The sequence below is a fragment of the Brachyhypopomus gauderio genome, chromosome 6 (genome assembly GCF_052324685.1).
Source record: "Brachyhypopomus gauderio isolate BG-103 chromosome 6, BGAUD_0.2, whole genome shotgun sequence".
Taxonomy (NCBI): Eukaryota; Metazoa; Chordata; class Actinopteri; order Gymnotiformes; family Hypopomidae; genus Brachyhypopomus; species Brachyhypopomus gauderio.
This window is the reverse complement of record NC_135216.1, coordinates 10,013,392-10,084,317: the sequence shown is the minus strand read 5'-3', so window position 1 is coordinate 10,084,317 and position 70,926 is coordinate 10,013,392. Positions and strand designations below refer to the sequence as shown.

Below are 70,926 nucleotides of genomic sequence, written 5' to 3'. Positions count from 1 at the left end.
TGCGCTGCGTGAGATGAGATAAACCCGCAAGCCCGCGTGTGCCACTGCACAGCAGCGATAGGAAGGCTCACAGAGGGAGAAGAGCAATCCTCCAACGTGACGATAGCTAATGCAGGATATAAATTCAGCTTCTAGGGATGGGATGCAGGATTAAACTCCATAAAGAGTTTGCTCTCTAAATGGTTTACGCACCCCACCCCCTGCTCTTAAATCAACCTATGTCGCGGAATTCCACTGCGCTTTCATGAACCCGATATGTGGCCAGGAACATTACTGTAGGCCTTCAGCGGAGGAGAAAAATAGGTGGTGGGGACAAGGGCGTCCTCCCTCTGGGAGTTAAGTGAGAGCGCCTCTTTGATGTGCAGCGGAGCTACGTTTGAGGAATTAAATCTGATGGAAGCTAAGCCTGTTTATATTCCCCTGTCCGTGGAGGAGATGCGGAGTGATTCGTAACACCTCGTTCGGAAATCTTGAGGAATTCGCTATCGTGTAATGTGCCCCCCCCACCACCACCACCACCACACTGCCCCCAGCCCCACTGCCCCCAGCCACGACGGAATAAGGAGGAAGGCGGAGGGGGTGTGGGGGGGAGGGAATGGGGGGGGGGGGGGTGTTCGCCTGTACTGCTCCGATGAGGTGGTGGGGAAAAGCAGAGCTATGGAGAAAACATTCCCTATTAAATTACGGAACACAAGGTTATCTTTCTCCAGCACATGCTGTGCGGCCCTGGGCCTTGGTAATCTGTTAATACCGTTCAGCTAAAATGACATTATTAAGGAAGTGAGGCAGTACATCTCTGCACAGGACCTGAATGATGCATGTGGCTGGCTCTCCATCATCCCAGACAGAGCTGCTCAGAATGGATGTAGGCCACACAGGAGATCAAGACAGACGGGGGGGGGGGGGGGGGGGGGCGGGGGGACGGGAGGGGGTTGGACAAAAAGGAAGGAGATAGTGTGTCTGCTTGGCAAGGACAAAAGCTTTGCTTAAATGTCAGCTAATGGCCTCATGCAGCCCTGCAGATGAACAGGGCACAGAGGAAGAAAGGAATAGAGAGTAGTCCTTTATCTCTAGTGGCCAGCAGAACTCAAGCCTAGATTTATATGGAGAAAAAGAATGACTCCTTTCTCATACTCCTGTCCTCTGGGCATTGCTCTACTGTAGAAACGTGTAATCCACTAAGGTTGTTGGCAGCAGCTGATGCCCTGGTTTCACACACATGTAAATAAGTGAAACTAAGCCCCATGTAAAACTGCAATTAAAAATATAGGATACATTACATGCAGTCCTGAAGCACACACTAGAAAACATTACTCCAAAAATGCCAATTTATATATCACTGCCCTTTTCTCTTTAATCAACACCTTTTTCTCCTTTACTAATATTAAAAATAACGCCCGATTTAAATGCATTTGCTCAAGAGCAAGCAGTTTGGAAGCAAAGGTCCATCCTCCGATAAGGAGGCGTGTTTTCGCGGCCTTGACTGCAGCAGCAGCAGTGGGTTGGGGGAGGGGGGGGGGGGGGGGGGGGGGGGGGATCACATCTCTCTCCTCCAATCTGCTTTGGGCCCACCCGGGCCCTCCCAAAAGCTCACACGAGGGCGAAAAGTGCCGACGCGTGCACGGCTCGGGGGCCCGGATGCCCGGCATGATTGATGTGTGGTGAGAGCTGAGTGAGAAGCAGGCTGCATGGTGCCCACTGTGTGTTTAGGGCGTGATTGATGCTTCGTGAGGACCCCCCCCCCCCCCCCCCCCCCCCCTCACCCCCCCTACCCCCCCCCTACCCAAGTGCACAGCATGCGACTCAAATGCAAAGATTGTGTTTTTGCGAGAGTGCGCGCGCTGCAGTGGTGAAAGTTCAGCGCGACGGAACGCGTTCCGTAAGCCCGGAGAGGGAACGACTTCTCTCTTACTGAACAGAGCCCTGCTTTAAATCTCCCTCTCTTGTGAGACATGACAGCCCTGTGGTTTATGCAGTGCCTCGTGCCTATAAACAGGCAGTAAACAATTACATTAGCGATTATTTCTGGCTTGTTTTAGACCCAGTGTGTTTAGGGGAAATCTAAAACCACACAGGTCTCGGAACCGAAAGCAATCTAGCATTAGTCTCAGAGGGTAATACATACTCTCCATCATTCTGATGCTTCACTGTGGTGTTATATTGAGACACCCCTCCAGAAATGACATAGTATGCAATGATATCAAAACAGACTCGGTCTACTCAACAAGGACCTGAACAATAACTTTTATTCTGATGTTAACATAAAAAAAAAATTGGCCATATTCATCCTACTCAGATGAATAAACTCAGTAAAGAGCTTCTCTCTTAGGTCTGCCGTATTCCTGGACACGGAGCCCGTGATTCCACTCCGAGGGTGCAAGACGAGAGAAATTTCACGTGGAGAGACTGGTGATGTAGCTCTCATCCCACCAAATAAATGACCTGAGAGGGGTCATAAATCAGCAGGACTCAGTCTGGTCTCGCCTGCCCTGTGCACCTCTCCACAGCAGAAGGTGGAGGAAGGGAGGGAGAGAGGGAGGGAGGGAGGAGGTGAATAAGTGCTGCTGACGGCCAGAGGAGTGGCAGGACACACCTGAGCACCCGTGTATGATTAATAACAACGCGGAGGCACGGCGGTGTTAAGTACCCAGAGTTCCAGTGCAATTTATAGCTCCTGCAGAGCACCTCCCCCTCGTGCCCTCTCCACTGTACCCCCACCACGGTCTTCCCCAGCTGTTCCACACCTGGACGTGGGCCCGGGAGACAGACGTGTGATACATCTCTCCCAGGGCACCAGGGAGGAGCGGAGGAGGAGCAGCAACCTGCAGATGTTCTCTGGAGGTAAGAGGGAGAGAAGGAGAACGGAGAAAAAAGAACCTCGCTTCACGCTGCTGCTTAGTTTACCCCACCTCCTCCATTTTCAAAACGGCCCATTTAACAAACGACAAACTCGTACTTCATTCTGTCAAAATTTTGTCACGTGAAGGTTCATTGTTTCCACAGAGCAAATAAACCACTTATCTAAGGGACGTGTGTGCGGCCTGATAAAAGCGATCCCTACCAGAATGACAATCCGTAGAGAACACGCATGAAACGTGAAAATGGTTTGTCACCAACCTTTCTGAAGTGTTTAATGTTGAAATTTACAGTGCACCTTTAGCATCACACCAGAATCACACCCATATTTGCCAGATGCTTTGGAATCACACTGAAACACGTATCTATGCTCTGCTTCCTCCCAAAGCATATTAACGAAAACCCATCGTATCACTGAAGGGCAAGACTTGTCAAGGTTAACACATCACATGCCCATTCACACCCAAACACCCGGTATATTTAATATCTGCTGCTATGCATCTAATGTCACTGTCACAGTGTCAAAGAAATTACATCCTCCATGAGCTTAAAAGCTGCACCTGGGGGGAATCTAGTATGTCACATTGATCAGAAGATGGAGTTTAGAAAGGAGACGGTGTCAGGAGCCAACGGCTGAGCTGAACACACTTGTGAACGGTCTTCTGGACCCAGAAGAGGAGCAGAAGGCTTCCATCAGAAGAAGGGAGAAGTCACACAAAGGGGGAAGGGGATGGGGGCTTTACAAACGCTGTTCTGGTTGCGCAAATGCACTACATTAAATGATTAATTATAGATGTTATTGAAGATAATGTATTCCAGATTTATTTTTCACATACAGCTTAGCTGTACTGCCATGTCAGAGGAAATTGGTTCAAATCCCTCATGACAACAACCTTCTTGCATCCAAGATTTCTCAGTGAATGTTTGCAGAACATTCTCTCTTAATTCTCAATGGTCATATTGTCTCTCCAGAGACATTCTGTGTTAGAGTGTTCTCAACTCATTTCTTCTTATGCAGCATGCAACACAATTTACAAGTCATGCTACACAATTTTGCAATTTTCTTCACATTTTCTCCCTGATCTCTGTCTACTCTTTACACATAACATAAGATGTTTTGTGCAAAAGGACGGGTTAGGAAAAAGCAGGTCACCATCCTGCAAGCATTGCAGAGGGTCAGCATCTCAGAGGTCAGCCAACCGGGGGGGAGGAGTCTACAGGGACCGGACCCCACGTTAGAGTGCTCCACAGTACTTTAGAACTCAGCCCTGGTCTGTAGTGAAGACAGCAGAACTCTTCCATACATCCATACCATGAATTCTTCATTCTCAGAGAGACAGAGCGAGACCATCTGTAAATATGTATTCAGAATTTGTATAATTAAACGGGCAAATGAATCACGTCGAATGTGCTGGATCTCACGGAGCTGAATAACGGAGTGGAGCAGTTCAGTCAAACATTTGTTTTAAATATGGGCAGCGTCGGTTGACTGAGGATGGATGTGTGACCAAAAGAGGCCCTGAGGAAATTGGATGGATGCGTTTTAAGCTCTCAGTACTCATGTGACTCACCCTGGACGTGAAAAAGCTCATGGAAGCATTTAAAATAAAGGGTATAATCAGCATTGGAGTACAGACATAACTGGAAAAGACTTCAGGGTGAAAAGAGGCAGGCTCAGGTCTGAATCTTCACCGCACCAAGGATTTGTCAGTGCTGAAAGATTACCATCTGGGTTGTTTTGTTGTTGTTGTTGTTGTGTGGGGTTTTTTTTTTTTTTTTTTGTAAGTTTTTGTTTTGTCAGAGATTTCAAGAGAATCTCACGTGTTCATAGCCTTGGCTTGTCAACCCAGAAACAAAAACATAGAAACGATGTTCTATGTTTACCAATAAGATAAAATTAAATAAAAAAAACACACCACTCATGGTCTACAGTAGAACATTTCAGACTTTCCTGACAGGAACTGTGTAGGGATAAAGGCTGCTGAAGGAATATTGAGCTACTGTGCCAAGCTAATGAAGTCCTAATACATTAATTTGTCTACCTCTCCACTGAAATTGCTGTTCTCGCCTCACTCTTAAACCAACAAACCAAAACAGAGCAAAGCAAAATCTGATTCTTCCAATAGCAGCGCCTCTCCTGGCTGTGTTTTAGATCTTCATTCAGTGTGCAGAAGTGGTGGATGGGTTAAGTGGGCTGACTTAGCCAGGTGCTCCAATTAGGCTGGCTGAGTTCCAACACACAGGAGCACTGTGGTTCCCAGCAACAGTCACTAGAGGGCGCTCCCTAGTCACACACCTGCTGGAATGTTCTGTAGCCTCCCCACTGAGGTATCTAAGGACACTCAGTCAAAATTAACCAAATTATAGTTTTAAAAATTTATACCGAAAAATTACACATGTCCATGTTTTGAGTGAGTCAACGTTTGGTTGCTAATTAAGTACAATTTTTGATTATGTATTTTTGTATAATTAAGTTGGACAGCTGACAGTGAATGATATGGCCCCATTACTGAACCTAAAATGGTTTCTTATAACAATTTCTTCAGTGTTTTCATCATCATAAAGTCTATTCCAAAATGTTTATAATGGATAAAACTACTAAAGAGCCACTCAGAAATTAAAAACAAGGTCTTCATTCTGGTATAGAGAAATTAACAGTTAGAATATTCCCCCTCACACTCTGGATGAGACAGCTGCTGGGTCAGTGGAAGATGCCACATGCAACGCACATTCCTGAAATACCTTGCGTACAGATGCCACTACCTGGGCTGTGCTGCTTTCAGCTGCCTGTCACTGAGCACCCCCCCCCCCCCCCCCCCCCATAGGCCAGGATGGGTCACATGATATATGCTTCCGGTCCAACCACGATTGAGCATACAGAGGCAACGGTCGTGATCACTGGTTAAGGATTCCACAGCAGTAGTCGTGCAATGTCATCGTTGGCAATGAAATGAGAAAAGGCGTCTCACGTATTTTTCTTTCTTCGCAGAAAAACACAGAAGTATATATCAGCACAAATCTCAAATTTGTTTTCTTGTTTGTGTGGTTGTTTGTTTGTTTGCTCTCTGCAACATTCCTGTCAGAAACACATATCTTATGTTTTCAGCTAAGGAAAAAATGTGTTGCAAGACAAAAACAGAGAAATCAAAGTCTGTACTTATAAATAAACAATACCAAAAACGACGTATTTACATACCATCAAGAACTATTTATTTCGTCATTTACAAGTAATTTGGCATTATTTAGTAGTAATGTAATATCAAAGCATTCACTTGTTGGTCGATACATCATCTAGTTTGTTTCAGCCACAAGCATCCCTTTAAATCCAGTTTTGTACGATTACTGAAAACAGCCTTTCAAAGGGAGAAAAACCTTGTTTATCATTCTCTGTAGATGGTTCTCAGTAATCACCAAGGCTTGAAACCTTCGAAGAGCACAACACAAGATTAAAGCTTATTTGTTCTTTGAAGTTTTTGCTTCTTCACTGTTTTCTTGCTCTTAACAACATAGGGTGTTTTTGTAGTTGGAAAAAGAGGAATGACCCAAAAGTGCCAGAATGCACTCAGGGTCCAGATGTGGGGCTCTGTTCTCTCTGTACTCCAGTAATGAGCAGAAGGCCGGCAATGGCACCCACCTCTAAAGCCCTGAGCTTTACCACCCCTGCATTTATTTTCCTTGGTTCTGAGCCAAGACACAAAGAAACAAAGGCACCAAAGCTGGATGTGTTAAATATGTAGAATAACTTGAGTGCATGTACAGTCAGTAAGTAGTAAGGCAAGAAATCTGGACATGGTATAATCTTTTACTTCTAATTACTTATACTGCAATTCCAGGACCTGGAATACTGAAACCTTTTATTGGCACAGGCATGTCTGTTTTCAGTAACCAAAAGGTTAAAAGCATATATATATAGTGTGTGTGTGTGAGTGTGTGTGTGTGTGTGTATGTGTGTGTGTGTGTGTGTGTGTGTGTGTGTGTGTGTGTGTGTGTGTGTGTGTGTGTGTGTGTGTGTGTGTGTGTGTGTGTATTCCCTCTGTGTAGATACAGTATGAGATTCCTAGCAGGCCCCATTTATATTTAATATATTTTACCTACTGCAGGAATTGTGCCTTACAAATACAAACAAAGCAATGAGACAGTACTTATGAAACCATAAAATAGGCAGGGTGTTTACCGTCCATGGGGCATTTTCCACAATTACTGACTGGGCCTTTAAACCCTTTTGTGTTAGCAGTGATAAATGTCAAATAGATTCTCATTATCATTCCAATTTTCCACGGCAGCTCTGACAGAATTTTTACTTTCATCTTCAGACATTTCGCCTTGTGCTGTTAAAGGTATTCAAGTCATGTGCATTTGACTTCAGAGTCCATTGTTGGAAGGTTGATCAGAGAAGCACAGTGCCCTCTAGTGGCGGCCTGGGCTCCCACGAGGAGCGGAGCAGAAGGGAATTGATTGTGCAGCCGTCATGCTGACAATGCCATGGGGCCTTGCCAGCAGCTCAATAGGAGATCCTTCATTCAGTCTAAGATGCGAGACAATAGATTACCCTGATTGGAGAGTGCTCCTCGCAGTTTGACAGGGGTTCTCTGCGTGACACTGAGTAGCTATTTTTCTCCCTCTCAGACACAGCCCTTTAATACACCAATCAATGATACTCATTTTAATATACCCACTCTACATGGACTTGGAGAGTGTAATTTGTTGCTGTAGTCAGCTCAGGTCATTTACAGTGCTTCTGTTCAACAAGGAGGCTTCATCTCACATCAAGCCAGAAAATGTCAGATTAAATTAGTAAAGTGATGCACTGTGAAAATGAAGTGAAAGAAAATAATGAACAAAAAGTTGCTACAAATAATATTGTAAACAGGTCCTTTCAATTTTTCAAAGCTATTCTATAACACAAATAAGATTGAATATTTAAATAAATAATAATAATAAAACAATGTTCTTCATGTTGTAGACGAGCACAATGTCCCCAATGAAAGGTCTAAATATTAGCTGCCATATTTATTAAAACAGTTAGCAGCCCCACAGAAGAGCAATCATGCCAGAATGCATAAAGCAGACAGTTACAGTAGGCGCTCTGTGCACCTTGAAAGCCTGGCCTCTGATTGGGTAAAGCCCAGCGCTGTCCACAGTTGTCAAGGACACAGTGCGTGAGGTATCAGCATGGGTTTATCAGAGTTCTCTCTCAATGCCTTAGGAAATAATTATGAAGCAATGACATTCAGATTACATTTGTCTTGCATTACGTAGCTTGACAAATTTACTCCTGACGGCCTGTGGAGAGCAAAAAAAAACCCACAGGGCTACAGTATCTCATATATTAAATGCTCAGACATTTTTCCTTGTTTTGTCCCTATTTTCTCAATGAACATTAATCATTTCACATTTTTTTTATTAACAATGCTAACCCGTACTTGACTGCCACCATAAGTGCTATCCTAGGCTTACCTTTGGAAAAGGCCAAAGCCCTGTCAAACACCTTTATTCCCAGTAAGACTAGGATGAACACATAACTATTCCCACATGTCCCTGAGCCCCTACTAATGAAAGCTATTAGCAGTCATTTTTGTGAATTATGGATCTGAAACCTCGTCTTTCGCCTGTGGATGCCAGGTTCTTATAACTATGTGAGGTCGATAGGAGCCTAAATATTCTTACACAAGGGAGGGCGTGAGCTAGCAGAGCCATCTAATAGATCATCCTGAGTGAATTTGACCATCACGCTGCCCATTTTGAGTTTAGTAAATTAAAATGTATGCACTATGCTACTTTCTCATTTCGTGCTCTACCCATGAGGAAGTGCAGAGATACCCACCATAGGCTATAATCACATTCAGTAATTATACCAGCGCAGATTTTCTAATTAACATATGGCATACATGTTCTGAAAGTACCAATGTATTGCCTTTCATAGTTCTAGTTAGAGGTTTTTTTTCCCTATTGTGCAATATTCTCTCCTACGACAGCTATTCTATATTGCCATTAATGTCAGTCAAAGTACATATTCTTCATGAAGGCACTACAAATGTCCTCAAATGAAGGATCACAGGCACCAGGCACTTTTGCGATATCCTCAGAACATTGACATATGAAAAAAAAAAAACAGCAGAGTATGTGTTGTGTGTTTTTGTGAAGAGAGGCTAGCAAAACACCGGTGACGGCTGGATTAACAAAGTGGATGGATGCAAAAGAGGCAGACACACACACACACACACACCCACACACACCAGACAAAGCCTAAGGCAGTCCTTCTGCTTCAGGGCCCAACATCTGCTCTCTGGAATAATAATACACATTTCCTTTCATATCCTCTTTTTTTTGTATTCTTATGAGACATTACACACACTCAGCCATAAACACACACATACATTCCACAGAGGTTTTGGTGCATATTGACGTGATAGTATCACACAGTATCACAGAGGTTGGCTGCCCATCCGTGATGTGTATTTCCCACCCCCAAAGTTGCTCTATTGATCTGGTGACTGTGGAGGCCTTTTGGGTACGGTGAACTCATTTTCATGTTTATACATGTACAGTATATATCATTTTGGTGAGCCCCTGTGTGAGCAGTAGCCTCAGTTGGCTGACAGCAGTGGCAACCATCTGTTTCAATTTTCAGCATGTTCAGAGATGCTCTTCAGCCTGCCTTGTTATTTCTATTGTTATTTGAGTTACTGTTGCCTTTCTATCAGTTAAAACCAGTCTGGCTATTCACCTCTGACATCAGCAAGACATTTTTGCATTGAGATGTGTGTGAAAATCCCAGTAGATCAGCATTATCTGAAATATACTTGTTCATCTAGCACCAACAATCAAAGTCACTTAAATCACTTTCTTCTCCATTCTGATGCTCAGTTTGGTCATCCTGAGCATGTGTATATGCCTGAAAGCATTCTGCCACCTGTTTGGCTGATTAGAGCAGTTGAACAGGTGTACCTTACAAAATGGCTGCTAAATATATACACAGTCAGATCTGAATATTATGACCACCTCTGGTTAGCAGTGAACTTGGCCTGGAACGTCAGATGCCATGTGACGGGGATTACTGCAGTACAAGTCAGCAAGCTCATCAGTCAGACGTTGCAGAGTGCAAATCAATCATCATGGCCAAAGGATGAAATCTGACTGATGTCCAAAAGGGCGTGATAATAGGGTATCAAGCAAAGGGTGGTAGCATCTCGGAAACCACTTCCTTGGAATGTTCTAGAGGCACCATAGAGGCATTCGTTTCTTTGTGACCATGCACAAAGCAAGGTGCTTAAAGGCATGGCTGGGTGACCTCAGCCCCCATCAGATACCTTTGTGGTGAACCAGAATGAAGATTGAGTGTCAGGCTCTCTCGTCTAAAATATGTGTGTGACTTCACAAATGCTGTTCTAGATGAATGGACAAAGATTTCCATGGACACACTGAAAAAATATCTTGTAGAAATCCTTCCCAGAACAGTGGGACCTGCTACAGTTGTGAAGAGGAGTCATCAACATATTTATACCTAGTAAGAACAGGATGTTATAAATGTTCCTGTAGGTATTATGTGTGTCCCAATACTTTTGTCCATGTATGTATGTGCAGTATTTCTCAATTACACCTGTGACCGAGGTGCCAGTGTGTGTCTGTGCGTGTGTATAAATGTTTATGGAAGTTAGCCACCTCTTAACATGCACAATTTTTCAGGGACTGTCTATGTCATCGCTGGTCAGTTTCTGTCCACAGGACCACATCTGACCAGTTATTGTTTCCCTAGAAGTGCCACAGCAGTGACGCTGATCATGGTGAATGTGAGCTCGATCAAGCCCTTCAGGCATGGCAGTTTTACTGAGGTTTTATTGTGTATCAGTGTCCCTGCTGGTTGGGTCACCAACTGTGGGCCTATACTACCATTCACACTACATCTGCCAATCTCGTTTCAATAGTTCTTGTGAAATATAATATAACTTTGGTGTAGAGGGAAGGTTTGACATAATATACAACAGCTTAGAAATTACTACAAATGAAAAGATAAAGTTTTAAATATAAAACACTACCCAAGACTGTCTGCCTTAATGGGGGTTTTGTGGAATTCACTTTGTCCATATAACTTCGTTCCAGAATAGCTGCACAATTTGACTGAGGGCTTTATAATAAACCACTGGACCTTATGACTTTTTTTTTTTCACCGGACATCCTCACAGCTGCCATTAGTTTCCTAAGTGCACTTTTCCCTGTACTTCTAAATTGATTGAAACAAAATGTCACAATTATGCCCTGTAGCTCAATCATTAATTATTCATCAATTAGCATTTTTTTTCTCCTTGCCTTTTTCCCCTTCTAAACTGATTTTTCATTCAGTTTGCAGAGATGTATGGTTCCCCTGCTGTTAACCAGTCCAAAGTCATTCGTTTCTGGCTTTGCAATTAAACCTGCTGCATTATTCATCAGGCCCAACTCGAAAGGCCTGCATGGGAAATTAACTCAGAGAAATGAAGTTTTTGCTCAGGTTTGAACAGATGCCACTGGCCTCGGCTGAGGGAAAGGAGAGGGTGCAGTGTGATCAGCAGAGCGTCAAACCAGTCTGTCGACAGGTAAAATACACATGCTGGCAGAAGCTCCTGTAAAATTACTTTTGTACTAAATGTGCTCTTGCACTGTGAAACAGACTAGCGTACTGCAGAAGTGATTAAACAAATGTTTCACACTATAGATCACCGTGCTTATTTTGGGACTAAAACCTATTAATAAATGGTTTATTAAATATACTTCTAAGAGTCAGAAATCATTTGCAGCCTTGATGAAACATTAAAAAGAGAAAAACATTATACTGTTATTGACATTTTCCCCAATGCATTTAATGGATACATTTAACAGCACGTTTAAACTGAAATCAATTAGTGATCAAACACTGCCATCTGGTGATAAATAACCAAATGTAATACACATGCTGACATTTGTGACTAGCAGTGTTTTTAATGTGATGACCACTATAAAAGAAGAAAACATTGCTAAATTTACAAAGAAATGTGGAAGAAAGCACCTCGCTGACATGCTTATATTTTAGCAACACCATAGAAAGAGTGTCCAGCCTTGTTGAAGCAGTAGGAACACAAGAGGACTCGCACTGGAATATTTTGTGATCTTCTCATCCCCATATCCTAGAGAGAGGACAGCAACTTAAAATATATATGCAAGAATGGAAACATATGACAGTTCAACAAGGTCGAACATTCAGTGCCTTTAAAAAGACACTTTTAGGTTGGTGACAAAGAAACAAGGATCTGCATGCTATTACTGTGCACAACATTGAAACCATGCTTCCAAACTCAGCTCAGTAAAAATGGCCACCAGCAGATGGCCGAGTCAGAGGTTAGAGAGACAGAGTCACGCGTGTACCTTTCGGAGGTTGATGAACTGCACACACTCCAGCCAGGTGGTGAGGAAGGGCTGGAGGCAGAGGGCACACCTGTGCCAGTGTGAGAGTGTGCTCTGAAGGTCGGGGTAAAGGGGCAGAGCCCTGAACACCACCGACAACTTATTTAAGACTTCCTTCAGGACAAACCTGGCAGCATGCTCCTACCCAGACAACACAGTCACTAGTGCAACCTGAGCACAAGGTTTCACCTCAGAAACAGGAGCACCATGTACTGTGGTATGCAAAGTGAACATTTAAGTGTATACCTTTAAGGAAAGGACCTCCATCTTTTGAGTAGAGTGCAACAGCTCAAGCTGAACTAAGGTGTTTCCCTCAAAGAACAAGTCTTCCAGGCAAAGAAATTGGAACTGGCGGATTTAAATGGTATTTTAATGGACCATTGTGCCGATATGACTATGGTTGTGGCTATTATACTTTGACAGAGACTTACATCAGCTGGAAACATTGATAGCTGGTTACCAGCAACATCTAAGCGCTTCAGATTTTCCAATCCACGAACACCCTTTTGAAAAGATAAAAGTTGTTCTGATTCACTGCAATAGGTGTACTGACTTATTATGCACCAATTTATAATGTTCTTAGTTATGTTAAATATGTTATTCACTGTGTAGTAGAGACTAACGTGCAACCACCTCTGGTAGGTCTGTGAGGTTGTTTCTTGCTAAGTGCAATTTCCACCATTGCGTTAAATTATACAGCTGCCGAGGGATTTCAGTCAACTTGTTATTGGTCAAATTAATCTCAGTCAACTTCTTGAGTAATCCGATCTCTGCAGGAATCGCTTCTAACTGATTATCTGTAAGACTGATCATTTCCAAATTACGAAGTCTGTAAATCAAAACAGTTGGAGATGGGGTTTGATTGAAAACACATGCATTTTGCATTGCAGTCACATATTTACGTCCAAATCAAAGCTCAAGAGCAAACAATAATTTACCTTTGTATTTCTGAAGGAAGGTCTGTGATTTTGTTGTGATTGAGGTTGAGGATGCTTAGGTATGGTAGACCCTCTGAAATAAATACGTTCCTCAATTTTACTTAATCGCAGTGAACAGACTACATGAATTCACTTTTCTCAGGATAAGTTATAGCCAAACTTACCTAAAACATCTGGAGGCAAACTGGATATTTTATTACCAAACAAATATAGTTTTTTTAGACTATTCAGATGCTTTAGTACAACTGGAATGTCCTCAAAATCATTATTCCCAAGATTAAGTTCTGTCAACTAAAGCAGCAAACAGCCAAATATAAGATTAATGCAAGTGATGAAATCAACGCAAGGTAGAACATGGGCTCTTAACTTACTCGTAGACACTGTAATTCAAGAGGCAGACTAGCAAGGCAGTTGTTGTTTAATTGGAGCACCAAAACACAAGTTAACCTTGAAAACGCCTTAGGAAGCTTATCTATATTTCTGGAGCTTAAATTAATTTTCTTAGCGTTACCTTTCAGTGCCCGTACCACTAACTCGTTTGCCATTTAAACGTATTCAAAAGGTTCTGTATAGACGCATTAGCGTTTCCATAGGAACGTTACATTTCCCCTCAATAAAGTGACCACACTGCCCCCTAGTGGCGCAAAAATAATAAGGGTCTCTACAAAAGGAACGACTGAGATTAAGATTATTAAAACGTAATTATTTTTATTTTAACACAATATCACAATATCAGTTGCTGTGTAGCCTTTTACCCTAGGAAAGCCAACAGGTACAGTATTACTGTTATAATACTGAGGATATTATAACAATAATGAAGACAGTGCTGATAGTTTCTGAATTATGACCCATCGTTACCCTGCAAGTGTCATCACTGCTTGGTCATTATCTGGAAGTTTGTTTTTTGCCACCGCCCAAAACTGAGGCGAGGTCCAGCAGAAACCATCGTCCAGAATGAGTCACTAACTGTCATTAACTCCCTCTTGGTCTTCACTTGCAGCCTCTCGCAGTGTTTCCACAGAGCTGTAGTGTTCCCCCAGACCATAGGCGTGTCTCATGTAACTGAAAGAACAGTCACAAAGGTTAAACACTCTGATGCTATATAGATGTGTATACACATACACACACACACTAGGGCTGCCATGATTAGTCGACTAGTCACGACTATGTCGACTACTAAAATAGTCGACGACTAATTTATTAGTCGATGCGTCGTTTTTTTTCCTCTTCAAACTGCTGCGACAGTTTCCACTGCTGCGTCTGCGTTTCTGTCCTTGACGCACATGCGCAGTAGTGGAAACCGGGGTAGACAGTTGACGACATCCCAGGACGTTATACAGACAGGTTCTGGTATCGTGGCTACCCGGCTACGGAACTCAAAAGTGCGGGATCATTTTCCGTAGTCGGGTTCCGAAACGCGTGCAATATCTGCAAGGCAGAACTTGCCTTCCACGACAGCACAACCGCGATGTACGAGCACCTGAAGCATGTTGTGGCTTATTGTGACAATGATGAAGAGGGACCGTCATCTCTGTAATCTAAATCGCTAGTTAGCTGCTAAAGTTACCATAAACAGAGCGCTAACTTTGTACTTACTTATCGCAGGGTTGCCAACTTTTCAAGATCACTTGGAGTGAGATTTGATCTTTGGGGGGGGGGGGGGGGGGGGGGGGGGGGGTTGTCGCCAGAGCGAACTAGTAACTCATTGAATCATAGATGTGGATCAGAGGTAAATAAACTAGATTTATTTTTCGGCGTGAGAAATCGGATGTGTGGTGTGTGAGCGTGTGAAGACGGTCAAATGCGTGTGTCTCACTCTCAATGCGTGAGAGTTGGCAACCCTGCTTATCGCTGTAAAAGTTAACATTAGTGATGGCGATTTGTTTCATTAGCCTTAGCACGCATTCGTGTATTTTCTGTAACGTCAGTGAGATCAAAACTTTATTTTTGTGAATAACTCCTTAGTTTCAGGTCCCTACCTAATTTGATTTAAATGTAGCGAAGTTTGATGCCAGAGACTAATGAAAGAAAGAAAAACCTAAAAAAAAATTCTTTATCAATGTAGGCCTATTTATTTTTGTGTTTTTTAAGGCAGTGCCTTATCCTTATTTTAATAATTGTTTGTTGCAACAAGCTGCATATTTCATTAAAGGTTTAATGAACTATGATCTTTTATTTTTAGTTATAGCTGAAATCTAATGATGGTTATATAATAGCAGTTGCATTCTAGTGTATGTTTTATATTCAATTAATGTACAATCCGACTAGTCGACTAATCGTAAAAATTAATCGGTGATTAGTCGACTATTAAAATAATCGTTTGTGGCAGCCCTAACACACACACACACACACATACACATATATATATATATATAAATTGTAGTGTAGATTCCAGAGAAAAAGGATATTTTGAATGTGCTGTTTCTCTGGTTCTTCACAATTTTTTATATCTTTACGTACCTCATATACATTACATTACGTATACGTTATACACACACACAAATTAAAGATTGTAGTGTAGATTCCAGAGAAAAGGGATATTTTGAATCTGCTGTTTCTCTGGTTCTTCATAATTTTTTATATCTTTACGTACCTCATATACGTTACATTATGTATACTTTATACACACATACACATACATACATGTTACACACGCACACAGTAAAGTGAGAATAATGAAGATATTTACACGAGAGTTATTGGTGGTTTAGCATATTCTTCACCAATAGTGATAGTAGGTGAATCCGCTTGAATAACTTCTATTGGTAACTGGAGGACATTGGTAAGAGCTCTTAACTACAAAAGAAAATATAAGCAAAACCAATGAATACATATACCAATGAATACATATACCAATGAATACAATGATATAGCAGGCTATAGTAATCATGAAGTCCTAGCAAATTACCTCTAACTGTCCGCCCCACGCTGCTGTTTCTGCAACATCATTGCAGTACTTTTCAAATTCATCTGCACATGGAAAACAGATGTTTAACTGGACATTCAGCCGACAAATTTTCTTTGATTATTTTATGCAGCATGTAGGGGGTAGAGAAGTTTGCAGCTTACCAGCAGTGTACATGTCTCCAGTGTTGGTGTTGGTAAGGAAGGGCAGGAAGTCATCCGCGTGGTTCCTCATATACTGCGCTGTCTGAGCACGAAGCTCTCGGAGCCCGAGGGTGCTGCCACGATCCACCAGCTGGTCCTCCACTGCGCGGTACATGCAGTGACCATCCGAGCAGATCTCACGGATCTGCAGGTGCTTCTCTGCCAGCTTTTGCCTCAGTTTCAGATCCTCCTGGTGCCTAGAGCCCGACAGGTTCTCCACCTCAGCCTCCGCAATGCGAGTCTCTCTCTCCTTCTCCTGGGCTGCCTTCTTGTCCTAGGAAGTTAGCAACCCAACACATAAAACGGTCTCAGGACTGTCAGAGACTCTGAGTTTTAAGATTCAGGGTTGTGATATTTGTGAGCTGATGCCTGTGAAGTATTGCTTCAACTATTTATAGTCTTTTCTCAATGTTCAACTCACCCGTCTCTTCTGCGCCTTAGACACGCGGGCCTGTTTGACGTCTGCCTTTTCTCCACCAGTCAGATCAATGCAATCGACTGCATCTGCAACCTCATCGACCTTGAGATAATTAACCAAACAACTCTTGTATAGTTTCCAAAACATTGCATACAGCCTGAAGAGGACAATATGACATTCTGAGAGAGAATAAGTATAAGAATAAGAGAGAATAAGCCATTGAGGGTTTGTATAGATCACCTGGTCTGCAGGGTGCGAGTTTTGCAGGTCTCGCAGCTCGTTCTCGTGTTTTTGACTGAGCTCTGCTTCTAATTTACCAATGTCTTCAATTAGCTGCTTCCTCCTTTTCTTCTCGTTTTTAGGCACGGAATTTTTCATACTCTGTATTTTAGCTAAAAGGGAGATGAAATTCACATTAGTGTGTTTTAATTCAAACAGAACAACCCACAAAAGTAAACATACATTTGCAAACATTAGATAACGTTAGTAGAGAGGCCAGCTAGCACCTCCTTCATTCAACAGGAGAGCCCAACAAGCTAACTCACTACCTTTTCAATTTCGATCATAAAAACGAGAACAGAACGACCCAACTGTGGACAATATCTATCAGATCAGTACATGTAGTTATCTCACACACACACACACACACACACACACACACTGGCCACACTACACAACCTTGCAGGTCTTTCTTCTCCCTGCGCTGCTGTTTCACCAGCAGTTCCTCCGCCGTGTCCTCCATGCTCACTATCTTCACACAACTCAGGAGCTGCTGTGGATTTGCTACTAAATAGTAAATGCTGTTCCTCCAAAGCTTGGCATTGCCTCGTGTAGAGTAAGAAAAAAATAGAAATGACTTATTAAAAATAAGTCGAAGCTTAATATCAGAATGGTGCCATGCTCAAAAGTGAATGGGTGTGAATTCAGAAACTGTGTAATGACGGCTGCTAAATTAATTTCAAATTAAAAGTCCGTTTAGCGCAAACTGGGACAGATGGATTTGCATTGAATGTTTTATGGACTACTTGTTTCAATTATTGCCTTTTAAATATCAGACTGATACACTGGTATATTTTGTGGTTAAAATAATAATATTGATGATGGCACTGATGATATTGATGTTGTTGATAAATTAGTTTTGCCTGAGAAGGACATGGTTACCTCATGTCCAAAATCAAAGACTCAAAGCAACAGGAAGATGGACATGCAGACCAACCCGAGCTTTGCATGGAACAACATCCTGTTACATAATACTGGTTTCTGCATATTACATAATCAACTGTACTCTTAATATTTGTTTTGGAATTTCTGGTGCTGAGTATCTGTCTATACTGTTAAACAAAATTAACACAAGTAAAATGTCCTTCAATTATATATAAGGATAGAAAACCAAGTGCATCCTCAGCCTATCACTCGTCTGAGTGAAAATCAGACATGAAAGAACCCAATACTTTATCTTAACCTTCTGACCAATAAAACCTTTAAGCAGACATGAACTGACAGCTGTGCAAAATGAAATGATATTCAGATTATAACATTTCAGTTTTGTTTCTTTCAAACAGCATTCTGAACTGTTTGGATATTGCCAAAAAAAGAAAGATATTAAAAATATTACTTGCTACTGACAAGAAGGTATGAGTAGAGGTCAACTAGAATAAACTGCATGTTTACTTTTTGTGGAAGTATATATTTTTTATATCTGCACTGCGGAAACTGGACTCAGGAGCCTGCAGCCCAATACTGGCCATGGATGTTTATATGCTAGATTATTCAAAACAGTGTCAAGCTATATCTACAAACCAATAAAAGTTGGACAAAATAACTTTGTGGTTGTGTTATGGACAAAGAACACACCCGTCCACAGCGCAGTGTCAAACCCACGAGCCCAACCTGACAGAGCGCTGGGGAAAACTCACACAGCTCATTACCTTCCTTTCTCTTCAGTGCTGTAACTCCACTATTTAAAACTTGTATCAGCATCTTAAATGTAGTTTCCCAAATTTGGGATTAATAAAGCTATTCATTCATTAAATAATTTATAAACATCTTATTCACTTTATGAATGAGTAAAATGCTTCACAAATTGTGTTTTGTGATTCACAAAAGCTTTTTATAAAAAAAAAAAAAAAAAAAACATTAAAAAATGAAAAAAGAATAAAAAATAACACAGGCTCAAATGAACATCTGATCATATGAGATCAATGCATGTGAAGTTGTTCCAGTGTGAAGGTCAGGTTTTTGTAATTGCCATTCCAAACATTCACCGCACACCCTCAGAAAAAAAAGGGCAGAAGTTTGAAGCTAACAGGCACCATCTCCTTTAGTGTTGCATAAAATCCTGGCAAATGAATAAATCACAATAAGGAGGAATTAACACAAATGTGTAACGGAGAAGATTTATACTAGTCAGCAGCTGTTTTTTTGTAGTCATTGAGATTTTTTTGACCTTTACACAAACTAACATTTTTTTTAACCCAAGACGTTCTATGCTACAGATATAAAGACATAAAAGGGAAAATGAGAACAACGCACAACAGAAATAATTTACAGGACCATTCTGATGTAACGGTTGTGCACAAGTTTTTGGGTCCAACTGTCCGAGTCCAGTATCCTGTAGGAACCACTGCTGTATCACTGCTGTGTTATCTCACCTAGGACATAATGCAATATACATTTTCCATTCCACACCCAGCAGGACGCACTGAAAGATCACCTACTCAGTGTATTAAAATGAGAACCATTCCCAGGGCACCAACTATATATCCTACTGGGAGATCACAGTTAGGTTCTCTACTGTTCAAGTCCTTAACGTGTATGACTCCTACACCCGGGCGTGTGCTGGCCCTTCAGTCAGAGTCGGTGGCGTTGTCCGAGTCGAACGTGGCAGGGGTCTTCTCCGTCTCCAGGTGCAGCTCTCGGACGGTGAGGATGCGTGTCAGCATGCTGTCCAGACTCTCGTCGTCCAGCGCCGTGGCGGAGAACCACAGGGGACTGTTGGGTGCGCACGAGCGTTCGGGACGCAGGTAGAAGACGTTGGTGCGTTGCTTCACAGTGGCCGAGCTGAGGGCAGGGACAAGAAGAGGCCGACGCTAATTTCAAAGTCTCACTCTGTCAAGAAAGTGGCATCCAAACACAAACCAGGAACTAGGGGTATCCCGTCTTATCTACAAAAGATCCATGAGGCTGCAGGGCTTTCATCATGAGCAGCAGATTAACAAGGAATAACAAATGGGTCTCTCTTTTTGGTTAAAACTCCCTGCCAGTCTAGCCCTTTGCAGACGGGACTGGACACCCTCCAAGGCATCCAAGTTGGAAGCAGTCACTGCATGCCTGACAGGCTGAGATGATGTCATGGGCCTACCATTTGGAGAGGTAGAACTCGTAGAGCCTCACGGGGCAGCGAAGAGGGTTCTCCGCGTTCTCCTGCATCTCCAACACCACGTCGTCCTCCTCCGCCTCCTCGTCTTCCCCCCTCTTCCGCTTGGCCGGAACTCCGTCAGAGTCTGAACCAGCTAGAAAACACGAAGCACCCAGGGGTGAACAGGTGCAACAGCACAGACACACTAAAGCCAGTTTTTTTTGCTTCCAAGGCAAACACTTAGTTTCGTTCGCCAAACAGTTTCATTCGCCAAAGATGATGCAAGGGTGCGATATCTTTGCTCCATCATGGCAGTTCCTTTGGGGATTTTCCAGATGAGACGTTGGCAATCAAGCCTATTCGAAGCAGAAATAAGATTAGCGTGGTTAAGAACGAGGGGCGGACGAGTCGCTCACCCGCACTTGTGTCTTCTTTGGGCACGGGCGGGTAGAAGCGGAGGCAGGCCACCTTGGCACCGTTGTGGGTGCGTGTGCAGCGCATGACGTGGGCGAAGGAGAGACGGAGGTGCTGCGCAATCGTGCGGAAGCAGAAGAGCTTGGTGCAGAAGTAGAGCAGAGTGTTGAGCAGCACGCTGGGGGAGAAGGCACCCAGCTGCTTACACTCCCACAGGTACTCCTCCTTCACCCGAGAGTGCACGTAGCCTACACACACACACACACACACACGGACACACATTTACTCATACATCCTGAATTTAAAAACTACAATCCACATGGAATTGCTCTTCGAGCTTAACCATAGATTGAGGCACAAAAAAAAGCTTGTGTCTCACCACTGGGCAGTATAGTTGGTTTCCAGCCTTTGAGTATGCTGGTTATGTTTTGACTGAATTTAGTGTAAAACAAGTCCGCAAAAATGTTCTCCATTCTGTTATTTTCAAAGAGGTGCTGTATAAAAAGAAGGGGGGGGGGGGGGGGGGGGGGTCATTACCACACATATGCTGCCTTGTGTTCCGGTAAAGCAGCTGTAACTTCAGCTCCTACCTGCTGGATGCCCAAGCAGAGGTAATAGAGGCTGTCTGGACCGTACTCTTCTCCGTTAGGACGGCGAACTTCGCTGAGGAACTTGCAGAGGCCGTAGCTCAGCTCAGCGGTGCTGCACTGCAGTGGATCCTCTTTGAGCTTCATGCTGCGGGCTGGGTCACCACAGCAGAGGAAGAATGAGCACAGCCAGGACTTAACGCCATCGCTACATTCGCAGGAAAAAACTGGCTAATTTCACAAACCTAGCTTTTCAAAAATATTTCTACACAGCTAGGGTAGTAACCTGGTCTCACCAGGCTTTGACCTGTTTTCACAGCAACAGAAAAAGCGATGAGCTCTGACATTTTATTTGTTCTGTTCAGATAAGGCACATATCCATAAAAAAAGCAGGGCAATGTGGGGAAATTTTCACAAAAAATGTGATATTCCATGTGAAAACGCAGATTTAACAGTCCATGAATTTATTAAGGCCCTAAATATAAGGTACAACACGAAGTGGTGAAACAGACAAATTAATTGTAGAATGCACCCATGCGCTAAGACCAGAGGTCTGAAAATGACAGACTCACAGCCCCACTTAGGCATCTCCATGTTGGGCTGGCTGTTCCTCCAACAGATCCAGCTCCTCCATGCCTGGACACCATACTCCTTGTGGAGCTTGGAGGCGTCGGGAGAAGCAGCCCCAGCCAGCGGTGGAGCCGGTTCACGCTTGCGGGCCTGCGGTCAAACACACCAGACCCTGATCTCTCACAGTCAAGTATCTCAATCTGCAAGAATAAACTATAGGAATATGCCCACTAGATCGGTTATTATGTGCTATAGGAATTAAAGCAGCAAACCCTAGCCGTCTATCGTTTAAGAGAGCATTTGGATGCTTGGTGAAGGCCGTTTCGTACTCGTTTCTTCTGGGGTAAGCCATCGCGACCTCTCCTGCGTGGTCTCAATCGGGTACTTGTCGGAGTTTTCTCATTTTTGGCCTGCTGCTCCTCGAGCTCAAAGCACTCTGCCAATCATGAGGTCAAGCATGAGTAATCTGGTAATGGTTGAGGGAATATACCTCAACGGATGCTCACTATGCTACAGGAGACGAGTGAGAACAGATGCTCTTACCAATTGGAAAATCTGCCTCCAGGTCCATCTGTGGGGGTGGGGTGGGGCTGGGGGACGGGTTGGAGGGGGGCGGTCTCTCGGGCTCTGAGACACGCCCCCCTCGTGCGTCACTCGAGACTTCATCCGAGCTGAGGTGACTGGACAAGGCTTCCAGATCAAAATCTTCAATGAAGTTATCAGTTTGGTCTGAGGAACAAGACAGGTGCTATGCATTAAACACACTAGATGTAAACCAAAGAAGCTGAAAACATCACCAACAGCTCTTTTGCGTACTTCACAACTGCTGAATTGCTGAATTAATGTTTAGTACCTTCACCCAGATTTAAGAGCTTATTTAGGAGTCATGCAAAGTCTTGCATTTAAACTTTTCACAGCATTTTACAGTTCACAACTTACACCAGTGACAGGAAAGCAAACAAAAATGCAATATCTTGAAAAGAATAAACGCATATGCTATTCAAAACATTTTGGTATAAAATGCTTACATTTCCAGCAGTTAGAAGGCCTTCAAAAACATCTAGACTGAATGGAAATAACTATTGTTTCCATGCTTTTCAAAAATAAATAAATAAATAAAATAAATATCAGAACATAAACTAAAACAGAACATCAAGTTTTGAGAGTGTTTGAATTGTTTAAGTATACAGTTGATTTCATCAGACAGTCTGTTATTGTTTATTGGAAAGTAATGTTATTACATGCTCTGTTCCTACACATCAGATTACCTCCATGGGAGACAGCTTGCTCTCTTTCATTGTCCTCTGCCACCATCTCAGCCATCATGATCAGATCGGCCTCCAACGGGTTGTCTGGGATCTTCTCCTTGATCTTCTGAATGGTCTCCACAATTCGTTCAGCGCTGTCCAGGGTTGTGGGCAAGAACATGGGCACCGGCACCTACGAGGCCAGAAAGACGGGGTGCTCAGTGTTCTTTAGGTGGAGCTGGTGGAGAGGCACTCCGTAGATGGAAGTTGTGTGTGTGGGTGTGTGTGTGTGCATCCACATCGTGTCTGAATAAGGTCCAGTGACCAGATATGAAGAGGAAGCAGCTCACCGGTATAGGAAGTCCTACCCCAACTGGCGTGTACTGTGAGTAGAGGTGCATAGGTACAGGCACGAATATTGGTACAGGTACGGGTAACACTATGACCTTTGGTGCGGTTTCATCTGTGGGCAAAAATGTATCAATGAGAATCATTAGTACTGTGAGCGTGTGTTGCGTGTGTTGTTTTTACAAAGTGATGTGATTTCAGTACCCGTTTGAGTGGTGGTGTCGGACGCGTTGGGCTTGCAGGATGTACCCTTGTTCTGGTTCAGGGGTTTACACAGTAGAGCTTTGTTCTTCAGGATTCTGGGGGGGGGAGCTGGAGGGGGCTTTGCAGCGTCCGTCTGTGTGCTGGCCTACAAAGGACACATTACTGCTCACAAAAAAACATCTCGCCAGCTCCTCAAAATCAGTACACTACCGATTTAACACTCCCCGATCAAAGCCACGGCTCACGGCTTTCATTCACGCAGAGGGATGCACTGTGTACACTCACATGTCCCATGACCTTCGCACCGGCAGGGACGGTTCCTGAAACGAAGGAAAGACTTCATGAGAAGACCCCGCAAAGACAGACTCGCGTGCAGAGTGCTGATGCAATTGTTGGTGGACACCCCCCCCCCGGAGGAAGAGGCAGTACCTTGCAAGGCTGTATTTCCCGTCACAAGAGGCTGACCGTTGGTGGGGTTGGACAAAGATATGACGTTGGCGATGACGGGCGTGGCGTCTTTCGGCCCCGGGGGCGCGGGGGCCGCGTTGCTGTTGGAGGACGCAGCAGGGGTGGCGGGCGCTATGGGCACCGGCCCTACGGAGATTCAGACAGGGGGGGGGGGGGGGGGGGGGTTGAGAAAAGGAGCAACGGCAGAGGGCAGATGACAAAATGGCTGCTGGGACGGCGCTTCTTGGTCTCACCCTGTGTAAGCGGGGCCATGGGGACACTGTGGCCAGCTTCACTGCCCTGCGTGCTGCAGAAGTACATGAGACACTGCAGGTTGCAGAAGTGCTTCATCTCGCCGAGCCACTTCACCGACTCCAGCATCTGCCTGGTGCGCTTGCACGTGCTGCACTTCGCCACCTGCCCACCGGGGGGCGCGTGAAGGGAGACACGTCGACGTTAACACACGTCGACGTTAACGTATTATTTTAAAAGGGAAGAAGAAAGCAAGATCTTTTTGAAGTATTACCTCACAGAACAACAGAGTGTACTGCGACAAACATTCGTTCCCGCAGAACTCCTCCTTTTTGCCACCGAAGACGCTGGTGACCACGAACTGGGAGGTGCCGCTGCAGTAGAGACAGCTGCGACAGTGCTGCTTCCCCCAGCGCTTGGCCAGGTCGTGCTTGTAGAGGAGCTTGCAACCTGTGAAGGAGCAACAGATGTTTGGGCCCCGAGGACATCCGAGACGACTGGGCGCTACAGCAGAGCCATCACGGAGCGAGAGGGGCTTACCCTCACTGCAGAAAGAGCAGTTCACGTTGTTGATCGTCTTCACCTCCTTCACCACCTTGTCGATTTTGCAGTACACGCACTGTGCCATAATGTAGTTTGCCCGCCTGAACTCGTCGATACAGGCCTTGTCACAGAACAGGTACATCTTTCCCTGCGAGATCATATACAAGTCCACAACCCAGGACGGAAACGATTATTCTTCGTTCCGTAAATGTCTGGAAAACTCTTTCAGGGTGTAAAACAAACAAATAAACAAACAAACAAACAAACAAACAAACAAACAAACAAAACACCAGGCTTTCAGATTTCATTCAATACGTCTGAAGACAGAGCACGGAGCTTGGAAGGGGGGAAACCTTAAAGTCCAGCAGCTCCGGCTTGCGGAAGAAGGAACGCTGGCACTGGACGCAGGGGACCTTGGTCACGGCCGGGACGTTGAGCGCCCCAGAGGCTTTGGACTCCCCAGGGACGGGTTTGGGGGGGGCCGTCTTCGGAGGAGCCACAGCCACGGTGAGCGAAGGTGCCACGTTGAGCTGGTTTTGAGAGTTCGATTTGTTGAAGGAGTCCTAAAGCGAGAGGGACACGAACGTGATCCAAAGAGGACAGACAGAACGCGTGGGGCCCACGCAGCAGGACATGCTGGAGATAACTAAAGCCTTGTGTCCTTTGGGGTTACCTGGAAGGCCACCACGCAGGAAAAGCAGCAGAAGTTTCGGATGGTGCCATCAGACATGGCCAGGTGGTACTGAGGCACTTGAACCTGCTTACAGTTGTTACATTCCAGAGTAGCGCCTAAGTGTGGGTGAGGAAGAGTGTAAAAAAAGACAATTCAGCAAAAGGAAAGCAGAGAACCAATGTGAGTCTGAAAATCTTAACAGCATATACATATTTTTTTCTTTGTGCTAGATCTTCATCTATCCAACGTGGACTCCATCCACCCAGATACCCAATGACATTACACGCAATAAGAAAAGAAGGAAGAGCCACCTGAGGAGCTGACTGTCTGCACTTTGTGTGCAGTCACACATGCGGAGGAACAGAAGAGCTCCTTGCAGGCCTCCAGGTTCACGTTCTCCACCATCTCCATGATGGGACGATAAGACCGGCACATTGTGCAAGGAACGGGCTTCGTATACTTCTGCAATAGAAAAATATCGTACCTCGCAAAATATTCGATATTTGCACTGCATACATCTCTATCCGTCTTTCTGGTTAGATGTTACCCGTGATGGTGCACAGGTGGTGGTTTACCTTTTTAAAGGAAGTGACGCAGTACTGGCCGCAAAACCTTTTAACGGTGCCCTCTAACAGCAGAGTGGGGCACTGCGACTCTCCTTTGTAGCAGTAGCCACCGCAGTGGACACAGCAGTTCATGGTCAGCTTATTGGAGGCCCTGAACTGGTTGAAGCAGGTGTCACTGCACAGCTTATGGACGCTGCCCATGAAGTTGACCTCGTGTTTCATCTAGGAAAGGAGACGGAGGAGCTTTAAGACGAGACTCGCAACACAGACCTCCCCCACAGGGCATCTGCACAGAGGCTTCTGGGATTGGCATGCAGAGATGGTGACTCTTCCTACACGTGATCCAGAGCGCACTTACAGTGCAGGCCTTTTGGCACGTGCTGCATTTGATAGTTTTCTGGTCGGCCTTGAGCACGGAGTTGGCTCCGTCCCTCTTGTAGTTAAACGCGCTGAGGCACTTCTGACTACAGAAGTCCTTCACTGCACCCGCCGAGTCCACTGGGGCGATGATCACATCCTTTGGGTTGGCGATCTCCCTGTGTAGGTGTGAAGAGTGAAGAAGCCAAGCTCAGATAAATGGTTGCGTAAAAACCTATAACTGCAAAAGGCTCTTCAGCTTTACACTTATAGCCTATTTATATTAAAATTTATTTACATTTTGCTTAAAAATGTAATAATTTTGGCCAAAACCTTAGGGAACCTTAGAGATCTGCTATACACACTTGAATGTACAAATATCTTGTTCTAGCAGTTCCGGCTCCATAAATCAAAGACAAACATTTATTTATAATTATTAGCCCTTATCCAAAATAAATATTTGAATATGAAACCCATATGCTGCTCCCCTTCCCTGCAGCAATTTGTCCTTTAAAAACACTGAGACTGATTGGACTTGACACTGATTTGAAGAAAAAAATATATATATATATGTTTCCATGCTTTTCATTTAAAAAAAAAACAAAAAGAAAGAAAACAAACCAGTCTCGAGAAAACAAACCAGTTTTAAAAGAGAGTCTGATGAAACACTCTGCACTTGACCAGTGTAGACAAGAGGGTGTCATTACTTGTTGCAAACATGCCACGTCGTCTCCAAACAGCTTCCCTGGAGGCACTCGCACTCACTTGAGGCAGTAGTGGCAGGTCTTCTTGGCCAGAGGCTTGACCAGCAGCTGGGTGGTGGTACTGCTGCAGAGGCAGTGAGGAGAGCAGTACAGCTGGTGACAGCCCTTCCGCTGGAACGCCGTCTGGCCCTTCAGGAGCACTTTCTTACAGCCCGAGCACACGACGCACAGAGCCCCGACAGGGGCCATGGGGGGGGCGACAGGCGAGGAGTTGGAGGACACCTTCGCTGAGGGGGCCAGGCCTACAGATCCTGAGCTGGACCCTGGGGGACAGAGAGAACGTAGCAGCCGAAGGGGACGACAAGCTTGAATAGACAAAACACCCAACGGTACATGAGCTGGAAATGACGGCTCCTCGTTTTCGCACCTATAGGTGCAGGGTTTCCCCCGACAGAGAAAACCGCGCTGATCTTAATCTCGTCTGAAGCCTTCTGGGCAAATTCCTGCAATCCCAATTAAAAAACAATATGTCAGCAAAATAAAGACAATACACAGAATTTGAATCTCATCTAGAGTGCGTCTTTGAGAAAAGAGAAAAAAAACGTGCATATTATATATATATATATATATATATATATATATATATATATATATATATATATATATATATATATATATATATATATTACACATAACTGCATATTCACCTACAAACTCACATTACTAGTACTAGTGTGAGCTGAGAATGGGGAACATACCAAACTCACTTCAGTCGTGTCTGGTTCATCCTTCACCTGCCCTGCCGGAGCATGAGGTACCAGAGCTCTCTCATATTCCTCATCCATAGGTTCATCCTTGATCTTCACTGAAGGCAAGCCAGAGACCAGGAGGCCAGTTTTCCTTTCAGCCTCAGCCACAGACTGAACTTGATGCACTGTCTGCAGTACGAATGTTTTAATTATAAAACATGCACATACAGTGGGGAAAATAAGTATTTAGTCAGTCACCAATTGTGCAAGTTCTCCCACTTAAAAAGATGAGAGAGGCCGGTAATTGACATCATAGGTAGACCTCAACTATGAGAGACAAAATGTGAAAAAAAATTGAGAAAATCATTTTGTCTGACTTTTAAAGAATTTATTTGCAAATAATGGTGGAAAATAAGTATTTGGTCAATAACAAAAGTTCATCTCAATACTTTGTTGTATATCCTCTGTTGGCAATGACAGAGGTCAAACGTTTTCTGCAAGTCTTCACAAGGTTGGCACACACTGTTGCTGGTATGTTGGCCCATTCCTCCATGCAGATCTCCTCTAGAGCAGTGATGTTTTGGGGCTGTCGGCGGGCAACACGGACTTTTAACTCCCTCCAAAAGGTTTTCGATGGGGTTGAGATCACGAGACTGGCTAGGCCACTTCAGGACTTTGAAATGTTTCTTACGAAGCCACTCCTTTGTTGCCCTGGCAGTGTGCTTGGGATCATTATCATGCTGAAAGACCCAGACACGTTTCATCTTCCTTGTCCTTGCTGATGGAAGGAGGTTTGCACCCAAAATCTCACAATACATGGCCCCATTCATTCTTTCATGTACACGGACCAGTCGTCTTGGTCCCTTTGCAGAGAAACAGCCCCAAAGCATGATGTTGCCACCCCCATGCTTCACAGTTGGTATGGTGTTCTTTGGATGCAACTCAGCATTCACTGTCCTCCAAACACGACGAGTTGTGTTTTTACCAAATAGTTCTACTTTGGTTTCATCTGACCATATGACATTCTCCCAATACTCTTCTGGAACATCCAAATGCTCTCTAGCAAACTTCAGACGTGCCTGGATATGGACTGGCTTAAGCAGGGGGACACGTCTGACACTGCAAGATCTGAGTCCCTGGCGTCGTAGTGTGTTGCTGATGGTAGCCTTTGTAACGTTGGTCCCAGCTTTCTGCAGGTCATTCACTAGATCCCCCCTTGTGGTTCTGGGATTTTTCCTCACCGTTCTTGTGATCATTTTGACCCCACGGGCTGAGATCTTGCGTGGAGCCCCAGATCGAGGGAGATTAGTAGTGGTCTTGTAGGTCTTCCATTTTCTGATTATTGCTCCCACAGTAGATTTATTCACACCAAGCTGCTTGCTTATTGCAGATTCAGTCTTCCCAGCCTGGTGCAGGTCTACAATTCGGTTTCTGGTGTCCTCCGACAGCTCTTTCGTCTTCACCATAGTGGAGTTTGGAGTGTGACTGTTTGAGGTTGTGGGCAGGTGTCTTTTATACTGTTAATGACTTCAAACAGGTGCCATTAATACAGGTGATGAGTGGGGGAAAGAGGAGCCTCTTAAAAAAAGAAGTTACAGGTCTGTGACAGCCAGAAATCTTGCTTGTTTGTAGGTGACCAAATACTTATTTTCCACCATTATTTGCAAATAATTTCTTTAAAAGTCAGACAAAATGATTTTCTCAAATTTTTTTTCACATTTTGTCTCTCATAGTTGAGGTCTACCTATGATGTCAATTACAGGCCTCTCATCTTTTTAAGTGGGAGAACTTGCACAATTGGTGACTGACTAAATACTTATTTTCCCCACTGTACCTGCTGGACTTAAAAGGCTTATGCAGACAGAACGCTCACCTTCTGTAGAGGGAGGTCTGCCAGCCCCTCCTTTGACTCTTCACATATCTTGTTTTCTATTGAACAAGCACAATTTAGATGACCTTATGACTTCAGTTGCTCACAAACAGAGAACGCTTTCAAAGTACATGAAAAATGTGTTATCTTACCTGATCCATCTGATTGGTCAGAATGAGGCATGTCTTTAGAAGGCTGATCAGTGCTGTTTGTGGGTTTCAACTCAGGTGTCACCTCTTCAAATGGGCTTTCGCCTTTGACAGAAACTTAAAAAATGGGAAAACAAATGAATAAAATCACAGGAAAACCTGAGAGGGTATTTTTATGGGTGCTAAAACCATGTTTTATATGACTTTAGTCAACGACACCTGAAAGCATGAGACTTTCTAATAAATAACCAGTGCATACACTATGAAGTTTACCTCTGATGCACTGATTAGTGTCTTTTGGAAAAGACTGTTCACATACACAGAGACCACAATAGGATGTAATAAGTCACACACCGATCTTTAGGCCATTGACAAACTGTTGCTCATCATCATCTTCCTGCATCTTCTCTTCTGTTTGGTCTACATCCATTGGAGTCACGGCAGAACCTTCACCCTGTGGGACCTCCATCGTACTATTAACAGTCTCCTCTAAACAACCTTGTTTCTTCTCATGTTCCTGCTCTTCCTCGTGCACGTCTCCTGCTTGTGACTCCTCGTCCTCCTCCGACTTCTCCTGCTCCATTTCTTCAGCTTCATCGTCCTCCTCTTTCTGTGTTTTCTCACACTCCTCTAATGTGCACTGCTCCACTTCAGGATTCACCTTTTCGGTTTGGTTCTCTGCTTGTTCACCACGTTCCTCTTTTGGAACGCTCCGTTCCTGTTCACACGTTTCCTCCACAGAACCTCCGTCTGCTTCTGGTGGGACAACAAGTGCTGGTTCTCCCTCTTTCTCCTCCGGACTGTCTTCTTCCTGATCCATGATCTCATCTGGATTTTTGTCCTCCGGATTTTGCCCAGTGTTTTCCTTCTCCAACTCTCCGTCTCGCTCTTGCCTACTGGCCAAATCTTCATCCCTCATCTCTTCTGGACACTTCTCCAGTTCCTCATCCTGACTTTCTTTACATTTTTCCTCTACCACATTACCCTCTAGTTCTTTGTCTTCACACTGATTATCGCCCACACTACATTTGTCAGTCTCCTGATCATTCTCAGCATTTTCCATCTCTACCTCCTTGTCTTCTGTCTGCCGGAGGGTCAAATCCTGATTCCCCATCATCTCAGTTTTCTTCTCCTCTTCATCCTGCTGAATATTACTCTGCTCTGTTGTGTTTTTAGGATATTCAAACTCTCTCTGCTCCTTTTCATTTTCCTCATCCTCCCTTCGCTTTCTGTCTCGGTCTTGCTGCGTTGTCTCCTCACATCCAAGCATCCCGCCTGCCTCTTCCTGAATCATCTGATGTTCCTTCTCTTCCACAGATTCTTTTATTTCCCCGTCTACTTCTTTAGTTTCCTCCCATTCATCATCACATTTCTTGCTCTCCAGTTGGCTCTCCTGACGTCCGACGTCTGGTTCATTCTCCTTCTCCTCATTCTGAATACCTTCCATCAGGTTCTCATTCAATTCAGATTGTGCTAATGCTGCCTGCATGGTGCACGACCTCTCCGTGTTCTCTTGGATGGGGGAGACTTTTATATTCAACGTGCCATTAGTGTAACTTATTGAATCCCCACTGGGCTGGTCAACAGAATTCTCCCCCACTTGTAAGGTGGTCTCCATTTGTGTGTTTGCTTCTTCTTGAGACTTAAGGGAGTCAGACATCTCTTAAAAATCTGAAAAAAACATAAATAAACATTTGAACATCCCATTTTTTGCATTTCTACCCAATTAACAATGCCACTCCACAACCTACTCTGGTTCTGTGTTGCAGAAGAGAGCATTTTACACGACTTTAAACATGGTTTCTGTATAGTAGACGTGAATTAAAAGCTAAGAAACAAGCGAGCCAAGCCAGTGAGTGGCAGCTCCAGTAGCTATAGTACCATGCATGCTGCAGGATAAATAGGAGCTATGTAAGAAACATTTAGACCTTAAACACCTCTCTCGTCTTCACATCCCCCCGAACACTTACTTGTCTTTCTCCGTACTCTCTAAAGTAAATAACCCTGTTGTGTTGTGTTGGTGTGGGTCGCTCTGCTGCGATGCTGTTAGCTCTGCAGCTAACCACACACTGTAAACAACACGCGGAGCAGTCAACAGCCCAACTACTTTAATACTTTACTTACCCAAGAACGCCAAGACCCTACAGTTAACGAGCGGTCACGTAAAACGACCCATGCACACCTGTTGCAAATATATTAGCGTTCACCAGTATGCAAAAAAAATAAGAGTTACCATACGTAACGCAAGTAGTCTAGTCTATAGGTAGGCAGCTAGCTAGCTAACTCCCGCTAGCTAAATCACTTCCGAGCGCTGCGCGCTCCCACGGCAGCTAAACGCACAAGGCCGCGGCGGCTGCCCCCTACAGGCGGACATGGGAATTGCTCTGTGCGAGAAATGTGACCAAAAGCAGCGCTCCTTAGAAGTACTGCCACTTAGGGATGCCTCTTGTTGACCTCTTCACCTCTCTTGAATTAAACCTGGTACATGTTGATCCTATAAAGGTTCATGGCATGGTGGGATAATTCAGTATTCATTAGCATTCCCTTAAATGAATTTACTGAAAAACGTGTTCATACATAAATTCAAATAAAGAAGTTTTTAGTCTATTTCAAGTAGGCCTTGACCATGTCATCCATAAAACCCTCATCAACAATGTGCTGAAGGATGTGGAGCTGTGTGGGGGCTGCAGTAGGTAAATGCCGGCTGGGAAGATTTGTTGCGGTTATAAACCTCAAACCTGTAACCATTGACTAATGTTGCACTCAACTCTGGCCGTTCTATCGGTAAAAGGGAGTTTGGAAACACTTGGGGCCCTTGTCCCATAATATAACTAAACCATGGCGACGTCCTTGCTCAGGAGTGCACTTGAAATATGAAAATCGAACTAGATCAATCTGTTCGCTTTCATTAAGCTTATAAGCTTTATACTATTTTCAAATGTATGAATTTATTTTTTGTATCCTGAGGGCTTTCATGATCTCACATTTCTTTTAAAGGTAGACAAAAAATCATGCATTATTATTATTTATAATATATAAAATAACTTTATTACGATTATTGTAGTCGCATATTTTGTGGCCTATAGTCAACCACAACGAGAGCTTGAGAAAGATGAATAAATCCAAATCTCACTATTTGCATTATTGTTATACTTATTGTTCGGGCCAGGACAATGGCACACAGAACCTGTCTTTGAATAATCTGTCTCTAACCTTCTTTCTGATGTTATCATAGGAAGTGATATACACACAATGCATTTTATTAAAATAAATATTGTGATTAGGCATGCAAAGAAAGTATTTCACCTCGATGTCAGTCAATATCCTTATCAAAGGACACAATTTATCTTTTATTTCTGAAATGGATAACTGGGATAAACACAATGTCAAAACCATGGCACAAAATTTACTTAGGTCATTAATTGGACTAAATTGATTTTTAAAGCTGTGGTAGAATTGGTCTGAGGTGACTTTCTTTTCCTTTGTTGGTGCAAGACGATGGTGACCTTGTTGTCCATGTCATCCATAAAACCCTCATCAACTGATTTGCTGTCTCCATCACTTTCCTCTTCGGTCCCCTCAGTAGGCAGAAAGACGTGGAGCTGTGTCCGGGCTGCCGGAGTGGCTGTGGTAGGTAAATGCCGGCTGGGAAGACAATGCGTCCCTCTGACAGATAAAGTCTCCTCATGGGGAAGTTGGCAGTGCTGTGGCACCATATGTCGAAGACGGCATTGACTGAGAGCCAGTCTCTGAGCTGGGGCAACGGGCTGATTGAACTTTGGACTGGGTCTCAGAGGGCGAGAAAAGTGGGTGTAAATTGGGCGGTGGGTATCTGGTGGGGCGTCTGTGTCTTTAAAAGACTTGCAAAGAGAAAGAGATGATGTGCGCCTCCAAGGTGAAGGGTGCTTTGGAGAAAATGCCTGAAACCGCAGCGGCTGGCCTGGGGTGTAATGGGAGGGCTTTGTGACACTGGGGATGTTCAACGGACAAAAGAGCATTGAGACAAATAAAAGCAAAATCATTAATATGGCTTACAAAAACTGGCTTTGGTATCGACAGAACAACGTTAGTGAAATTAATTAATTAATTTACCTGAAGAAATACAAGTTCTCTACATTTGTTGTGTTTTAAGAATCTTGTCTTCTCTGCTGGATTCATAATTGGTGACATACTGAATTAAGTTCTAAATTACTCAGTTAAATATGCTGATAGGACTGCATTATGGGAGTCTGTTGCGATTTGAAAAGTATAGGTTTCCAAGAAGGCTGCCTCTGATATGCAATAATGAACATACTATGACAAAATCCTCATATTTGCCAAACTATTCATTGACCAAAACAAATATCAAGTAAAATCCCAGTTTAGTTTTTCGCATGCATCTTTCCCACTGTTTTTAATATTTTTTAGGCCTTAGTTATTGTCTTACCTGAGCGGTACCACAGAAGTCCAACGATGTATTGCTCTAGGCAGTGATGGAAATTTCAGAGTTTCCCCGATACTGGGGCCACTAGGCAGAGGGAGCATGGAGTTGGAGAGCAGGTATGTCCGACTGAGGGCATGGCTTCTCTGCACTGCCTGCTGCAGTTTCAGCTCTGCAGAGCTCATGCCAAAAGAGCTCTTGGCTTCACTCATGTCTAAATATGCTGCAGTCTAAAGGACAGGACTGTGGTCACCTTTAGGGGTGCATGTGTCCAAACAACACCCATAAATGTTTAATGTGCATTAAAGATGCAAAAGTCAGTCCACTGGTCACATGCAACGCAATCTGCTGTTCTCCTGCTTCCCCAGGTCGGCTTACAGCCACCGGAGGGCCAGATGTCCCACAGCATAACAATTTTATAGACATGGGTCAACCATCTATAATGTGAACAGCAAACCATGAGGTGCGACACAGGCTAAAACAGTAAGAGTGTTTTACGCACAAACTGCGTATGTGACCATTCCAAATTGTACATTTTCTTTAAAGTGTTGCATTCACATTGATGCAAATGTGATGAAAACCAACAAATTGGTCAGTGTGCATATGCTATGCCACAAAATGAATGTTTTTTAGACCCAGATATGAATGTCTTAATTTAATCTGTGAGCTTAAGTAAACTTGAGCTAGCATTAGATTGCCAGCATTTTTAGATTTACATGCAAAAACATTTATGAATGAACTTGACAAGTTCACATTATGTTAAGCTGATTAATTGACATTAGTCCAATACAGAAACAAGGTGTGTTTGGATGTCACTTCAAGACATTTTTCAGAGGTACCATTTTTAAATTGCACTGTAAAGTAGCAATTCATGAGGCATTAAGACAACATTTACCCATATAATGTAAGAAAGCAGTATTAAGGAAATTAATACAAACATTACATTTCAGTTTTATTTATTTCATACACAAGTGAATAAAGAAAACAATGTGTAAATAGAGTATTACAGAAGCTCTCCAGTTTACCACTGAATAATCAACATCAGAGCTACTGCTGTTTTGTGCCATCAGTTCACAAGTATCTGGCCTCTATTGCTGTATCGGTGGCAACACTGAGCTATAACCGTGCTGCAACACGTAGAAGATACATGTTTTTACTTGGCTGTAGACCAGATTCCAGATACAGTCATGGTCTGAAGATTGTATTATAGGGGACATAAAGCTTCTGCGTGGACAATGAGGATTCAGCTCTTAATTCGTAAGTTATATTTTCATGTAAGCAAAAACTGCATGACATACAAAAAAAACTAAACTATATATACAAGTATGAAAAAGTTCCAAAAATGCTGCCATTCTACTCGAGTGCTGAGATGTTGGTCATTCGTCTCACTCCGGGTTCGTCTGATGAGCTCATCTGATGAAAGGCCAAAATGCAAAGGACAGAACTATTAGACGTACTACTCCAACAACATACGATCTCTAGGTGCTGTTCTAGAAACCAACAAAGTCCCAGTGAAATATTTGGCTTTTACTATTAATGTTGAACGAAATTAAAATGTTACATGCACCGATCTGATTGCGTCTGCCAGCTTAAGTACTGAAAAGCATCACACATTGTCAGCAAATTCCTAGGTCTGTTCAGCACTAGAGTCCCAAATCCTGACTTACCCAGGCCTGACTGGTATAATATTCACACAATGCAATACTAACTGACCTCTGGCTACATAGTGGGGAAAAAAATGTAAATGTACAACGGTCTGACTTTCTGTGCACTTGACAAATGATCTGACAAATACTAACAAAAATTCATCCACTGACCTGCTGAAGTTCCACCACTCTGTTGTTGTCTTACTCCAGTATTACGTCTCTTACAGCCATATAATGGGTCTCAGCGCATCGACCGATTTATTCGATGGACTAGTAGGACGGAGCATAAAAGGTTGCTTCATCATTAGAACCCATCTTGAGATGGTGTAAAACAGATTCAAACAATAACAAGTCATACTTGATTAAAAACAAGGATTCACCTTGCTCACTGCAGTAAAAATGGCAGGCATACGAACAGCAAAAGCTCAGATTATGACATTTTTGCTGGCTTCATGTGGAACCCAGTATTGTGAATACTTTCAAACAAACAATTGCTCAACTTTAGCTTTTGTTACTTACCATATTGACAAAATAAGTAGCCTTTCAGCCTCCCTCAATCACTTGAGGTTCCTGCAGTGAGAGAAAGACACAATGAGCAATCAAGCAAAAAAGCAAGTGCACAAGGTCCTTTGATATCATTCCCACTGACTAGGCTAACGCAGATAAAAAAAAAGGGGAACCAATCTGAGGGGAAAATTCTGTCAATAAATAGTGGAATTAAACGGTAGACCAAAAAGAAGCAGTTATTCCAGCCGGACCCTTAAAAATAAAACAAAGACTTGTGAAAAGTCCATGGCTGCACCCTAACTGACATCTACATTCAGCCATTCAAGTGGTGAGGTGACCATGTGGATAGTTACATTCTGAACAGGTTACATATGGACACAAGTCACATTTTGAATGTCTAGTGTGTGCTGGTTGAATAAATATGAGAAATGTTCTTGTCCACTCAAGTCCTAAAAAGAAATTGAGAATGGAGCTAGGACACTCAATGGATAGTCCATTAAAAGCCACGTCATGACGCTTATCTCTATATAGACAGTATCACCTTGTTGCAAATGCTGGGTATCTAGAAGTGTAGGATTCTGAAGAACTGCAGCAAGGTCTGCCTCTCCGCAGACAGCCATTAGGCAAGGAGGGGAGTTCTGGCATCACACTCCCTCAGATGAAGTGAAGCACAGCCAAATAACCACAGTCACAGACTGGGAGAATGAAAAAAAAAATGGATCACAGTGCAGACAAACGGAGACACACTCACCAACCCACCCCTGGACAATCATGATTCTGACCACGTACTTCAAATGCTCCAGGAAGCATTTCCAACACTCGGATTCACAAGCAGCAACATCCTGTCTTTTACCAGGTTCAGGGACATTTTGCACCATGTATATGGTAAAATGCAAATGGCACTACTGAACATGTAGGTCACTATGATGATTGCTTTGTTATACAAGAAAATCACAGTGGAACCATACAATGCAGCCAACCAGCAAGAGGAACTGTGAAACAGTTACTGATATGATGAAACTATGGGAAACAAAATAGTTGCCTTAATTGGTTTACTCTACCAATTAAGCTAAATTACAGAATGACGAGATGTTTGCCCGATAGATTATTAAATGTAGTTATACCATATATTGCCCGATAGTTTATTAAATGTAGTTATATACTATTGCAGCGGCTGAAGAACATTGAGACCCATCACAGTTAAGACTCAAAAGCATCTAAAACATTCAGTGATGCCTGTTGTAATGGGTAACAAAACTAAATGTGTATTTGATTGCAATATGTATGCAAAATAGAAGCAAATGTTAATTTGATGTTCGGGGAATTGTATTTTACATGTGATGTTTTAAATGTTTTGTTGACTTTATATTCTTATGTTTATATTCAGTTTATATTTGCATATTAAATATTAAGTAATTCCGGGAATGTGACCCCAACCCCAGCCAACCTGAGCTAATATTGCCATCCTGAAGTCTCAAAAAGTAAAACAAAGATTCAGAAATGCATCTGTACCGTGCAAGCTCTTTCACTTTTGAGAAAGTTGTCCATTTTTATTGATAGTCCAGTACAAAATTCCTTAAGAGGAACTTCCACAACTGACATGTTTTGCAGTATATATATATATATATATATATATATATATATATATATATATATATATATATATACACAGATCAAGTTACAAAACATTGCAAACTTTATCTTTTAAAACTAAAGGCTAGCAACCCCGTGTTTCAGTTGCTGCATGAGAAAACAATAGCCATGCATCTCTTCTTCAGAATGCAATGACTAATACATATCATGGCCCACTGAGTCAGATGTTGAAGTGCATTGATAAGTGGGACATAAAAGGTCTACACAATGTCTCTACTATAGATGTTGAGACTGCTTGATGGGACAGAGTCCATAAAGGCTTAAGTCATACAGATGTTTAGAACATCTCAATAACACCACCATGAAGAAATTCATTTGATCCAATACTTTACCACTCCAACACGCACTCAATCCTGATCCGCCCATCCATGAAGTTGCAGTGACTGTTTCAATGATATAAGCTTTTATAAGGTTTCGACCAGGTTCACACAATACCACCCCGTCCCCGTCATCCACAAAATGTTTAGCAACTGCGTGACTACAGAGCACTTGTCTGTTGCAGTCCACAAAGGAATGTAAACCTAGTCCACAACAAAGAGACAAATTCTGCACTGTGAATCCATTTACAGAAGTGTGATGCCAGAGCCCCTGTAAACATCAACGTGTGAGGTGAAACAGGGAGTGAAAGCAGCCCTGCATATTTTTTTTTTTGTCATCATTGAACGAAAGACATGTTCACTTACCTTCTCTGACGATATGCAAGCAAACCTCTTGATGTTAACAAGTCCAGGCTCAACTGTCCCACTGATCTGCAGAACTACCCATCCTCACTGTAACCAACTGTTGGAGTCACAACTGTGGAGGAGGGCATGCCGGACACTGGCCGCTACTGCTTAGCTACCGCACCCACATCCACTCCATACACATTACAAACACAGAGACAAGCTCTCCTCAAAGATGCATCGAGTCTTGAGAACCGCCAACGGCCTGCTGCACGAGTCGTCGTCGTCAAGCTTGCAGTCAGGTTTAGTCTTGGACATTTCGGCCGTACTGCTGTATGAAAATGATTCTTTTGTGTTCGATGCCACCTAGTGATGTGTTAAACAGCATGGGTTTTCATGCAAGAATGCATTATGCATTCAGTAAGCTCACAGATATTGTTCTTAAATTAGATATTAAGTTATTTCAGTTAAAAATGTAATAAGAATGTTAATTGGCTTGTAAGATTCACTAAAAAAATCACTTAAGTTGGGTTGAGCTCTGGAATCTTTGGTTTGACACCCCATTAGCCAATTTGTTTGAACAGATTTCTATAGTACATATGAAAACCAGTATCTGTATTTTTTTCCCATTTGAATGATCTGCTGTTGCAACAACCCACTCCGTTATTTCAATGAATGTTATATTTAATAATTTTGTCTCCATGGGAAGTTTACAAAGGATGAGGAAAATATTCCAAAGAGATAATTTGTCTGTTTAACTAGGCTCTTAGGGTGTCATTAACTGAACTTATCACTTCGAATTTGTATGTAGCAGGAACAGTGATGTAAGCAATAAAGGTAATGTCATGAATGACCAAATATGGTGAGGCATAAATTACTTGAGGGTTTGTGCAGTGCACACATTAAGCTTCTCAGTGTTCAAGTTTAACTTGAACAAGGAAAATCTATAAAATTTGAAATGAAGGGAAAGTGGGGCTCTGCAATTAAACATATTCACAACAAATCTCAACTGATGTACTTGTGCATTCCATTGAATAGGGGGTCCAAAGTGTCAAATATGTCTGATTAGTTAATCAAAATGCTGCAGATATCTGACTGCTAATTGGTTGGTTAAACTCCAAATGAGGAATCGGAGCAACCGGTTGGCTAAGCTTTGTAACTGAAAATAAACTGCGGAAAGGTGAACATCTGAAGAACCAAAGGCAGCAAAGACAATACTTTTATTTCTCTGCTTTCTCTTCTTCCCCAGTAGGCTTGCAAGAGCTAAAACTAAAACTGGCTCTTAAAATGTTGTTAAAAGAGCATGTGGGCCCTGGTTGAAAAGGGGACTTTTGTAGGACTGCATGTTGATTAGTGGAAGCCTTCTTGTATTGATAAAGATGTATCCAGAGCTTCTTGAGAGTTCTTCAAAATAGTCCTACATTTCCCAAATCAATACATAACTTTCATATCAAAATTCCATAATCCTGTGTGACCTAGATGACGGTTCACCTTTTGAGACCGACTCCCCCTCAAGCTTTTGATCCTCAGGCCATCTCGATGGTTCTCTTTGCCACAGTCACTCCTGGCTTGCTTACTTACATTTCCATTCTCAAACTGTGCTCAATTCACATGTATTTCTGAAATGCTGCTTTGTGATATTGTCTGTGGAGTTGAATAAATTAAAATATATAATAAAACTAACAAATAATGCAGAATATATATATAATGATAGTAGCCAATTATATATAATTATATATATATATATATATATATATATATATATATATATATATATATATATATATATATATATATATATAAGACAGAATATATATATAATGATAGTAGATAATAATAATGATAATAGCCAATTCTCAATTAAAATAAAGTTAATGGTCTGTTCATATACAAATACATATACAATAAATAAATAATTTAAAGCTCAAGACAGCTAAGGGCCCTTTTACCTGCTCTCCTAGTAAATTGGTTTCAGGATATCCCAGAAAATGTGGGAGGCCCAGTTGCGAATCAGCAGACAAAAACTGGACCCATAGACGCCCACTCAGAATGTAGGCATGGGTTACATAATGTGTGTTCATGATGGCTTCTAGTAAACTATATATATACACCTCAGTACCAGCTAGCACATTCTACTCCAGCCCATGGTATACAATCATAGCTGTACATGCCCCCTACCCGCCTCCCCCCAAAAAAAGAAAAAAAAAAGCATTTTGCAGACAAATCTGCCAATTACAGTCTGTATCATGTTGAAAGATGTAGGGAGCTGTCTTCAAGACAACATGAAACAGAAATCACCTTACCGTCTTACCGTAACTCGACATTTTCAAGTAGAGATAGGATATTCAGGTGGGGCATGATGTATGGCGAAACTTGATATTATCCACTGGGATTTGATCATTACAATGCAATAACATTGGTTGCCGGTTCAACCTCAGTGACATGAGTCTCAGAGTCAAACAAAACTCATTGGGCCTTATGCAAGAACATTTGTTGTGTAAGGGGTATGAAAATTCTCTTTTTTGGCCAAAACGTCAGTTTAAACAGCTTCATGCTCATTTCACACCAGGTTCAACAAGCACTAGTAATTTTGACCACTGTTGTAAATCCTTCTAACGCCTCTGTTTATGCAAGCCTGCAAGGGAAGTCTTCCATAAAATGCTGAATAATAGCGAAACAGCCAACATTCCTGCCTTTGGAGATCAGTAAATACAAGCGCTCAAAAATATTAATCCTAGAATTTAAAAAAAAACTACTAAATCCTAAAAATGGTATAAACTTGTCGTTTATGCCGTCACTAAAGGTCCATACCATTACAGACAACAAAAACACCTTGCCAAAACTAGGTGGGAACATCAAACAGGAGAGGACCAAGGGGAAAATAACACGAGTTCATCACAGGCACTAGTTAGGAACAGAGACTCGCCATGTCAACTAAAAAAATTTTAATCCGTTTAAGTACAAAACATGTTACTATTAGATTATTATTATTAATCATAATTCACATATTAAGTCAGCAATTAATGGTGCAATGTGCATCAAGCTTTAGATGAATGTGGTAATGATTTTGACTTGTGTTTTAAATACATTAAACTCAAATTTCAATGTATATATGAAATAGAGTTCAGGCATTTTACAGCATTTTGTTGGTGCCCAAGAACATTCTAAGAAAAAAATGCTTACAGTGGCTCATATGGGCAATCCAAAAATGTTTATACCAATGGTTCTTGCATGAGGCCCATTGTGTTTCTGATGGAAGATTATGCAAAGGCAAAAAAAGAAAAAAAAAAAAAGAATGATCCTTAAGCTGATGACTCCTGCATAATAGGACCAGGTACATGAACTAATGACGAAAAAACAAAAACACCCTTCAAATGAAGTAAAAACACCATGAATATTGTCATAGAGACTACTGTATGTATGATGCAAGTCAGTAGTGCTTCTCATATCAGAACCATTTCTGCTAACAGAATTGAAGGAAGACTGTAAGAAAGAAAAGAAATCCAACATGCAGAGCCTGAAATGTAAAATTGACAGCTTGAACAAGCGTCTGGAGAAGCAGTAGTACTTACATTTGATCGTTTACAATTGTCCACTGTCAACAGTATCAATGGCGACTTGAACGCTGTTGTGACTGCCGTTGAACGCTTCCCTCCAGAACACACACGTTCGCCAGCTACTGAACCAATGTAGCTCAAATATTTACAGTGACAGGACACATCAGTATGCATGTCCCCTAAGCCCAGTATATAAAATATAAATCAACTGTATAGAGTAACCTGCTCAAGAGTCCAACCCTGCTCTGGGTTTAACCAGCTGAAACAGGGACATAGGTTATGTTCCTTTTTTATATATTAATTTGAGCTTTTAAAGCAGATTATGCACACCAGATGTCACATATGTGTCTGAAATACAGTTTAATATTTGTCAGTAAATGATACTGGCATTGCTAAGTGACAGTTGTAATTAGAGTATTTTAGCTTGCCTGAAACCTCGATAATCACAAAGCTCATAATTGTAAATGAACTGCACTAGTAGTTCATGTCAATTATAATAAATACTAATAATTATTTATATTATAGAATCAGTCAAAAAATGAGCTGTTAGGCGTTATGTAAGACATTATCTACAACTTAAGAATAATTTCCTTCTGCCCTAACTTGGCGATTAATCATTCCAGTTGCATAAAAATTATACATTTCTTTTTTTTCTTCTATTAACTACAACCGTGTATAAAACCTTTGTTTGACTAATCTTGCTGATGGTGACTGTAAACAGATAGGTCTTTAGTCAGACAATTCATGTTCTTGTGGATGTAGATAAAATTATGTACAGGGTTATGAGAGCGTACACAACAGCTGTTTGTTGGTTTGACAATGTGGTTGGTTGTTCAGATGATATAGCGTTTGCTTTCATGTTCACAGTACTGAGAATATTGTCACTATAGTGTCCAGATTCCCAGATCCCTACCCCCCAAAATAAATGGAGATGTAGCATAAAGATTTATGGTTGACGTTAACCCCTGCGAAGTGCCAAGTTCTAGCACCATCACAAACTGGTTTGGCAATATTTGCTTTATTAAATTTTTGTGTGTTATTTCTAGGTATTGTTAGCTCTAGGAAATTCAATAATCCGGTGCTTTTTCGATTGCCTTGTCCGTTACGTCCTTTCATTGCTTGGATGCCACTCCCACACGACAAGCTCAATGCATGCATGCTCAAATATTTATCTGGCCAATGAAATTCATACGATGAGTATTCAGGAAAAGCTATTGGTCAGCACCAAGCTTAAAGTTAATTAAAGGAAGAGGAAAAACATGGTGTCCGTGGACTTCAGACATATGCTGCAGACTTTTTGTAGCAAAGAACTCCACCATCTTTGATCTTCTGCTTCAGAATGAGCGACTGAGTTGCACCATAGCTACTGAGCTGCTGAATCAAAAGCAAACGCGAGGACTAATGTGTCCATCATAACTACTGAAAAAGGGGTGCAGTTAACATTTTAAACTACTTCCGACTGCACCAACCAAACAAGTTGATGCGTATTCCCAAATTCCAGTTTGCAAACCACGTTTGAGCCAATGTAATTAGCTACGAATTCAACTCCTTTACAGTGGGTCCTGCCTTATTTGGGGGTATATGGTTCCAAGGAGACTACCGTTGAGGTTTTTGAATGCTCAGAATTCATAGATAATTAAGAAATTTCTCAAGACATGCCACCTTTCACAAATCCAAAATCTTAATCACTTAAACACATTGTATCCTTTTTCACTGGAGAGGATTACCATGTTTGCCTTGCCGATTGGATTTATTTTTACTAGTGATGTACAACATGTTTCAGTTATACATCTTCAGCTCATTACAGGCAATATTAATCTTAATGCTTCCACACAAATGTATTAGACTGATGACAGAGCTATCAGTATAAGGAGGAAGGCAAGACAAAGAGCTGAGATGTCCATCTCTTAAAATGGAAAGGGATAAGTGCAATAAAACAACGGCAAGTTTTACAATTGCCAAACAGTCATTTATCCTTGTTTGTGTAAGTGCAAATAAGATTTATGCAGGTAGAACCACCAAATGAGTCGTTTTTCTTGATACTTGCCTTCGCAGCAAAACAAGGTGTGACAGTCAGATCATCTGAATGTTTCATCTCTCTTTTCTTGTTTTTTCACCGTACAGTGTTTAACTGGTGTTCTCCCCTTCCCTACTGTGCATTAATGCCAATATGCTAGCCTCACGTTCTGTGCATCCAAAAACGTCCTCAAAATGAATCATCAGAATGCCAGACCTGACTATAGGTTTAAAATATTAAATTGTGCGCACAGGTAAATCACACTCATCTAAATAACAGTGGTCTCCTATGCTTGCATCAGACTGTGTGCTAATAAAGATTATATATCTACATTTAGAAAATCTATCAAAATAAGGTAGCATGTATAAAAATTATACATGTTAGGATTTTACCGGTTAATTGGGTGCAAATCCTGCCCAATACATCTAGCTCTACAAAAACTGTCCACTGAGCAACTATCAAAGCAGAAAAAAACCTACCAATGTGCAAATAACATATGGTAGTCAATCCTTACACAAAACTTCAGAATTAACTACATTTCTGAAGAAACCATAAAAGTTTAAAACAATGGCATCTAATAACTTGTACAGCTCCCAAGAAATAAAAATATACATATAGCCATACATTAAGATTAACTTTAGAACCATACTTTAGAAATGTGGGTAATCTGTTGACAATTAACTTCAGCCTTTTAAAACCCTGCTCTCGTCAAAATCTAGGTTCTTCCAAAAATGTATGCAAACTTTGACAATCCTGGAAGCAAAATACTGGAATTTTATCCCTACTCCTAACCAAGGCACTACATTGTTGAGCAAGGGCGTTTAGGAAAAGTCCAACACAAAGTTCCGGTGTCCAAGAAACCTGGGAAGAGTGACCTGTTAAAGGAAAAGATATACAAAAGACCAACAACACAACACACAATGGCAATGCTACGTGTTCAAGAATTGTTTAGCTCAAGCGATTCAAAAGAAACAGACCTCTAATCAGGCATTCTGATGTAGAGCCAATGGTACACTACATTAAATGTTAAAGCTTGCCTTGACTCCAGTGTTCATGCTTCTTGAAAGTCTTTAGGCAGCACAATATTACAGTGGAGTTGATGGTACTGACCAAGTTTCCACTGTTTTGGTGCCAAAAAATGAAAAAGGAAAAAAGAAATAAAAACAATCCTTTAAAAAAATCCTGATAGTTGATGAACAACTGTCTCTCAGGTATTGCACTTCCAAGTGGATCAAATGATGAACTTCGCCATCGTTACAGAATTCTGTGGTGGAAGTAATCACCCATATGATTATACTCATTTGCATCTTTTAAAAGAATTTCCCTTCAGGTTAGGTTAAGCCAAATAACCGATCTCTGTGCATGGCATGATGTATTCCCCCATAGTAAGTGATAAAGTTTGGCAGGGGTTAGATAACGAGAATTGGGTACTTTCATTTCCTTCAAACTTACCTACTGCAATTTGGAACCCATTTTCAATTGTGTAGTTGTCAAATTTCCAACCAATACTTTCCCATAAATTATCTATGAAGCTATAAATAAAGGAGTAAGTGTTAAATTAATGTGCACGCCATGCTGGTGAACTAATCTAATGCCAAACTTTGTAAAATTCTAATGCAACATGCATTAAAAAGGGGGGAGGGGGTAAAATTTTAGAAATATGGTTTGAAACAAGAGTTACTCCAAAACACTTCCCATTTAAGCGTCCTCTCTAAAACTTTTGTGCCAGATCAATTTAAATGTTGGTTCATTAACTTTTCTCTACATCCCATGCACCCCGAAGACTTGGAAGCAAGCCCTCTTTAGATAAACCTGGACCATCTTTAGGATTGAGAGTCAAACACTGTGCCAAAAATGCTTATGTGGAGTTCGAAGAACCAATTGTACTCTTTATTGTAAATTTACATGGATTACTTCAAAAATGTTGAGTGGCACAGAACACAGCCATAGAAAGATCAGAACAACTTACAAGATTAACCAGCATAACAAGTAACATTGCATGATAAGTAGGAAGGGAGGTTACATGGGAAATGCTGAACAAGAGCTCACTCCTGCAAAGCAGCTCACTACTTCAATCTACTTTCAATACACAAAATTACGAAAAAAAATCTTGCCACAGAAAATATCGGTATTCAGGCTAAAACTGCAAAGAAATATTTTAAACTTAAATACATTGAGACCCCAGAACCTCTGGGAATCGACACAAACTCTGCTATATAAAAGTGCCAGATCAGAAGCGTGGCTTTTTGGCAGGTCCTTCGAACTCCTCACGGACCCTGCCAAATCCTGAATTGCCAGGACCCATGCCCCTCGGACCTCCAGGGCCACCTTGAGGGAAACGCTCATTGCGCTAGAGACCAGTTTTCATAGGACGTAAAGGATTTGGCAGTGGTAATGAGGGTTTTGTTTGTGTCCATGGGCAGGAATTGAGGGCAACATAGCGATAAGTTCCATAAGTTCATATTTTTGAGCCAAGTGCATTAAAGTGGGGATCCAAGGGAAACATTCGACGAAACAGTTCCAATATGCAGATCCACAGGTGCCACAGGTAACATAGAAAAAGGAAGAGAGGGTAATGTATTTGTTAGCAAAATACTACCATAAAATTGAGCAAAGGCGGAACTACAGCAACCACATGAAGGCAGCAAAATGTTTAACCCAACATTATATAGCCACTTTGAATTAATCCTGTATACCTGTTCTGACATCTGATTGAAAGAAAAATCTTGATTGGTTGTAATTCAAAAACGTTTTAGGGCAGTAAACTTAAAAGTTCAATCAAGAGTGTTTGTCTCAAACAGCTATTTTTAATTTTTATTTTTTAGAGCTATATTATTTAAAAGGCCTTTAAGCCTGCTGTTTCATGGCCGAGAAAAAAAAAGTTTTGGAATTTAAGCTTTGCAAAGGATAGCTCAAATACAAAATGTATTATAAAACTGCAATGTTATATTATTATATTAATTGCCTCCAGTTGTGATGCAATTCCAAGGCCCCATACATAGAGGCCAGGCACATTTAGGTCACTTTGACATGTGAATTTTGACCATCAAACTCAAAGTCTTCTATTACCCTGAAGTAAGCCTTCTATAACTGATATAAGAACAGTTAAATCTGAGAAGCTTACTGGCATGTAGTAAAGAGAATACATGTGTGAAGCGTTATATTTGCCATTTAATGTATTTGCACAAAGTTCAAGCTATCCAACCAGTGCAGATATTCCAGCAAGCTCACTCTCATGATCAAAAATCCTTTTACCCAGCATACATCCTGCCATGGTTGGTGTGCTTGAGCGGTGCAGACACAGTCAAAGGAGAAAAATCATGACCCTTTTAGAGTTGAATGTTTTTACACGATTATAAAAGTAGAACTGTTAGAGGTTACGTTCACATTACGAGCGCCATTAGGATTTTCTGCTCAAATTCATTTTATCCATTTTACCAACAGTTTATACATGACCTGGGTATGTAACGAGAATCCGTATTCCATTCAAACTTTTTGAAGGCAATCGAGTCACACAGTTGTGTTGATATCCAATCTCAACACATTAACTAGTGCATCCATTTGATCACTGGTGAAAACAGTCCATTATGGTTCACCTTTCCAGTGCTATCTAGCCGTGGTGCTTCCCTTTCGGCGGAGCTACTCAGAGGTTAGCTTGTCAAGGTACTGGCAGTTAGCCCTATTGTGTGAGCTTTGAGATTCGTAGGGTTTTTTCTCTTGAGAACTACTCCATATATTTTATCGCCCGTTTCCACTACAAGACATGTAGTCATTCTCATAGTCATATTTAAAAAAATCCCATACAGGACTTGACGTTTTCTCCCAACTTTTGTTATCGTAATTTTGCAGGCTAGCATGGTGAGCAGGGGCTCTAAACAAGACGTGACGGACCATGAGGTGCCGTACGCTTCTGCCAGCTAATCTAAAACCTCTAGTGAAAAATTTTTATTTCATATCAGTCCACAAGACTTATAAATAAACTGACAAAGACAAAAACGAAGGGTATCCAATCTATAATTTCAGAATGTTTTAGTTAGTTTTCTAAACACGTAATATAGTAATCATTTTTTTTCTTTTAATTATCGTTATTATTTATTTCAGTTAACGAAAATGTTCTCAATATCAGTTTTCGTTAACGATTATAACCTTGGCTCTAACTGTCCATATTTCCATGAACTGGATGTGCATCTGATCATGAACTAAATCGGATTTCAAAAGAACAGTCTACATGTCCACACAGGTCTGGGGAAAAAATATAATATTTATATAATATGAACTTTGTAATATCAGATTTGAGTGACGTAAGCCTGGTAATGTGAACGTAGCCTGTGTTTTCTGACAAACATTTCAAGTTATTGAAAGAAAGTTATTGGTAAGCATGCATGACTGTTTTGAAACAATCTCAGTTTAAATCTGCAAATGCATAACAGTGCATTATTTAAAACTAGTGAAGGTCACAACTTTTGTTGAAGTATAAGAAAATCAGTCTTACAATCAGTACTACTAAACTTTGGAAGGTGAAGCTTCACAGTTGTGATATTACTGAACATCTATGTTCAGTATCTATGTAAAGTATTATCTATAATACTTCATGAAATTTATTTAAATAAGTTTTTAGTAACCAACTTAACTGCTCAAGAGGCTGGTTACCTCATGCTCAACTTTCAAATGATTAACAAAAACAAAAATGGTAGGGGACAATTTTTTGGGTTGTTACGGTTGGAAACACTCAATATACCATGTCCTGCGCGTGTCCGAGAACATTTACTTAAGACAACACCTACTGACTGGCCGGTTTTGGCAGGATATCAAAACATGAACAAGTCTACATAAGGTAAGCGCACCCAATGCCTGGTTATTACGTTCAGATGGACCTACAACACCATTTCCAATTAACTACACAAGAAATTCAATTCAAGTTGTTTAGTATTCTTCTGAAACAGGTGTAGGTCATAACACTTCTGTATACTAAATAGATACATGCCACAAGTGGCAGGTGTGCTAACAATGTAGTGTATTTAATGCAGTGTATTACTCGGCCAAAGGGGTTGCCATGCTGTCCAAGTGCCTGCGAAGATAAAGGAGACATCTGCATTGTGATTTGGGGGTGGGAATCCAGATGGAGGAGAGAATGAAAACCTTCCAAACCACATTATTGCGAAGTTATTGGATGCAAAAGGGATGAGAGCCAATGGTGCTAGAAGCAAACAAAATTTACCGAGTAGACAGCAACAGGTGAAAATGCGTTTAGTCAGCATTTTGATAAAGTTAATGGTGAAGCAACCATCCATGAATACACTGTGACTAAAATCCAAACTGAGACCGCAACATCAAGCCATTTTGCTCGTCTCTGTTCTTTTTCTGTCCACCATCATGTGACTCTTGCAGTCACTGCCCTACAGTTGTGTATTTGTATATGTTTATCTGTTTACTTAAATTTGAATGAGTAAGAAACTTAAGCTGCAGTTTGTTAACATTGGCCTAATATTTGGTAATATTAAAAGTTTAACAATAAATTTGGTTATTTTAGTTACTACTACATTAAATCATCTGGAAAATGTTTATTTCAGGTTGGCAAACAATATTTACCACCTTTTTGTCATATGGTATGCATGTGCACTACCATAATTGGAGGAGTTTCTCCCAAAGTTCAGAAAGTACTTAATGTTTTATGTACTAGCAAGTACAAAAAAATCTAAATGTTGGGCATGTTGTAATTTAGCTTTGATTAGATGAGTCAACTAGGACCAAACAAATTGACTAAACTAATTCATGCATTCCTTCTTCAATAATATCAAAGAGGAGACCTAATAGGAAAAAATAATACAGTGAGAAGTCATAATGGCAAGGTTTTGATGCCAGGTTAAACCACTGAAATGCTACAAATGGATTTATGGCCAATAGAATGTGTGGCCATCAAACATTTTAACTATGCAGAAAAAGCACTGACCAGATTACAAATGCATGATCTAATGGCTCAGAGCTTCCTCATGAAAGCTTAGCTCTTGGCATTAGCATGCCCGTGCTTCCTAAATGCACAAGCATGAAAACCCTTGATGATACAAGCTCTACAGTCGTACTCTAACCAGAGCACAAGACATACAAAATTATGGTATGTTCTCAGGACCTCAATAATTCACAAATCTTTCACGGGATTTCATTAAACCACTGCAGGATGAATGTCCGGAGTATAGCGTATAAAAAAAAAAAACGAACAAAATCAGAACACTGTACATGCTGCAGCTGCCGCTCATCAATTCTGAATATTTTCCAAAACTACTATAAATGCTTGGACTCTGTTGATTCTATTTTCACAATGCTAACTTCAACACTTATGGCAACAAGCTTTTACTATAAAGTTACGCCGAGTTTATGCACTATGCACAGTACTAAACAGCTACTTTTTTGCCAGCTGTTGAAGACCCAGGGAACCAAAATCTGTTTTCTTGCTCTTCTCAGCACAGAATGTACAGTAAATTACTAATTTTGCCAGAGCATTTTCATAAATGCTACTCTCAATCAATGCCCTTCTCAACCCTCATAGGAGTCTGAGCAACATAGCTAGTGAGTAAAAGCCATCCAGCAATCTAAATTGTAAATGTTCAAAATAATTAAGAGTCTTTGACATGCTTCTTCTAAGTGTAGAAACAAAAATGAATCCGTGTAGAAAAAAATAATAGAAACGATGTAAATCTGAAAGATTAATTAGAATGTTTGTACACATGGAGGAATATAATGTAGTGAAACATTTTATATATTATATGGCCTTACATAAATCAAGGTATTCTGCTCCCATGTCGTCAAAATTAATTCTAAATGTATTAAACAGGGGTTACTCAGAAATCAACTACAAGGAAACTTTTTGTACAGTAGTCATCCCCCACCCCCCACTGTGCAAATTTCCTTCTAGTTTAATTCTTATTCTCAAAGAAAACAAATCTATCGATACATCAGCAGCCATAAGCAAGATGTGTCTGGCAGCTGAACAGAATTATATGTGGTTGTATTACTACTCCCTTGCTGTGATATTCAGCTCCACTTGAGTGAGTCTAAGCCACGTGTACGCAATAGAAAATTTTAGGACAGCGTCCAGTTTTTTGGTGGGGTGGTTTAAGATCATACATGTTAAATCATACATGTTTAACACGTTCCCTGGGTTTTCAAGGTGGTAATGATCATATACAGGGCCTAATTAAAATGTACAGATATGAAAGTAAATGTCTTTTCTGCTTTTCTGAATTTTTATCCAAATCTACCAATTTAGGTGAAATGCAGCTGGATAATGGGAAAAACTGTATAAATGGAAAAAAGTGGCCAGTGTGAATTTTAATGCAGGGTCTGACACCATCTGTAACCAACATCTAACAAAGCCATCTCCAATAGTACTGCAAACCACCATCAGCTCATCCAAAATCATCCTGTTCTTTAAAATATTACAGCCATAAATTACATGGCTTGTTGTGCACTAAATCTATTCAGCGTCTCAGTTACAAAAAATGGCTAAACCACTTCATATGAGAAGCAACAATTATGCACCAGTCATTAGAAGCATGCACACACATTTTCCCAAGTACATGTATGCTTTTCATTAGAAGGTCCAACAAGTTATTAGTTGAGGTTTTTGGGGGGGGGCAAGGAGTGACAAATTCTATGACTGCCACATCTGTGAATAAAATAATGTCTGTCCACTTCATACAGGACAATAATAAAGGGTGGGGAGACTGAGCATGATGGTTGGGGAGGACACGCATTAGCCCAACACTAAAGAGCATATGCACCAAAGATATGGAACAAAATATGCTGTCCACCAACAGGTTACTGAACCAACCACTCTGACCAAAATCTTAGTGCAACTTTACCATCCAATCTATAAAAGGTCTCAGAGGTTGAGCAACCGAATCCTCTCAAGTCCATACTTGTCCAACAAGCACACCAAACATCACAACACACTTCCACTCGCTCAGTGCCACCATGGGATACGTTACCATTTCGTTGGGCACCATGCCCCCGGATGCTGGTCCCGCCATTCCCTGGTGACCATCAAAGTTCATTCCAGCCAACTGGAACTTTTGATTTGGTGCGCCAAAAGGCATATCTAATAAAATACAAAAAAAAGTGATGTGTTTTGGCTTTAAATGGCTTTTTTATGTATTATGTAATGGTTCTGCAAGTGTAGTTTCTAAACAGTTTAACAAAAAAAAAAGAAAGGCAAAAAAATACCTGACCAACAGCATTTTGATGCTACTACAACTGTTATTAGCAGTGTATGTTTGTCCATTTTAAGAGAACAGTGTGTTAGACAACAAAGTCATACAATGTCAGAAATAAATATTTAACTTGATAAGACTTGAGGCAATTTAGTGATGTTGGTATGTCATGTGCTAGATTTATTTATTTTTTTATCTTTACACACCTTACTGTGATGTATCTTTGTATCTGGTTGTATTGTACTTGAAATGTATGTTATGTGCTAAAAAACATAAAAAACAAGTCTCACCTGCCAATCCAAGGCCTCCACCTGGATTCATCCTCATCTCTCTTTCCCTCTGGGAAGGGAAAAAGAGAGAAAAAATAATAAATATTACAAATGAGTAATTCACAAAGCCACTGAAGCAACCAATACAGCAAAGAAAAAAGGGCCTAAATCAAAGATTTTGGAAGTGTGGCACCTACATTGTCCATGAAGCCGCCCATCCTGTACGACTCCTCACGTTTGCGCCTCATCTGCTCCTCCATTTCCCTCTGCCGCATCATCTCCTCCTCTCGTCTACGTCGCTCCTCCTCTTGCCTTCCGGACAAACGTATTAGCAATTAGCGTTCAGTATATTGGCTAAGGTGCATTCAGTCCTCAAGACATTAAGAGACATTATAAAGAACAGATGAACAGAGGGGAAATGTTGGGAAAGAGGTGTGGAGAATTACCTGAGCTGCATCTCTTTGCGTTTTTGCATTTCTTGATTATGCATCTCCTCCATGCGTCGCAGTTCCTCTTGACGCCTAAGAAGATCTGCAAAAACACCATAAAATCATGACTTGCATATTAGCATTAATGGCCAAACCCAAGCTCTAGTACATTGACGACACATTAGACACTAACCCTGTCGAAGCATATTGGCTTGATGTTCATGATAGGCGTCCTCCATCTCTGCCTCAAGCTTATCACGGGCCTCACGGATATTTTTCTCCACCTGCTGCCTCTGCTGTTTCTCCATCTCATCAAGAGACTTCCATCGCTGAGAGTATTCAAACTCAAAGGTGCCTGGTCGAGCAAAACGTGGAGGCTGCTCCCTCTCTCTATACATCAGCACAAATAAGCAGTAAATTAACAGATCATAGCCGACAAATGGTAAACACGCTACTCCGCAAAACACTTCTACACAATGCGCAAAAGGAAGAAACGGTTGCTTAATTTCACCCCCCCCCACGTCATGCCAAACCACGCCAAATCAGTGATTCTTCATCGTATTGCAAACCATGGCATACACAATTCAAACAAAACTGCAAAAATGTGGGAAATAGTTACATTTAAACTCACTTTTGATAATTTGGGTTCTTCTGAGCAAGTTTCTCTGGCAGACCATCTTCATCATCATACTGTTCCAGCAACTCCACAACAACTGGACGTGGTGACCTGATGAATGATGGAAAAATAACAATCAATATATACAGAAAATTAGTATGCATTATATTTCGTATTAAAAAAAACAAACAGGATTTTAGGAATCTTACGATGTGAGCAGGAACACGCCATCATTACACCGGTCAAGAGCCTTTCGTGCTGCAGGCTTGGTAGCAAACTCAACAATGCCTTTTCCGGTAGATCGTCCACGGTCATCTACAATAACAACTGCCCTCTCTACCAGTCCAAACTGAGAGAAAGCCTCGTCAAGCAGTTCATTGGAGACGAAGGGGGACAGGTTACGCACAGACAGTGCAGCAGAGTGTGTAGCAAAGCGAACTCTTAGTGGTCTGCCTTTCATCGGTACATCATCCAACTCTGCTTTTGCAATCTCTGCTAGAGCCCGTGACTCCTGAAGAAAATAAAAATCATATTAAGTTTAGCTTCTTGTAGCTTTGAGCCTTACAAAATATTTATACAAATAAAGTTTGTGAGGGGCCTTACCAGTCTGATGAACCCAAAACCTTTCCCTTGATTGATGAATATCTCACTGGGCTCGCCATACTTGGCAAACAACTTCCTGAATTCGTCTTCACTGATATCATTGGGTAAATTGCCGATAAACAACCTGCATCGTTGAGTGTACGTTTTCTCTCCAGGTTTGCGCAACAAGGACAACGTTGCCTTCAATTCCTGAAATACACATGGACTACAATTAGCCTGCATCTACGAAATATGCATTTACTTCCAAACTCATCACAAAGAACTCAAATTTACATAAAATTGCAAACACATGCATAAGAACCAAACAGCACCCCAAATTTATAGATTATGTAACTCGGTCATGCAATTCCGCCGCATTCACTCCAACAGCTAACATCACATCAACACAATACGCTATTAAAAAGCTAGCGAGAAGCATAAACACGAAGTGTTTACATAATGTACGCAACATTTGACGTGAAAAACACGACTGAAAATGTTCAAATTATACGCCCCACAAGAAAGTAAAACGTTGAGTATAAAGGAAGCAGAGTTGTGTTAGCGCCCGCAGCTAGCCCACTCTGGTGAGGACGTAGGCTACGCAAAATGGAGGGGAGCAGAAAGACGTGCGAGGCGACATTTACGACACCTCAAAACTACCGCGTTTCCTTAAAAAAACACACGCTAGGAATAACTGGACAGCTTAGATAAAGCGAGTCACTATATATATATATCGCTTTAATATCAGTTATATAGACGGCTGAAGCTACTCGTTAGCCAGCGAGCTAGCAGCGTGGATGGAGCTGTGGACAAAATGGCTGCGCGTTATATTGCGCAGCAGGGCCATTTAGATCAAATGTTCAGAACAACGTAAGGTTAGATGCTATCGTCATTCCTGATATGTCAAACAAGTTTCACAGTAAAAAAAAAATAAAACGGGTCTAAAACCCCGTTCCTCGTACCTGTGGGTGAATCTCCTCATGCATACGCGCTAACTGGGCTTCATTGTTCGTGGACGAGCCCGGTCTCTGCCCGTTTCCCATGCCTGGTTTCTGCTGGTTTTTCCTGGCTTGGTTCTGCGGGGTCACGGGTTCGGGCTTCAAACTGACATTTTTCGGCGGCGGCGACTGTATTTTCGGCGGACCCGCGTTGCCAGCTTGCGGCGGCGGCTGCTGTTGTGCCGGCGGTTGCGGCGGCGGCTGCTGCGGTGGGGTAGGGCCCTTGTTCTGGGGGAGGCCGGGGCCCTGCTGGGGCGGCGACTTCACCTCGGGCTTCGGGGTAACCGTGGCCGCTTCTGGCTTCTGCGGGGTGCCTTGGTTTGGCTGGGGTACCTGAGCGGGCTTAAAGGCAGCGTTCATCTGGGGCCCGCGGTTCTGGAAGTTGTGCGGCTGGCTGTTTTGACCTCGAAAGTTCCCCAGGTTTCCCATCCCGCCTCGCATTCCTCCTCCGCCCCGGCCTCGCTGCTGGAACCCCCCGCGGTTTCTGAATCGGTCCCGAGACATAACTGGCAGATTATAAAAACCGTTATATTTGCCGTTAAATGTAATTTCGTAAATTGAGTTGGCTTCTTCTATCTCAAAACGTTGCCGTCGACAGCAGAAAATAAGATCTGTTGGCGCTCGGCGTAGCGTACTGCGACCCGTGTGAATGCCACTTGGTAAAATGGCGGATCTCGTCGCACAACAAAGGGCGAGAATCGAGGACCGCCACAGCTGTGGCGCTTGGTTACGGTCACTTCCGCCCGGGAAACACAGCGCCCTCTACTGCTTGCAACGTGAATGCATCTGCAAAACGGGCGTTGTGTTTATACATGTTGTGCTGTGGCAGGTAGCCTGTTTATTGAACCGTCTCAGAAATTCAGACATGAAAAAAAAATTATATATAGAGCTAAAGTGCTGCAGCATGTTGATTCTATGAGATGTGTTGCTCATATGACCTAATAAGCTAATCATAGTTTTACTATTGGGGTATGGAAAACGGGCGTTGTGTTTATACATGTTGTGCTGTAGCAGGTATGGAGAGGAAACAGTGCCAATTTGAAAGAAACAGAAGCCACCTTGAAATGCAATCGACTGAACGTCATTGTATTCCACTGTGTCTCTGCGAAGCTGTATTCTAGGCCGTAAGGTGAACCCCGTTATCGTTCTGATCCGTTCCGCGCTCTCCATATTACATGCCCGTTAGCTAATAAAAATGATCAAGTTATGTTGCACTTACCAAAAAAGTTTCGCGTTAAACTGAGACGCTTTCTGAAGAACTATTTTCCTCACGCTAAATGACGATTTTGACGTCAAAAGACACCGCGTGACCGCGCTAAACCAATCACATAGCCGATTTACGACAACAAACTGGAAAAAATGACAACCTGCCTAGTGCTGTCAAATATAACCTACAGAAAGGAATCTCCCAAAATATAATTTTATAGTGGGCATAAAATTATTATTATCAACAATATGGTTGATTAATATTATTTTATGCCCACTTTATATACAATAACGCACTATTTAGTATTTATGTGGCCCTCAGAAATACATGAATGAGCATTATCATAATGATCATTCATGTATTTCTGAATTGGGCCAAATTAAATAGTGCTTTATTTACAGCACCAATCACAATTATGCAAGTGACCTTTCATGTTGTCATTTTGATCAATTAATGGAAACAATTCCAATAATTATTGATAGCCATCTATGTGTTTGTAACAGGGGCTAAATGAATTCCAAGCAGTGCTTTATTTATAGAACAACTACTGTGCAAGTGGGTGATAAGGTTACCTTTTCATGTCGTCATTTAATATGAAATAATTATAATTATCAACTAGACTTGCATTTCCTGAAGGAAATACTATAGGGCTTGAAAAGGTGTGTCCCCCTCTGCTCCATCTGCCCCTCTGCTCCATTTGCCCCTCTACTCCCTCTGCTCCATCACCCCCTCTGCTCCATCTGCCCCATTTGCCCCTCTCCCTCATCTGCCCCTCTGCTCCATCTGCCCCCTCTACTCCATCTGCCCCATCAGCCCCTCTGCTCCATCTGCCCCATTTGCTCCTCTCCCTCATCTGCCCCTCTGCTCTATCTGCCCCTCTGCCCCATCTGCTCCATCTGCCCCTCTGCTCCATCTGCCCCTCTTCTCCATCTGCCCCTCTGCTCCATCTGCCCCCTCTACTCCATCTGCATGTATGTATGTGTGTGTGTCTGTGTGGTGTATATGTGTGTGTCTGTGTGGAGTGGGTATGAGAGAGATGCATGTGTGTGCGTGCGTGTGTGGGGGAGGGGGAGAGACATTCAAATAATAACTGACACTGTCTCTGCCACTCTAAAGCCTTGTTTTATGTGATTTGCACCCTCCGAACAAACGGTCGTAGTTCGGGACCCATTTAACTTATCGCTTCACCGAAGAGATTGTGTGAGAGAGGACCCCTTGCTGATGATTGTGATATATTTGGTGTGGTTTGACCCAAAAATGACTGATTTATGACAAGTTAAAAACACACAAAAATCTCAACAAAGCTGATTCTCATTCTCATACATTTATATGGGGGCCAATGAGGCAGTTTTCTGTGTCTAGTGCCAAACAAATGCTCATAACTCTAAAAGTAATTCATCAAATGATTAGATATCTCGGCGTACCAGAAAGGACAAGTTTCTCTCCCATTTAAAGTTTAAATGGAGCTTCTAGGTCAAGGTGTAAGGATTTTACAGCAGTTTATCCAAGAAAGTTTTGATCATTTTTCATGCCAGCTCACACTCTTAACTGGCAGTGTAGATTTGAATTTCTGAACATTCCACCATTCATTTTAATAGGGCCATTTTTCATTTTTAAACTCAATTCTATTAAAATCTATAACTCTAATCGACTCCAAAAACGGATAGCACACCACACAGAGCCGAGACCTTCGAAACGCAGTTTGAACGGAGTCTGTACGTTAAGCGGTTCGGGCCGCATTAATTGCAGAAATTTGGAGAAAACGAAAAAAGGAACTAGACATGCATTTCCTGAAGGAAATACATAGTGCTTGAAAAGAGATGCAAGTCTGTGTGTGTGTGTGTGTGTGTGTGTGTGTGTGGAGTCTGCTCAATCTGCCCCTCTGCTATATCTGCCCCATCTGTTCCATCTGCCCCATCTGCCCTTTTGCCCCATCTGCCCCTCTGCACCATCTGCCCCCTCTGCTCCATCTGCCCCCTCTACTCCATCTGCCCTTCTGCTCCATCTGCCCCTCTGCTCTAGCCGCCCCTCTGCTCCATCTACCCCTCTGCTCTGTGTGACTGTGTGGAGTGGGTATGAGAGAGATGCAGGTGTGTGCGCGTGCGTGTGTGGGGGAGGGGGAGAGACATTCAAAAATAACTGCCACTCTGTCTCTGCCACTCTGAGTGGAGAAGCCTTGTTTTATGTGATTTGCACCCCCCAAACAAACGGTCGTAGTTCGGGACCCGTTTAACATATTGCTTCACTGAGGAGATTGTGTGAGAGAGGACCCCTTGCCGATGATTTTGATGTATTTTTGTGTGGTTTGACCCAAAAATGACTGATTTATGACAAGTTAAACACACACAAAAATCTCAACAAAGCTGATTCTCATTCTCATACATTTATATGGGGGCCAATGAGGCAGTTTTCTGTGTCTAGTGCCAAACAAATGCTCATAACTCTAAAAGTAATTCATCAAATGATTAGATATCTCGGCGTACCAGAAAGGACAAGTTTCTCTCCCATTTAAAGTTTAAATGGAGCTTCTAGGTCAAGGTGTAAGGATTTTACAGCAGTTTATCCAAGAAAGTTTTGATCATTTTTCATGCCAGCTCACACTCTTAACTGGCAGTGTAGATTTGAATTTCTGAACATTCCACCATTCATTTTAATAGGGCCATTTTTCATTTTTAAACTCAATTCTATTAAAATCTATAACTCTAATCGACTCCAAAAACGGATAGCACACCACACAGAGCCGAGACCTTCGAAACGCAGTTTGAATGGAGTCTGTACGTTAAGCGGTTCGGGCCGCATTAATTGCAGAAATTTGGAGAAAACGAAAAAAGGAACTAGACATGCATTTCCTGAAGGAAATACATAGTGCTTGAAAAGAGATGCAAGTCTGTGTGTGTGTGTGTGTGTGTGTGTGTGGAGTCTGCTCAATCTGCCCCTCTGCTATATCTGCCCCATCTGTTCCATCTGCCCCATCTGCCCTTTTGCCCCATCTGCCCCTCTGCACCATCTGCCCCCTCTGCTCCATCTGCCCCCTCTACTCCATCTGCCCTTCTGCTCCATCTGCCCCTCTGCTCTAGCCGCCCCTCTGCTCCATCTACCCCTCTGCTCTGTGTGACTGTGTGGAGTGGGTATGAGAGAGATGCAGGTGTGTGCGCGTGCGTGTGTGGGGGAGGGGGAGAGACATTCAAAAATAACTGCCACTCTGTCTCTGCCACTCTGAGTGGAGAAGCCTTGTTTTATGTGATTTGCACCCCCCAAACAAACGGTCGTAGTTCGGGACCCGTTTAACTTATTGCTTCACTGAGGAGATTGTGTGAGAGAGGACCCCTTGCCGATGATTTTGATGTATTTTTGTGTGGTTTGACCCAAAAATGACTGATTTATGACAAGTTAAAAACACACAAAAATCTCAACAAAGCTGATTCTGATTCTCATACATTTATATGGGGGCCAATGGGGCAGTTTTCTGTGTCTGGTGCCAAACAAATGCTCATAACTCTAAAAGTAATTCATCAAATGATTAGATATCTCGGCATGCCAGAAAGAACAAGTTTCTCTCCCATTTAAAATTTAAATGGAGCTTCTAGGTCAGGGGTAATCAATTAAATCTTTCCGCGGTCCATTTTTGGCAGATAGCTCAGACCTTAGGTCCGGGTTCGCGGTGGCGAACGAAAGTTGTTGAGCGGGGGGGGGGTTGAACGTAACACTCAAATGGGTGGTGAACGTAACACTCGTCTGAAAATAAATTCTCCGTTTTAAAATATAGTCTCCCGTTAAAATTTTTTTGGCATTTGGGTCCGTATCCAGTTAATCAGGAATGCGATTGGGTCCGGACAGGACGGCGTTCGGGTCCGGATCCGGACCGCGGTCCGCCATTTGGTGATACCTGTTCTAGGTCAAGGTGTAAGGATTTTACAGCAGTTTATCCAAGAAAGTTTTGATCATTTTTTATGCCAGCTCACACTCTAACTGGCTGTTAAGATTTGAATTTCTGAACATTCCACCATTCATTTTAATAGGGCCATTTTTCATTTTTAAACTCAATTCTATTAAAATCTATAACTCTAATCGACTCTAAAAACGGATAGCACACCACACAGAGCCGAGACCTTCGAAACGCAGTTCGAACGGAGTCTGTACGTTAAGCGGTTCGGGCCGCATTAATTGCAGAAATTATGGAGAAAACGAAAAAAGGAATAACAATATAGGGCTTTTCAAGCCCTATAATTATAGGGCTTGAAAAGCCCTATATTGTTATTATAGGGCTTGAAAAGCCCTATATTGTTATTCCTTTTTTCGTTTTCTCCAAAATTTCTGCACTTTTTACTTAACACTAACTAAAACACTTTCAAGGTCCTTTTTCAATATTGTCCAGCACCTTCAGCTTAATTAAGTTAAGCACGTAGTCGTCTGTAACTGCACCAGCCTCAATTTGTCCAATTAGACTGTTTATTTCCTCTTTTATTCTGTCGTGAAAAGACATTTCTGCTGCTTTCATTTCCAACTACGAGCGATTGCTTCTGACTGGAGTCTAAGCCCCGCCCCAAATTCAGGCGAGCGGTCCTATTGGACAGTGATTAGATTTCATTCTGGCACGAATACAGCTTCGCAGAGACACACAGTGGAATACAATGACGTTCAGTCGATTGCATTTCAAGGTGGCTTCTGGCACGAATTCAGCGTTTCTTTCTTTAAATACAAATCCACACAGACTGGAGCTTTTACTTTTCATTGTGGCATGTTTTCATCACATCAGTGTTTAAATCAATCTTGTGATCATTACATTTAAAGGAAACATTTATGTCTGAAATACCGTACGGTGAAAAGCAATACCTCTGTGCCGCGATTACATTTCGAGCTGTATTATATTCAATTCTGGCACATATTCAGCGTTTTGGTTTTGAATGCAAATTCTTGTGTATTGTTTTTCAATAAAGAGATAAAGTGCATTGAAATGTAATGTAATAGTGCTTTTGCATTTCATTTTGGCACGTATTCTGCATGTTTGTATGGAAAAGCAATGCATTTTGTGTATTGCATTTCCACTTTTGCCTAGTAGCGATTACATTTCAAATTGGCAATGTTTCCTCTTCATATTCATTCAAGGGCGTTGGAAATGATGGATCAGAACCGATATGAAATTGACCACTCTCCAGGGCTCTGATGTTTTGATTTCGGTGCAGAGTGAGATTTTGTGGGCAAAGGCAGGGGTGGTGTTGGTGGGGGTGTCGGAGCACAGGGGTGGAGGTAGCTTGTATGTGTGTGTGGGCCACCCAGGGTAGAGAGGGGGAAGCTCAAGCATTGTAACTATGACAGAGCTCTTCAAAGGGTGACTGTTTTCATTTGACCAGCTACAAAAGAAGAGAAATCTACCGTTTTTTCACAACTTTACTGTCACGGTTTAAAGAACATGGGTTCTAACTACAGGAGATAAGTAGGTAGATTAGTAAGTAAGCTAGGAATTTACCATATTTTTGGGTAAGGATGTGCAGTACTGTTATTATTGAATTGTTGGATAGGAAATTATCAATCCAATTTGAGAACACTAGTGTGCATATTGCCATCTGCTACAAACGTGTGACCAACAGGTCTGTGTTTTGAATGAGTTTGTCACATGGTTCAGTAGATTAATGAACAAGGAGCAGTTTATTTATTGTCGTTTTTTTTATTTTCATTTAAGTTGGTGATCTTCCTTGCCTTTCCTCGTCTGGTCCTCCGTGTGAACACAGATCGTTTGTCCGTTTCTTTACAGAGAGGAAACAATTAGATTACAACCATTCAACACATGATTCTGACAATAACAAATGTACAATTGAACATTCAAAAGAGCAAAATCTACAGCTAACAGGGTAACTGGGAATAAATGGAAGACATTTTAAAGAATAAAACAGATACCTTGGATATACCTGAGCTTAAGACACTTGAGCCCCACATCCGCCGCCTGTGTTTCACTATGCAGAGCAGATCTTGTGGATGAAGATGCATGTGCAGAACACAGCTGGATCAAACATTCTTCAGACGAGCTCCCATGTAAGCCACGACGTGGCACAAACCCAGTCCTTTCACGACCGCGTCTTCGCTTTCTGAACAGAAATGACCACACGATAGTTTAAAATCACTCAGCAATCTGTCATCAGTGCATCACTTCAGAAATTACAGATAATTATGTTAATGAGATAGGCCTATATCGTGCTTTTAATATGAATTTCAAAGTAAATTCACATGTCACGTACTTTGTCATATGATTCTGACAATAACAAATGTACAATTGAACATTCAAAAGAGCAAAATCTACAGCTAACAGGGTAACTGGGAATAAATGGAAGACATTTTAAAGAATAAAACAGACACCTTGGATCTGAGCTTAAGACACTCGAGCCCCACATCCGCCACCTGTGTGTCACTATGCAGAGCAGATCTTGTGGATGAAGATGCATGTGCAGAACACAGCTGGATCAAACATTCTTCAGACGAGCTCCTGTGTAAGGCACGACGTGGCACAAACCCAGTCCTTTCACGACCGCGTCTTCGCTTTCTGTACAGAAATGACCACACGATAGTTTAAAATCACTCAGCAATCTGTCACCAGCGCATCACTTCAGAAATTACAGATAATTATGTTAATGAGATAGGCCTATATCGTGCTTTTAATCTTTTAATATGAATTTCAAAGCAAATTCACACGTTGTCACGTACTTTGTCATGGGGAGCCGGGGTCGCCATCATGGGGAGCCGGGGTCACCGTCATGGGGAGCCGGGGTCGCCGTCATGGGCGGCCCGGGGCAGCGGCCCGGGGCGGTGGCCACGGCCTCTGGAACACGGGCGCCGGCCTCTGGAACACGGGCGCCGGCCTCTGGAACACGGGCCCCACAAACTCGAACACGGGCACCTCAAACTCAAACACGGGCACCTCAAACTCGAACACAGGCACCGCAAACTCGAACACGGGCGCCTGGCTCGGGACCATTGGGGGCATCAACAGGAAGCGCTGACGACGGTAGTCACCAGCGGTTGAGAGACGGGCGACTTCGTTACGGGCATCTAGTTCATTTATAATGCGAAGGGCCTCGTCACGGGCCTCGTCACGGGGCGCGTCACGGGCCGCGTCACGGGCCCTGTCACGGGCCCTGTCACGGGCCATGTCACGGGCCACGTCACGGACCACGTCACGGTTCACGTCACGGGCTGCGTCACGGGCCTCGTCACGGGCCTCGTCACGGGCCTCGTCACGGGGCGCGTCACGGGCTGCGTTACGGGCTGCGTTACGGCCTGCGTCACGGCCCGCGTCACGGGCCGCGTCAAGGGCCGCGTCACGGGCCGCGTCACGGGCCTCGTCACGGGCCTCGTCACGGGCCTCGTCACGGGCCGCGTCATGCAGCAACCTCTGGAACACGGGGGGGGGTATGCCATGGTGAGCTGTGTGACGCATGGCTAAGATATGGTCAGGTGAGTGAATGAGGCTTAAGCAATGGTCAGCTACGTAACGGATGCCTACGCCATGGTCAGCTGCGTTGATGCCTACGCCATGGTCACCTGCATGATCGACGGCTACATCACGGGCGGCTGCGTCACGGGCAGCTGCGTCCTGGGGAGCCTGGGCAGCTTCATGTGGAGCCTGTGCGACATCATGTGAAGCCGGGGCTGCATCCTGGGGATCCCTTCTTAGCTGAGGAACAGAAAGGTTACTACTTTTACCAAATCTATCACGCATATACAGGCTGTGGACATCTGAACTGGGTTGGGAGAATTTTTTTTTTTTTGCACTAACTGCTAAAGGTGAGAATATATATTTATAATATATATAACTTAATCAATATATATAACTTATATATATATATATAGAATATATATATATATATATATATATATAAGAATATATATATAACTTAATCACACCAAAAGCTAAAGACATATTCCCCATAAAATTACCTGACTCTGCCTCTGACGTAAAACAGTGCCGCTTACTTCATGATAGTTATTTTGGATAAATCATTTACACATTCTATTTTTCAACAACCTGAATTGTAATTAGACCTACTATAAATTGTTAAAATGTAACCGAGGAGCTAGGAATTAAGGTAACAAACGAATTTGAACTTACGCTCGTCAGTTCTCTCACGGTCCAGTTGATTAAGTATATCGCATGAAACATTGCGCTGCAATCATCAAAAACTTCGTCTGTCGTTCAGCGACAGCGGCCGCTCCTTTTATAGGCACTTTAATTGTGACGTCACCAGTGTTGTCAGTAACGCGTTACTTAGTAACCAGAGACCGTAAGTCATGGCCAGCTGATGCGGGCTGACGGTAGATCAGCGGTAGATCAGAGGAGATCAGAAAAAAAACAACTTGTCCCAGAAAATCCGGGCTGGACTACGAAAACATACAGCAGCTGTGTCACTTATTTATACAAGTAGTCAGGAACTGGAAAAGCCTTGTCCATACTAATGCCACATTAATTATATCAAGTCAAGAGAGAGACGCCAGTTGCGCACTGACACTGCTGAGGGTCTAACTCAGGGCTATTCAACTATATTTTTCTGCGGGCCAAATTTGGCAGAGAGCTCTGACCTGTGGGCCAGACAATTTTCAGACCTATACTAATACTGTCATAGTGGATGTAAAATTGAAGCGAACGTAATTTGTTGTTATTATTTATGGGGAGATGTGCCGCGGGCCGGTACAAATTCATTAAAGCCAAGGGTAGGATCTGAATAGCCCGGGTATAGCAAAGTCTCATCATGTAATCCCTCCGCGACACGGTTGACACTACTGAAACGTGAAAAAATAGGTCCGCATTGCCGTAAAGATGGAGCAGTCTAAGCCAGGGTCTAAACCAGGAATGTCCAATCTGCGGCTCTTTGCCTGGTTTCATGCGGCTCCCCAGCCGGTCCACACTTTTACCTGCACTAACGGTCTGTGTCGTGGCCCGGTTACCTCATCAGCTCTGAGGGCGACACACTACTACACCTTCGTGGTGCGCGGTTTGTTTACAAGCCTAGCGAGCCGCTAATACTTTTAACACCAGCGTAGTGGAAAACGGGAGACTAGCGGCATGAAGTGTCTGTGCTATTGTGATTGTGCTTTGAGTCTCGTTGGTGAGACGCGCTCTTCTGTCACACGTTTTGGAATAAACCACATACGAGGTGCAGCAAAGGCACCACAGATGACTGAGGGAGCTTCAAAACTACTGCCGCTGTCTGTTCTCTTCTTCCTAATGGTGAGCGCAGGTCAGTGGAGTTGTAACGAGTGTTGATAACGGAGTTTATCCACTTTTCACCTAGAAAATAACAGGTGTGTACATAACAGAGCTCGTAGTGTGCGCCCACCTACTCCAACCGTGCCAAAGTCCTGAAGCATATCACGCCTTATGTTTATATCGAAGTTTGTGTTTTTTTTTATTTTATGTGCTGTTCGCTTAGCTTGAGTTCACCATCATTTCAATAAACAATTTGTGTGTGCTCTCAAAATGGCAGGGAAAATGCACATCTAAACAAAATTATGAAGATGAACAGAGGACGTTTTTAACAGAGTAGGCAACCCTAGCCCAGGACCCGGTTTCAGTAGGTTTCAGTAGTTTTTCCCCTGTATTTTGTCAGGGTCAAGTTGTTAAGTTTGTTAGTTATTTTGGTATGCCACTATGTGGCTTTGTAATCATACTATTGCTGGAAGTAATATTGTCTATGACAATAAAAGCTGTCATATACACTACGTGCCATGTAGCCTATAGATTAACATATATCAGGGGCGGACTGGGGAGAAAAAGTGGCCCGGGAGTTCCTGACAGACTGGCCCACTATATACCTACTATATATATATATATATATATATATATATATATATATATATATATATATATATATATAGTAGATATATATATAGTAGGTGTATATATATATACATAAACTCGTACTTAAAAGCATAATAATGTTGTTATAACAGGTTTTAATATTAAAGATGAGCTAGATTTCGTTTCGTTTTCCACTCCGTATATCCAAAGTGTTTCATTGAGGTCTAATCTTTTATAGCATTTATATAAAGCTATGTTACTCTGTTCAGACTCCAGTGAGGATGGTGTATTGGGCATGAATTATTGCTGATATGAATAAACTACATTATATGGTATAGTAATGAGTCTAGTATTATTTCATATACATTCGCTGTTATAATTGCATCTTGGAAACGGTTTCATCGTTTGGAATGCATTTACGTTTTAGTTCTACAGTAGTAACGTTTCTTACTTTACATTTTTAATCCATAGCATTGTTCACAGTGTTTCAACAGAACACAGTTCAGCTAGCGTGGATATTCAGCTGCAGTAATCATGCTGATAAACTATATATCTGTTACCCTTTCACACAGTAACTTTACTGTATATATTTACATCATTTACACTGAAAAAAGAGGGGGAACACATTTAAGTCATGCAGTCATGCAGTCATGGCCTGGTGGTTAGGGAACTGGTCTTGTGACTAGAGGGTCGTGGGTTCGATTCCCAGACCTGAGGCCATGACTGAGGTGCCCCTGAGTAAGGCCCTTAACCCTCAATTGCTCGCTTGTATAAAAATGAGATAAAAATGTAAGTCGCTTAACCCTCAATTGCTCACTTGTATAAAAATGAGATAAAAATGTAAGTCGCTCTGGATAAGAGCGTCTGCCAAATGCCATAAATGTAAATGTAACCAAAACCAGACAAAAGTGGTCCCCCCTCTGTTTATTACAGGTGGAGTAGATTTGATATAAATTAATCATGCTGATAAACTATATCTCTTTTACCATTTCACACAGTAACATTTGAACTATCTGTACCTCCTTTAACACTGAGAACACGGGGGAACAGTTTTTACCAGAGAGGTAAATTTAAGGTACATTGTTGATGCTGATAAACTGATTACCATTTCCCTCAGTAACTTTAATTCTATCTGCATCACATTTACATTGAGAATACAAGGGGGAACGCATTTTACCAGAGCCCTAGAAAAAAGGTATATTCTTTATTCTTGGTTCATTCAGTTTTTTTTTGTTGTTGCACTGATCCTTCATGAAGTATCCTTCATGTATTCAACCCGAGCAAATGTCCACTGTAATAGATTACACTTGTGTTACGGCTCCTTGAGAAGCCTTCAGGTTACTCCACTATTAACCTGATTGAATTTTTATTTAGTTGTATTTCCAACACCTGGAGACGGACCAACTGCCCAATGGGAGTACTGTTGGAGGAATACTGGAGGCGGAGCGTCGGTCTTAAGAGGTTACCGTCGGGTCTGCGAAGAGAGAGCTGCTTTTGGACCTTGACCACATAACACCTGTTTGGGTTACAAATCATAAAATTGATGCAATGTAGGTAAACTGGGCAGGTAAGATGGGGCGCCCTGTACATTGTACATCACTGTTAGATAAATATTGTCAGGTTTCATTAGGAAAGTGGGCGGGCACTAATTATGTATGTTTGTTTTCTTTATTTTGTAGGTAAGTTTAGTTAGGAGATTTTTGGTTTGTTCTGTTAGGGGGTTAGAGGTATGATAGGAGAGTTTTTCTTACTGTTTTTGTTTGGTTCTTTTCTTGAGTGTCGCTCTTGCCCAGTTATGTTCCTGATCATTGCACAGGATGAGTGTAGTCATTAAATAAAGGTTTTATTGGCATTTGATCAGTGGTGTCCGAATGACTTGTGTGGGGATCGTAGGGAAACGGTAGTGGAAAGGTAACTAAATGAAGGGGCGGGGGGGGGGGGGGTAACACTTGTTATAAAATGAATCTACTGTTATGTAAGTTCATCAGTTCAGTCATTTTACTCTACCAACTTCCTTGTTTTAACATTAAATATGAGAGTGTACGGAGGAACAGATTTGCTCTGTCCTAATATTTTGGACCAGAAGAATAATTTTACTGTGATACAATGTTCTGTAATAATTAAGACATATATTTAGCATTTCCCCCCATATTATTCCTTCATGCATGTTTCCTTCATTCTCAATTTTTTTCATTTTAGCCATTCACTTTCTTACCATATTTATTCCAAGTTCAATAACGATTATAAATGCATTTGCTCAATATTCATGGAAACTTTTTCTTGTTTCTGGACAAGGAACAGTTCTGTATATAGCATCCATTACAGCAATTGTCATGGTCACAGCTCCGGACCCTTCCCTGTGGGCGTGTCATTATGTCGTCTGCGTGCAGTTATGTCCATGTTTGTAGTTCCGTGGGTGTGGGTTGTCTGTGAGCGTGTTCGTAGTCGCACCTGTGCCTTGTCTCGAGATCACGAGGGTCTGTGTTAATCACCTATATAATATGCGTTCGCGCAATGTCTTGTGCTCGTCTTTGTCTAAAGTTTCGTGCCTGTGTGAGAGGTGTGTGTTTTCTGTTTGCACTCCGCACGGAGCTTCAAGTGTTTGTGTTATCACATTTAAACGTTTCGTATTGCACAGTTCGACGTTCGTCGTGCCTCATATTTCGAGCGTCACAGAAATACAATAATCCTGGCACAGTATTAAGACATTACTTTTAGACATACTCAATATAACCAGACTTATTTAATGTATAATGACTATAATTAATGCCCATGCATTGGATTCAAAAGACAAAATAAACAGAGTTTAGAGAAACAAAATGTTTTTATTTGCAATTGCACACTATATTATGCATACTGAACAATAGAGATAATAAATTACAAGCTTCTTCTTCTTCTTCTTTCGGCAATTCCTGTTTAGGGGTCGCCACAGCGGATCAAACTCCTCCATCTGGCCCTGTCTTGAGTGTCCTTCACTGACACACCAGCCACTCTCATATTCTCTACCACTGCATCCATAAACCTCCTCTTAGGTCTACCTCTCCTCCTCTTGCCTGGAAGTTCTATCCTCAAGACCCTCATACCAATATACCTCTCCTCCCTCCTCTGTACATGTCCAAACCATCTCAATCTCGCTTCTCTAACTTTATCTCCAAAACATGCTACATGTGCTGATCCTCTAATAAACTCATTCCTGATCCTATCCTTCCTCGTCACCCCAAATGAGAATCTCAACATCTTCATCTCAGACACCTCTATCTCCCTCACCTGTCTCTTTGTCAGTGCCACTGTCTCCAGTCCATACAACATAGCAGGTCTCACTACTGTCCTATAGATCTTTCCTTTCATTCTAGCCGACACCCTTCTACAGCTCTGAACGTCACCCTTATTCTTGAAAATCGGCACCATTATGCTTTGTCTCCACTCCTCAGGCATCTTCTGACCTTCCAAGATTCTGTTATATAACCCAGTCAAAAACTCCACTGCCGTCTCTCCCAAACATTTTCATGCCTCCACTGGAATATCAATATTACGGTATCAAGACACTGTAACATCATTGATTGACAGCTTCTTCATTAGCATACAAGGACAAAGAAATACAGAAATAAATAAATACATAAATAAAAACGGACAAGGAAATACAGAAATAAATAAATACAGAAATAAATACGGACAAGGAAATACAGAAATAAATAAATAGAGAAATAAATACGGACAAGGAAATACATCAATAAATAGAGAAATTAATATAAATGCCAAATAAATAAATATTATGTAAGGTTTTATTCATTGATATTTTAATTTCGAGGTGTATTTATACACTTTTATATTTATATTCATTATTCTTTGCTAATTCGAATTCATTTATTCATTTCCTGCACTCCACTTGTCCATTGGCCTGCGGATGGTATCCTGAGGTGAGGCTCACTGTGATGTTTAACTTTGACAGGAACTCTCGCCACACTCGTGAGGTTAACTGCAGAGCCTGGCCTGATGGTGTAACCCTGGAAGATCACCTTTCGCAGTTGGAACTCACACTTCTTTAGTTCGCAATATAAACGACAGGACTGTCTGCACATCACGCACATGTTGGTCTGGGGCTTGTGAATAGATCAAGATATCATCTATGTAAGCCAGCGGTGTTGGAAAGGGTAGCAGGGTTTTCAGTGCTTTTGTGGCGATCTCAGTATATTCTGCCTTGATTTTAACCCAGAACCCCGGCAGAGTTGTTGTCTGAAACAAAGTTTTAAGGCTTCCGTCATTTTCAATCTCTAGCAGTTGATCCTGTTCTTGCATGGACAGGCTCGATTCACGCAGTTGGTTTACAAATGGATCGTGGATCCATACTTTCGTAGTTGGTGGGTCTTTTGTGTTTGGGAAGTACCGCTTGAACTCTTCTAAAAGCAAAGACAGGTGATTGTGCATCAGCTGTGAGTGACGTTTCAGGCTCAATCTCTTCCAAAATCCCTGCTAATGTTTGAAACATGTCAAATAGGGCCTATCCCTCTGTTCACTCGCCGTCCCCACAATTCCAGTTTGGCTTTAAATGCAGCTACTTTATCTGCCATCTTGAAGACAGTTGTCATTTTCCCTTG

At 42.1% G+C, this 70,926-nt stretch overlaps 4 protein-coding genes and 1 long non-coding RNA gene across 8 annotated transcripts; all 5 read right to left on the bottom strand.

Moving 5' to 3' along the window:
• Positions 1–11,687: 11,687 nt before the first annotated feature.
• Positions 11,688–13,785, bottom strand: lrrc69 (leucine rich repeat containing 69). Of its 2 annotated transcripts, XM_077008555.1 has the most exons (8): positions 13,583–13,785; positions 13,376–13,502; positions 13,212–13,284; positions 12,907–13,102; positions 12,705–12,776; positions 12,520–12,621; positions 12,235–12,414; positions 11,688–11,996 (listed from the first exon to the last, which is right to left on the bottom strand). In XM_077008555.1, exons 1-8 carry the CDS (start codon positions 13,754–13,756, stop codon positions 11,892–11,894), a joined length of 1,029 nt encoding a protein of 342 aa, XP_076864670.1. In that variant the 5' UTR covers positions 13,757–13,785; the 3' UTR covers positions 11,688–11,891. The 2 variants fall into 2 exon arrangements, with proteins under 2 accessions (XP_076864670.1, XP_076864671.1); XM_077008556.1 differs by lacking the exon at positions 13,376–13,502 and having other exon boundaries at positions 13,723–13,785.
• Positions 13,786–14,128: 343 nt separating this feature from the next.
• otud6b (OTU deubiquitinase 6B) lies at positions 14,129–17,678 on the bottom strand. The gene is made up of 7 exons (XM_077008558.1): positions 17,416–17,678; positions 16,978–17,129; positions 16,741–16,839; positions 16,281–16,593; positions 16,120–16,181; positions 15,901–16,007; positions 14,129–14,273 (listed from the first exon to the last, which is right to left on the bottom strand). Exons 1-7 carry the CDS (start codon positions 17,477–17,479, stop codon positions 14,174–14,176), a joined length of 897 nt encoding a protein of 298 aa, XP_076864673.1. The 5' UTR covers positions 17,480–17,678; the 3' UTR covers positions 14,129–14,173.
• Positions 17,679–19,119: 1,441 nt separating this feature from the next.
• Positions 19,120–32,091, bottom strand: zmym4.1 (zinc finger MYM-type containing 4, tandem duplicate 1). Of its 2 annotated transcripts, none has more exons than XM_077008553.1 (28): positions 31,900–32,091; positions 30,130–31,446; positions 29,779–29,892; positions 29,630–29,685; positions 27,766–27,945; positions 27,435–27,510; positions 27,069–27,330; positions 26,305–26,482; positions 25,956–26,168; positions 25,692–25,842; positions 25,381–25,496; positions 25,061–25,270; positions 24,705–24,855; positions 24,439–24,614; positions 24,167–24,329; positions 23,895–24,059; positions 23,751–23,785; positions 23,466–23,610; positions 23,264–23,376; positions 22,935–23,106; positions 22,210–22,395; positions 21,996–22,102; positions 21,669–21,816; positions 21,100–21,251; positions 20,889–21,003; positions 20,512–20,757; positions 20,099–20,249; positions 19,120–19,797 (listed from the first exon to the last, which is right to left on the bottom strand). In XM_077008553.1, the coding sequence occupies exons 2-28, from the start codon at positions 31,433–31,435 to the stop codon at positions 19,584–19,586; spliced, it is 5,301 nt and encodes a 1,766-aa protein (XP_076864668.1). In that variant the 5' UTR covers positions 31,436–31,446; positions 31,900–32,091; the 3' UTR covers positions 19,120–19,583. The 2 variants fall into 2 exon arrangements, with proteins under 2 accessions (XP_076864668.1, XP_076864669.1); XM_077008554.1 differs by having other exon boundaries at positions 27,775–27,945.
• A 3,043-nt stretch (positions 32,092–35,134) lies between these two features.
• sfpq (splicing factor proline/glutamine-rich) lies at positions 35,135–56,033 on the bottom strand. Of its 2 annotated transcripts, none has more exons than XM_077008551.1 (12): positions 55,302–56,033; positions 54,361–54,549; positions 53,967–54,268; positions 53,773–53,868; positions 53,335–53,531; positions 53,160–53,244; positions 52,911–53,025; positions 52,735–52,783; positions 52,223–52,332; positions 36,361–46,587; positions 36,013–36,111; positions 35,135–35,608 (listed from the first exon to the last, which is right to left on the bottom strand). In XM_077008551.1, exons 1-10 carry the CDS (start codon positions 55,839–55,841, stop codon positions 46,468–46,470), a joined length of 1,803 nt encoding a protein of 600 aa, XP_076864666.1. In that variant the 5' UTR covers positions 55,842–56,033; the 3' UTR covers positions 35,135–35,608; positions 36,013–36,111; positions 36,361–46,467. The 2 variants fall into 2 exon arrangements, with proteins under 2 accessions (XP_076864666.1, XP_076864667.1); XM_077008552.1 differs by having other exon boundaries at positions 36,361–36,411.
• A 6,169-nt stretch (positions 56,034–62,202) lies between these two features.
• On the bottom strand, positions 62,203–63,670 carry LOC143516214 (uncharacterized). Its single transcript, XR_013131607.1, has 4 exons — positions 63,241–63,670; positions 62,896–63,079; positions 62,451–62,627; positions 62,203–62,288 (listed from the first exon to the last, which is right to left on the bottom strand). It is a non-coding gene; the product is annotated as an uncharacterized LOC143516214 (long non-coding RNA).
• Between the last annotated feature and the right edge of the window lie 7,256 nt (positions 63,671–70,926).

Coding starts and splice junctions, on each gene's coding strand:
- lrrc69 (XM_077008555.1), bottom strand. CDS start 13,756: ATGGCAAACGAGTTAGTGGTACGGGCACTGAAAGGTAACGCTAAGAAA. Junction 13,285..13,375: donor TTTGCCTCCAGATGTTTTAG/GTAAGTTTGGCT, acceptor TATTTATTTCAG/AGGGTCTACCATACCTAAGC. Junction 13,103..13,211: donor CTTCCTTCAGAAATACAAAG/GTAAATTATTGT, acceptor TTTGATTTACAG/ACTTCGTAATTTGGAAATGA.
- otud6b (XM_077008558.1), bottom strand. CDS start 17,479: ATGGAGGACACGGCGGAGGAACTGCTGGTGAAACAGCAGCGCAGGGAG. Junction 17,130..17,415: donor GGAGAAGAAAGACCTGCAAG/GTTGTGTAGTGT, acceptor TCTCCCTTTTAG/CTAAAATACAGAGTATGAAA. Junction 16,008..16,119: donor CGTGGGGCGGACAGTTAGAG/GTAATTTGCTAG, acceptor TTTCTTTTGTAG/TTAAGAGCTCTTACCAATGT.
- sfpq (XM_077008551.1), bottom strand. CDS start 55,841: ATGTCTCGGGACCGATTCAGAAACCGCGGGGGGTTCCAGCAGCGAGGC. Junction 54,269..54,360: donor GTTTTGGGTTCATCAGACTG/GTAAGGCCCCTC, acceptor TATTTTCTTCAG/GAGTCACGGGCTCTAGCAGA. Junction 53,532..53,772: donor AAGAACCCAAATTATCAAAA/GTGAGTTTAAAT, acceptor GCTGATGTATAG/AGAGAGGGAGCAGCCTCCAC.
- zmym4.1 (XM_077008553.1), bottom strand. CDS start 31,435: ATGTCTGACTCCCTTAAGTCTCAAGAAGAAGCAAACACACAAATGGAG. Junction 24,856..25,060: donor CGGAGCTGCTGGACTTTAAG/GTTTCCCCCCTT, acceptor ATGATCTCGCAG/GGAAAGATGTACCTGTTCTG. Junction 20,758..20,888: donor ACCAACTATACTGCCCAGTG/GTGAGACACAAG, acceptor GTGTGTGTGTAG/GCTACGTGCACTCTCGGGTG.